Consider the following 72,089-nt stretch of genomic DNA (forward strand, 5'->3'; position numbering starts at 1 on the left):
TGTATAGTTTGGTGCCAATTCGGCGTGCTTATACTCTTACAAATATAATCACCGTGACCGAACCCGATGCCAACGATCTGTGAACTTCGCAAGACTAGCAGCCTTATCTTCAGGCTCTAGAACCTGAAGGCCGAGACGTGTTCTTTCCTTGGCCACAGTCGCAAGATCAAGAAGTCAGCAGCGCACTCAACGTAACATCAACACATTTTACTCCTCGGCCGAGCTTAGCCAACGAGTTGGCACACCCCACACACAACCGAATGACGTAGTTAGCTTAATGATTACTCAGCTTGCGTGTCACATAGGCTTGGTAGTTTTTAGGGTCAACAATGGGTAATGTGGCCTACATGAGTGGCGAACTTTATCACCTTTACAGATATTGATAGATACATTGCACAAGTTACACAACTTGATGGTAGGGCATCAGTAGCCGATGTTGAGTACCAATCCATAAATAGTAAGTACATTATTGATATTTAGCCAACATGACCAAATATCAATAGGATTGATAAAATACATGGATAATATAATCTGTTGGATGTTTGGATGTGCTTTAGTAGGAAGAATTCTTTTTTTCTTTTTTTGAGCAAAGATAGTAGGAAGCATTTCTATTCATAAGCATTTTCTACTAGAAACAACATAATTGTTATTGTAGCAGTCAAATGACTCATATGTTAATTTGGCTAGCCACCACTTACAACAACACAATTTATTTTAGCTAAAGTTATAATTTATTTTTTCCAAAACTTAACAACCCAAGCCATTTTTCTTCTCTTAAAACCCACAAACTTCACAACCCAAACCGTTTTTTTTTTTTTTTGGGTACATCGATATTTTTACAATAAGGGGAGGGGGAATTCGGCTAAGCCATACAGTAGGCAGCCTAATTTGGTATCGAATTCGTTATCCACGAAATTTGAACCTAAGCTCTTTTTAGTGTAGATATTGTAGATAATATCGTTTGTTAAAAAAAAATTAAAAACCAAAAATTAACTTTTTCTTTCTTCTTAGCCAAATCTAACTAGTAACTGTAAGTGTACCTCCAATAGACTAGCTAAATGAGGCTTTTAGACTACTTCAACAAAAAATACAAAAAAATAAAACTCCAATAGACTAGCTAAATGAATAGCCATCTTAATTTTGTTAACATCATAAACCTTCTCTAATTAGTTGATAAAGCCCACATTAGCTCAATCCGTATTCCATGGAGTCCAATAGACTCCAAGTCACGTGGAGATCACTAAAGAGAATTCTAGTACTAAATGAGCTATGACATTCCATATCCGTTAAGGAACGTTTCAGATCATCACCAAATCCTATGTATCAACTAAGGATCAAATGAGATCATGTTTTGCTTAGAGTACGAGATGTCGGGTCATGCCGAGATGCTTTGAAAGAATTGCATGACCTCAATCTAGAAAGGTCACCTTGACGTTGAACAATTTTTAGACATCGAACACCCTTATTTATTTATCTCTTTTTTTTTTTTTTTAAATTCATTTAGTTTAAAATTTGTAAATAAAGACAGGTGTTCAAGAGAAGAAAAAAAACATTTTGCTATTTTTTGGTCATTTTCTGGAAGGATATATTGTCTTTGAATAATTTTTTAACTTGATGTACAAAAACTACTCTACGTGTAGATAGAATCACTCTTCACTGTATCATCTCTTGGGCTTGTCCCCTGGTAGGGTTTGGACTCTCTATGTCTTTTTCTGTCCTTGGGATTTGTATATGAAGATGTTGTTCAAACCCAAGAATTTCAACAAAAAAAAGAAGGGTTATTCTCAGTGCCTTGTCATGATTACAATCTTTATGCTCTTGTATTGTGATTTTATAACTTTATGTAGTAGCAGCTTCTTTGGTTAAAAAAGAATCGAATTCTGTTTAGATGGGGTTGGTAGCAACCAAAATCCCAAAACTAATATGTGGAAACAATTCACTTTGATATTAATTTCTTTCTTTAAACATCCAAAGCAAAACTACATATGCTAGCTACTTAAGCTTTTGGCTCAAGGGAGAATAATTAGTAGCTAGAGTTTAGAATTCCGGACACAACATATCATCGTTTGACATTGCTTGGTAATCACTGAGGCTTGAAAAAGCTCACTGTAATACCAGTGTCAATTATAACATAAACACCAGCAGCAATCAACAGGATACTTAGAAGAATTCCCACAGTCCCTAATACCCAATTTACCCACCAACTTAGACTGTACTTCTTGGGTTTCTTGATCTTTAGCCACATGAAACATGGATATGCTAATGTCACCGGCAATGATATCCCTCCTAGCAAACCAGCTATGCTTCCCAAGAAAGGTATGGCCACGGCTATGAAGTAGCATCCATAAGTATACATAGCCCTCATGATAGCCCTAAGCCACCATGGAGCTGCCTTCTTAAACCTCCTAGTGTATTGTGACTCCATCTCGTCAAACATTGGCATGCCATAGATCTGGAACGAGCACAAAGCATTGATTACAACAAACAAACTTGCTAGTCCGAGAACCAATCGGGATGTGTCACGCATATGGAAGCCGTACAAGGCCGCAAACATGCCTCCTTGACGTGGTATCTGCAAACCAAATGCATATTAGTATTGTCCGCAAACACTTAAATAATCTTCCCGTATGAGATATCTAACATATTGTCAAACTGTTAAATTCATTTATTTGAATGGAAAATCTAACATGGTAAATAGTCTGACAAGAGACAATTAAATTTCATATGTTTCATATCAGTTTTGTTTTTTCTGACAAATAAGGAAGTTGAACTTTGATAAGTCAGACATGTTACCATCTGACCATATGCCCAATAGCCTCCAATTGCAAGGGGGAAAAGGCACATTGCTATGAGAGTGTATGAAATTTGGACACCCCTCCACATTGGCACGCGTGATGGATGTTTTTCATTGGATGGCATTGTGGCCTGTAATGGAAGAGAAAACCCCGATTAGAAGGCAATTGGTGAAATATAGTCAGAAGTCCTTCTATTCGATCGAGTTGCAATATCAACATCATTGGCTCAAGATCAGTAAAACATATACGAACATCATTAAACACAACCGTTGTATATTATTTTATTTTTGTAAACTATTTGGCGTACTCTTTTCATTTGCTTAAAAAAAATATTCAACTTAAAAGTAGGATGATCACTTAATATAATTTGTTCACATGGATACACTAAAAAGATTTAGACCAAAATAAATTAAATTATCTCCACTTGTTTATCATTCGGCCAACATATACTGATTTTATAGTATACTAAACTAAAAGAATAAGATATACTAAGAACTTCAATTGTATGTGCCCACCCTCTCAACGATTCTTAAAAGGGTCCCCGATATACAAATGTATTCTTTTTTTTTTCTTTTTGCAACAATATCATGAATTCTATGATTTCTTTTTCTAACAAAAACTCTGTTTCGTTATATATGAACTCAAAACCTTCTTTAACAAACTACAGAAAAATAATTATCAATTTTTTTCTTAGTCGAAAAAAAATTGAGTTTTAAATCATTTTTTTCGTTGAGAAAAAAACGAACATAAAAAAGATAACGGTAATTATTGACAAGTGTACGTAATTAATTACACTACTATACACTTAAAACTGTAGATTAATAGACGTACCTGAATCTCAAGTATAAGGTTGTGGCCTCTGAAGGCAAAGGCAATCATTCCAAGTGCATTGAGAATATCAAAAAAGTGAATGAAGTTTTTGTTGGATTTCAAGGGATCATAAGACACATGAGGAAGTCTACCCTTATCCACAGACACAACCCATATGATTGTGCAGTAGCCAATAGCTGTGATGGCACCAACAAGAGACACTCCGGCAATGGAGTTCAAGTTTGGCAGCTGCGACAGAATCACTGCGGCGCATGTAAACACCAAGTACCACTCTGCTGGTGTCAATGGCTTTGCAGTGCATGTAGCTCCACACACAATTTGGAAGAACGACTTTGATGTTGCTCCTCCGAGGACAATCAGAGCCACGCACGTGCCGCCCGATAGGTACAAAATCGGGAATAAGGCCAAGAACTTCGATAACTTCTCACCTGAGAAAGAGAGAAAATTGGATGGTTTTGGAAAAGTTACTTTTGAATAGGGGTTGTAAAATTTCTTAGCGCTTGGCTTGTATTGGAGTAATTTCAGAAGTGCCAAAAGCGATATTATATGACAAAATTTTTTTTATTTTTTTTATACCGCGCTAGAGATTACAAAAGCACTTTTTTATGCTTCGTCACAAACAATTTCTAGTTGAATATAGAACAAAATTTTCTTAATTTTGTTTAAAAGCAATACTGAATTAAAGCGTTTCGTACACTTCTGAATAGTGTGCATTTAGCTTAAACATATTAAATGGTAGTTCTTACCAAAAGTTGCATTGCAAAGTTGAATGTATCTACAATAACGGATGCCAGTTTCAGGAGATTCATGAAGTTGGACCAACAAGTATAAAGTGTAAAGTTGCCATATGAATGCCAAAGTCATACATATAACACCCCATGTCCTGCAATAATTAACCAAATCGATTTTTTTTTAAAGTACCATAATACAGACACTGAAAAATAATATTAAGTTAACTAACAAACTTTTAATTGTTAAATTAAAGCAATACCCATAACATATTAATCATGTTGACTTACCACCCAAGATAAGGAAAGGCCACAGGAAGCACAAGAGATTGAATTCCAATACCAGAACAAAGAGTGTGGAAGGCAGCATAGTAAGCGTTACCGTTCCTAGATTCAGTGATTGGAAGCCAAGCATCTTGAGGGTCAAGCCTTGTGAGGTGGAAAGCCCTCCTAACGGGGCTCCCTATTGGTGTCATGAACCGTGGAGTACGAGATTTTGGGGTTAAAGTTTTCGGGGTTTTTAGTGTTATCTGGTCACCACCACCGGTGGTGGTGGTTGAAGCCGGGATCAGCAGTGGTTGTACCCGAGCCACAGATGCTGCTCGAGACATAGATGCTGGAGGATCTTCTGTAGTTGGCGTAGGCGGCCCCGGTGTTATTGGGGCTGGGGTTATCTCATCACCTCCTGTTTCAGACATTTTATTTCAAGTTCTCTCACTAGCTAGCTCTTCTAGCTCGTCCTCTCCCTTAGTTTCTCACAAGAAATAAAGCTGACCACTTAAATTAATAACTCGTACTTTAGTCTATATATAGAGACCTCTCTATACACTGGGAGATTAAATAGATCAATTCAGTATAAGTTTTTTGACCTAATATTAGTTTATATTTGGGAACTAATCATTGCTCTAATCCACTGGAAAAGATAGGACAAGATTGTTTACATATGGTAACAACTAACAACCTTATTACTCAAACTACACGTTGGCGTCCATAGTATATTAATTATTAGGTATATTTCACTGTATAGTCATAAGATGCTGTCTTAAAATTTGGATCAAGATATAAACAGAGGGCTAGGCAGCTGCTGGACTTGTTTGTCATGATTAATTTGCTCTTATCTTCTTCTCTTGACTTAGACTAAGTCATATTTCGTTAAGCCTCAGGTCCCTGACTAACGTAAGCTACAAGGAATTAAAAATTTGTAGACACAACCCACAGACATACCTTCATTTTAAAGATTTCTCACAATTTTAAGAAGGGACACTTTTGTAGGTTTTACCCTATATTGTATTTTAACATCCAACCTTACATACATTAATTTTATCTATTTTTTACAAGAATAATATGTAAATGATATGTTAAATTAATATAACCAATTTGGATCGTAAAGAAAGTTGCAAAAGAATCCTTAATGTTTTCTTTAAATAAAATTATTTGAGAATTCCTCAAGACTGCCATCATATCTACTTTGCCAACCAAAAATTAATATAACCAATTTGGATCGTAAAGAAAGTTACAAAAGAATCCTTAATATTTTCTTTAAATAAAATTGTTTGAGAATTCCTCAAGACTGCCATCATATCTACTTTGCCAACCCCTAGCGTACAAGACTAATTTAGGTGACATGGAGATGCTTGTATAAGACAAATGTAGTAGAAAAGAAAATGGGTTCTATAGATATAAGCCCATGCAACACTTATTTCGTTGACCAAAACCCATCTCATTTTAAACATCCAAATAAAACCCAAATTTGAAATAAACTTCCATGTAAACAAATAAATACCTATTATTTTCAAAATATTTACAATTGTGCCACAACACCCTAATTATGTTGATGAATTTAATTATTCACCTTAATTATAGCAAATAAGTGCTTTATTATTACAAAAGTATCTACTTTATACTTGTCTTACCATCATCTATTCCATTTCTTATATTTGTTTGACAATCATTGTAGGTAAATTATTTTGCATGTATACATTAGGCACATTTTGTTATTATTATATCTGTGTGAAATAAATTACCTTTATTTTAAAGTAGAATATAGGTAATAAATTAACTTTGAATCAATTGGCTAAAAACATCCTTTTATTTTGTAGGTAAATTATTTTGCAGATATTATTACATATAGTAGGCACATTTGTTATTATTATGTGTTGCTTGCAATCAATCAACATTCATTTATTCTATAGGTAAATTATTTTGCATGTATTATTACATATGTTAGGCATGTTTTGATATTATTATATATATGTGTATGCAAATAACTTAATTAACTTTTGAATCAAACAATATTTATTTATTTATTTTGTAGGTAAATTATTTTGCATGTATTATTTTACTTGGAACTTATATTGTTATTTTACTTGGAGCTTATATTGTTATTTTATATATGTAAAATATTGGTAATTTTGAATAAAATAACATTTGTACATTTGTGAAAAATACTAATTTACCTGTTACAATTATTTGAAAAGGAAAAATAATGCTCATTTTTACATAAATGTGAAAACAACTATATAAGGAATCAAAACTCTAATATCATATCATTTTTGTTATTAATATGCATTGAAATCATGACACTAAAATTTTTCTTTTCCAAATCTGCATAAACATTTCAAAATGTTTAATTGAATGAAATAATATAAAATAAATGTAGATAAGAAGTAATAGACCCAAAGTCAATGGTATTAGGGGTAATTTAGACATCCAAAAATACCAATTTTGCCAAGTCATACTTAATTATGGATATTGCTTAGTTGGAGCCTAGTCATTGGGTTTTTATTAGAAAATTTTACAATTATGGGTTTTAGTTAAAGAAAATTGAATTCCAAGGGGTATAAGGGTTCTATAGATATAAGCCCATGCAACACTTATTTCGTTGACCAAAACCCATCTCATTTTAAACATCCAAATAAAACCCAAATTTGAAATAAACTTCCATGTAAACAAATAAATACCTATTATTTTTAAAATATTTACAATTGTGCCACAACACCCTAATTATATGTTGTGCATGAAAATATGGAAAATATAAATGAAAATATATAAAACGGGCGCAAATGGACATATATAACTTGGAAATTGTAAGGAATCTAATATAAGAAACGTCATAATAGCCTGGCCCAGTGTCATCCTATTCTGTTGTCCCGAATCTTAATATAAGTACAGCCATGGTGCCGTTAAGTTTACAAATTAAAGAATAATATTGATTGTCTCAATGGTTAGAGTCTTCGTATTAATTTTACTAGATCTAGATTTGAACTTTGTGTCTCCACTTATTGTAGTTGAGATTAGAAATATATCACTTATAATCAACAATTTTCAAATTAGATTCCATAATTATACATAGATATACAGTTAGGATGTACAAATATATCTCTAATCAAATATAGACGCAAAGTAGTTGATTATTAATTAGAAGTAGTTCCGGAGTCACCAATTATTATTATCTCTATTTTTTTTTTCTTTTTTATAATTCTAAGCCTTTCACTAATATCTATTTGGAACTACACAGAAAACTGTTATACCATATTCCAAATTAGTTGGTAACCAAATGTTTGAGACTTGTGACCTTAATATATTAGTCTTAAATTTTGATAAAAACTTATTAACATGGGGTTTCTTGGCTCAGGCTTCTGTGTTTCTTAGTTTATTACATGTCGTCCGTTTCTGCATAGCTGCTTAAGTTACACCTAAGAAAAATGGTCGACTTCACATCACATTAACAAGGTTTGCTAACGTAACTCAGACTAGCTAACACGTATCTCCTTCCTAATTAAGTACTTACCAAAACATATACAGTTTGCTCAACGTCCTTAACCACTTTTCTAGTAATGTATAATTCCAATTGTATTACTTTTCTCTCCTTCTTTTGCAATTTTCGTTGCATGAATATCTCACTGATTAAGCATAATATTGTAAAGTATCTCAAATACCAATTCTCAAGTCTCCCATGTCTGTCGCAACCCTAATTGTGTGGAACATAGATTGACCAAGTTGGCCTTTAATTTATTTCAAAAATGTTTCCCTTTGGTTTGAGGATCCTCCAAATCTCATCCCGAATGCTCTCCTAAGAGATTGTAATTCTTCTCAATAAAATCGCCATCGCTTATCTTCCAAAGAAAAGTATGTACATCATAATATTGGATTTTGTGTGTGTGTGTAAACAAAAACGAGATTGGGATATGCATGTCATCTAAGATTTAGTTAGTTAGAATTAGATGGCTCTAAAGCCTTAGTCAATCATAAAGGAAATGAAAATCCGGATTCTGGCATAAAAACTGTCTAGCTAAATTTAATTGTACAAGAAATGTTCTCTCTAGCAAATCCAACTTCGATATATTGAGATGACAGTAAGTGCTGAATTCAATAGAGTAAAGGGACACTCTTTGTTTTCTTATTTGTTTTCATTTTGCAGCTTTCACAGGTAACCAATACATATAGCGATCAAAGAAAGAAAGTTCTATTTAGCCGGCTAATTATTTATTTTATGCAATACTGCAATTGGTGACTGGAGAATATAACACCCTAGCTAGTTGCAGGTTTGATAAGCAGCTAATATTTATATGCATATAGATGATTTAGACAGCGACGTGCAATATTCACAGGCTTTATATTTAGGTGGCCAACCTGGTCTCTATATATATTATGAGTCCGTGACTTGTTATGAAAGGAGGGTCCTCAGTTGACCCCAATTCATCGGCGTTAGAATACAGGAAGTAAACATATTTATAGTTGGAATGTCAAGAGTCTTGTATTATTTTGTTGGTGAAGGAATGGAACCAAATAATTAATCAATTCTATTTTAACAAACTAACAATATAATTAATTAGTTATTTTTATAACGTTTTTATACGACATTAACGTTCAAGATATGCACGATGAATATTATATACTATCTTCCCTTTTTATCTCAATAATGTTAATAGTGATTCTACATGTTTTGATTGCTAGATGAATACATATATTGTTAGATCAACCAGACTGAATTTGAATAAATTATTCATTGCCGTCTAATTTTTTGTATATATTGAAAGCCATTTATTACTATTTAGACTATTTCCAAAAGAGATGTCAAATTTTTAAATTTGAAGGCTTATATGTGGCATATTAATCTTTTTGTAAATTTTGTTCTCCTACTGATATGTCAAATTTAAACTATTATTAATTGTATTATTTACTTTTTATAATTGTAATTAGTGTTTTTTTTTTTTTTGAAGAGAGTAATTAGTATTTTTAAAACAAAAGAGAATAACAAAAATTATAAAAAAAATAAAAAAAACATTTATTATCCACTGAAGATATATTTGAAGCCGCTACCAAATTTGTCAGCAACTTCCTCTGCTGCCATTCCATGGTATGCCGCATAAAAATTAGCATTTCGGTTGAAAAACTCTAATGTTATTTTTTTTTTTTTTACCGTAATAATTACTGATGTGAAATTCTTTTTAAATATTTTTAGACGTAGCTTTAAATGCTAAAAAATTAGACATCGTGGAAAGATACACATCCAACGGTTGTGAAAATTAATGAAGGTTGAAAAGCTATAAACCGGTTAAGCCTGCTAACAAGTAACAAGTAAACGCGAGGGTCCACTTGATTCAACTCATCCCAGAAAAATGGGAAAGGTTTGCCCCCATCCCTCTCCGTCCCTCCCTCCCTCAGCTTCTCTTTCTTCATCATTTTCAGAGTCCACTCCAGTGTCCACCCAACGCCACCATTTTCAGTCCCACGCTCCTGCCTCATTTAACAGCTTCCCACCCCTTCCTCTATTTTCGCCGCCAGTGAATGCCGCCTATGTTGTACGATACAGCGAAACGGTACATGCGGACACAATGATGCGAAAATTTTCAAAATTTAGGACACAACTATTAAAATATAGTAACTACTACACATATTAAAAACAATACTTCAGATTCATAATATGACAAAATACTTGTGTTCATCAAATTTGTACATATATTAAAAACAATACTTCAAATTCATAATATGACAAAATACTCGTGTTTATCAAATTTGTTCACCTGACATGGTAATTAAAACATAAACATAAAAATTAAAACAATACAAACACAATAATTAAAACAACACAAGATTCAAGCCTCAATGATCTTCAAATCTCTCTTTCTATTTCCTCTTGAACTTCATTGTCCTCATTAGTATGTCACAACCTCTAATTGGAGAGAAAGATGATTGAAGAGAAGGTCGCCGAACTTTTAGGTTTTAGAAGTTTAAATATTTACAAAACTGCTCCAAAATGTCTTTAACATTTATAAAAAAATCATGTGTCGTGTCTTGACAGTGCCCAAATAGTGTTCGAGGCGTGCCGGCATGTCAGAATGTCCGACACTTCGGGGTTTTAGAGTGTTTGTGCAACATAGGCTGCCGCGCCACCACCATTGAACTTGTCTGGGTGCCACAGATAAGTTGAAACTATCCAACGGTTAATATTAATTTGTTTAGTAAATAAATTAATAAGAAACATTGCTGGTTAAGTTCGGTTTTATCGAACAAACCATTCATGGAAACTGAATACCATTCCAAAACTTTTGGTAAGTTTCGGTTACCGAACGGTTCAGGATGATCGGGATCAGTTTGTTTTGGGTCTGGTTCGGGTAGGATTTGATTTTTTCGAGTATTTTTTTCCAGCCTTAGTTGAAACATCAATTCGAAAACTTTGTCCTCTGCGTTTTTTTTCTTCTCCTACTCTCTGTCCCGGGTTTCATGTAGGTTTTTGACATATTATAGCCCTTCCTCATCGACGACGTTTTCTCTGAAAGCTCCCAAATTCCGCTCCAATTTTCCTCATTTCTCTCTCTAAATATCCCTACCTAATTCCAAATTCCAAATCAAACGGTGAGTTTTGAGGACAAAGATGATGACGAAGAAGATGGTTATGATGGAGACGATAGTGAGGAGAGAGTAAAACAAGTTTATTTAAAAATTGTAATAAGATACAAACCACAGCAAGTGGTCCGGCGGAAATGTGGTGGGTTTGCTCCTTGACATGAGGTATGAGGCACGAGGTTAGCAAAAACATAGGTGATTCCTTGGTTGAAAGCTTAGGGAAGACTTTTGCCATTTAACTGTGGGATGGGCTGAAATGCCTTTAGTCTCTCCAGGCTTCACTGCGAATTAGTCATATCCTTTCGAGGTATGGGATACCTCAAGTTTCGGAAAAATAAATAACGTATTCGGACACCTTTTTGAATTTTAAGGTAATGTTTTAATTTATTTAATTAAAATTGTAGTATCAAATGCTACATAGTAGCAAAGTTGGACCCTTAATTATGAGTCCATTAATTTGTGTACGTCGATCAATTTTGAATTGGCTCGAACGGTTCAAATTTCGCTCGTTTAAGCTTGGTTAGCAAGTCAAATAAGCCGAGTTTGAACAAAATATTAGGCTTTCTAAAAAACTGAGCTAAGTGTGAACATCCGAGTCAAAGCTCTACTCACCTTCCGGAAGAAACGCGATAAATCGCTTTGAAAAAAAGTGGGAGCCATATCTGACTGTGGAGTCGAAGAAGGATGAAGCCGATCTGGAACGGGGAACGTGGGGGGAAAGAGGGGGGAAAAAGGGGAAAAGGTGGAAAGAAGGAGAATAGGTGGAGAAGGTGGAAGGTGGAAAAGGGACTGAAGTCAAAGAAAGCAGATGCACAGGGGGTTAAGTGGCAATCAGGCCGCAGGGGAAAATGGAAGATGAAGGATGTGGAAAATATGGAAGAGAATGCTTTTTCTCATTATGTTTCTCTACAAAATTACAAGGATATATATACATGATACAAGTGTGTAGGTAGGATAAGGTAGGACGACTGTAGGACGGCTAGTGTGTAGGTAGGACAAGGTAGGACGGCTGTAGGACGGCTAGTGTGTAGGTAGGACAAGGTAGAACGGCTTGACGGCTGTAAGATGGCTTGACGGCTTTAGGACGGCTTGACGGCTGTAAGACGGCTTATTCTTCCAATACTCCCCCTCAAGCTGGATCAAGGAGGTTAATTGATCCAAGCTTGGAGAGCAGACTTTGAAACTGAGGAGAGGCAAGAGACTTCGTGAAAATATCAGCAAGTTGATTTTGGCTTCGAGTGAATGTGGTTTGAATTACCTTGGACTGGACTTATTCCCGAACGTAGTGACAGTCAACTTCAATGTGTTTGGTGCGTTCATGGAACACCGGATTGGAGGCAATATGCATAGCTGCTTGATTGTCACAGAAAAGAGACATAGGTGTGTTAATTGAGAACCCTAAGTCCGAGAGAAGGCCCTTGAGCCAAATGAGTTCACATGCAGTGGAAACCATGGCTCTATACTCAGCTTCGGCACTTGAGCGAGCAATTACATTTTGTTTTTTTGCTCTTCCATGTCACGAGGTTTCCTCCAACCAACGTGCAGTAGCCAGTAGTGGATTTTCTATCAATAGCATTCCCTGCCCAGTCATCATCGGTGTAGGCAATGATTTGAGTATGACCATTGTTTTTCATGACGATTCCCCGACCAATGGAGCCTTTGAGGTATCTGAGAATTCTTTTAACAACATTTAAATGAGCTTCAGTGGGTGCATGCATGAATTGGCTTACAAGACTGACGGCGTAAGTTATATCCGGTCTGGTGATGGTGAGATATATAAGCTTACCCACCAATCGTTGGTAGTAACTGATATCACTGAGAGGTTCTCCTGTCAAGTCCAACTTCAATTTGCTATCAAGAGGAGTACGAGTTGGTTTGCAATCCATCATCTTCACTTCTTGAAGTAAGTCAATCACATATTTCCTTTGACTCAAAAAAAATCCCTTGGGGGAAGTGGCCAGTTCAATCCCAAGGAAGTATTTTAAAACTCCTAAGTCTTTAATGGCAAATTGTTGATGAAGAGAATGTCTAAGAGTGTGAATCTCATCAATGTTATCACCTGTGATGATGATATCATCAACATAGATTAGTACAACTAATTTGCCAACTAATCCTATTCGAACAAACAGGGAGGAATCAGCATGACTTCTCTTGAACCCAAAATTTTCAAGTACCGAGCTCAGTTTGGCATACCAGGCACGAGGAGATTGTTTCAAGCCATAGATTGACTTATGAAGCTTGCAAGCCATACCTGAATTCTGTGCTTGTGGATGACCCGGGGGTAGTTGCATGTAGACTTCCTCTTCGAGGTCTCCATGTGAAAAAGCATTTTTTACATCCATTTGGTACAATGGCCATTCATGGTTCACTGCAACAGATAACAAAACCCTTATTGTGCTCATCTTAGCCACGGGAGCAAATGTCTCCTTATAGTCCACTCCAAAAGTTTGAGTAAAACCGCGAGCCACCAATCTTGCCTTGTGTCGTTCAATTGAGCCATCAGAATTAAACTTGATTTTATAGACCCACCGACTGCCTACCACCTTCTTGCCTTTGGGAAGTTGAACTACACTCCAGGTTTTATTTTCATTCAAGGCTTTGAGTTCTTCTTCCATGGCTAGCCTTCACACAACTTGACGATTGGCTTCTTGAAAGTTCCTTGGTTCACTTTCATAGGACAGTTTACTGAGGAAGACTGCATGAGAGTGAGAGACTTTGGAGTAATTTACAAACTTGTGAATAGAGTACCTTGCATGGTAAGTTTCATAGTCTTGCAGCCTTGATGGTGGATGTCGATCTCGAGTCGGATTCTTGCGGGGTTGAGCTGGGATCACAATAGGTTCAGCTTCACTCTCTTGTATAGATGTTGTGTTATGGTCATGGGGAACTACTTGTGCTTCTGAGGCTTCAGTGTCGTCTCCAATAAGCAGGTTGTCATTAAGAGTTGCATGAGAGTCCCGGTTGTGAGGTAGTGAATGGACACAGTCACTTGGTTCGACTGGATTTGGCAATGGGAAGAGATCTAGGAAATGCTCCCCCTGACGATTTTGATCTGATGATTTGTTGAAATATGGTTGGTTTTCATCAAACCGTACATCTCTTGAGACAAACATCTTCCTGGAGCACAGATTGTAGCATTTGTACCCTTTTTGGGTGGAGGAGTATCCCATGAAAACACACTTGACAGCTTTGGGATCAAGCTTGTCTCGGTGATGGGATTGAATATGAACATAACAGGTACATCCAAAGATTCTCAGATGGGAAAGATTAATTTTTTTGTTTTGCATAACCTCAGATGGTGATTTTGTATCCAGAACACGACTAGGCAGTCTGTTAATAAGGTAGGTGGCTGCAAGAACTCCTTAAGACCAAAACCTCTTAGGCATATTCATTTGCAACATTAGCGCCCTGGTTTTTTCAAGTAGGTCCCGATTCTTCCTTTCGGCAATTCCATTTTGCTGAGGAGTACCTACACAACTTGTTTGATGTATAATTCCATGGGTGCTCAAATAGTTAGTCATATTTTTTTATGTATATTCAGTGCCATTATCAGACCTTAGTATGTGGATTTGGGACGAAAAATGGTTCATGACAAGATTATGAAAGTCCTTGAAAGCATCCATAACTTCACTTTTGAATTTTAGGAGGTACAACCAAGTGGCTCTTGAGAAATCATCAACAAAGATAACGTAGTACCTATAACCATCAAAAGACTCTAGAGGTGCAGGTCCCCAAACATCGGAGTGCACCATTTCAAACAACTTGCTAGTCCTAGACATGGAAGAATTGAATGGGAGTCTAGTAGATTTTGACAAATGACAAATTTCACATACAAGGGAGGATTTGCATAAACTAGGGAACAACGTAGACAACACAGATTCTGAGGGATGGGCTAGGCGTTGATGCCACAACCGATGTTCTAGGTTTGAGCTGACTTGGAACCCCTTTGGAACATTGAGGTCCTCTGAAAAATAGTACAGCCTATTTAGGTAGTGACCTTCACCAATCAGCTTCTTGGTGGCTAGATCCTAAAAAACAACATTGTGGGGGGAAAAAATTGCACGACAGTTTAGCGAGTTTGTAATCCTTCCTACAGACAATAATTGAAAAGGAAAAGATGGAACATATAACGCTGTGGACTCAACAGTTTCTGAGATCAGTTTAACTTTCCCTCTACCTAGAACTGGCACACCTCTACCATTTGCTACAGAAACTAGTGATGGTTTAGTGTGGCTTTCAAAATCGTATAGCTTAGAATATTGATTTGTCATGTGATCTGTGGCACCTGAGTCTATAATCCAAAAATCATGAAAGTGACTAACATTTAGAGCAGTTGAAAGAGCACAAATGATACCTGGAATGTCTCCTTGAGGTACATGACCAGATTCAGCTAAGAACCCTGCAAACTGTCCAAGAAGAGCAGTTTGACTTTCCCTAGTCGACGTTTCACCTGTGCTTCCTTTTCTGGTTTGAAGGTAGGTTGAGAACTCATTCAACAAGTCAGCCGAATTGGCTGTAAAGTTCATCGACCCACCGATGGATGTAGCAGCAGCAGCATGGTACTTGTTTGTATGTGGTCTAGCGTGTGAGCCCTTATGATCTCTTAAAGGCTTGTTCTCAAACCTTGGCTTCAACTCAGGGTGCAATATCCAGCATCGATCTATTAGATGTCCAACATTATTACAATGTAGACACTTCAGATCTGGCCTTTTTCCCTTGTATACTTTATCTCCAAATGACTTGTGATTTGTCACAAAAGCTCTAGCCTCAGACATACTAGGTTTTACGTCAACATTCATGACTTTTCTGCGTACTTCTTCTCACTGGATAGTAGTGCAAATACTTGCAAATGATGGAAGTTCGGGATTCATTAGAATATGGCTTCTAAGATCTTCATATTCGGAACGCAAACTTGCAAGCAAATGAAAGATTTTGTCTTCCTCGGACCTTTTTAACAGTACGGCAGCATCGATAGTGTGTGGTCGATACATTTCTAGTTCGTTCCACATGTTTTTCATGCAACCGAGATGATGAACAAAGGATTTATTACCTTGTTGAAGACTTGCAAGATTCCTCTTAAGCTGGAACACTCGAGCAGCATTGTTTTGATTTCCATACATGTCATTGACTGCCTTCCAAAGAGCACTAGAGGATTCTGAAAAACTGAAAATTTCAGACAGCTTAGGATCCATGGAGTTGAGGAGCCACGACATGACCAGCTGGTCTTTGCACAGCCATGCTTCATACTCCGGTGATGCGACGTTGGTTTGGGTTGGCTTCAGCTTCTGGAAAACTAGGGCGAGGAGCTGTGAAGCTTTCAGCTTCTGAGCCAAAAAGATTATTTTCTGCCATTATCGAAACGAATGTGCAGAAGAAGAGAAGGGACAACAATGGAGTCAGGCCGGTTAAGGTTCCGGCTCTGATACCATGTGGAAAATATGGAAGAGAATGCTTTTTCTCATTATGTTTCTCTACAAGATTACAAGGATATATATACATGATACAAGTGTGTAGGTAGGACAAGGTAGGACGGTTGTAGGACGGCTAGTGTGTAGGTAGGACAAGGTAGGACGGCTGTAGGACGGCTAGTGTGTAGGTAGGACAAGGTAGGACGGCTTGACGGCTGTAGGACGGCTTATTCTTCCAATAAAGGAGGAGGAGAAGGAAAGAAAAGGACAAAGGAGACAGGAGAAGAGAAGGACTGTCACTGACTCTGGCCATAGCTAGGGTCACGGTTGCGGGAAGAACGAAGGAGAGGACACTCACACACCAGTGAGAAAAGCTCTTAGAATGAGAGAAAGTTTAATGCCTGATCTTTGTTTCTATGATCAGTGAGCTTATCAATTGCTTAAACATTGTGTATATGAGGCTTTAAGCCGATCACTCATCATTGTATAAGATTTGAAAATCAATAGACTAAAATTCAATCTAATTATATGTTGAGAGAGGGACTGTAGGTCCTGATCTCTTAAAAACTCATCATCTCATATTATTCATAAATTGAGGACCAACTATTGTTGGCTCTTTGATCAATTTGATATTCTTTGTGATAACAGAATGGTCTAACAACATAAACTAAGCAGTAAATAAGAAAAAATGCCAATTTTATTTTTTCCATCAGGAAATCATATGTATTCACAATCATAACAATAGATTGATCAACATATGTTGTAATCCATGGAGATCCATATTTCGTATGCAGTAAAAAACCAAAGAGTTTCGTGCATAAAAGTAGCAACGACAATATTAAAGTAACAACTCTATAGCCACATCACACACTGGTATTTATAGATAAAAAATTACATCGTCGGAGTTGTGCATATCATTTGGGGTGTTAACTCTCTATTAATAAAGAAAAAAATAATCAAGCGATAGTTGTATTGATAACATGTTAGAAACAAAATATACAAAAAAAAAATTAAGAGATAAGAGAGGGATTAGGGGGGAGAAAATCAGAATCTCATTTGCTTCTCATTAGACTGTCTACTTATAAGCATAGAATTTACATAAAAAAGTGTTCACCTATTGATATATTATATATTGAATCAGAAAGTGAACAGCCACATATTATTATAACAACTTAAACTTTATTACCAAACCATCAATCCTCCTCTCAAGTAAAGATCCAAAATAATCATAATTTAATTACCACCGTAACTTGGAAACTACGACAATGTTTGAATGTGGGTATCATATATTACTACGTTTTTATTTTCTTTTAATTTTTATTAAGTTGAGCCAAACATAAGTCCAAGCACATTTAAAGAATAAGTTGAGTCAAAATTTAAAGGCTCAAGTTCGTTTTTAAACGTGTCAAGCTTAAAAACAAACTCGAGCTTGAGCTAGCGTCGATTACAAACTTTTGTTTGAGATAGAGCATGAAATTTTTTTTCTAAAGTGTTTTTTATGGTACTTGCATGTATCAAAAGAGTTCGATATTATGATCACATACAAAAAATTAATTTGAGTTCTGACTTTCAGTGTTGAACAAAAGGAATATTTGGTCCCACCTTCTTTCCATAAGCCCAATATCCAGCTATGATTATTTCATATTCCATACACTTCAAATTTGAAACAAGGTTGAGCACCAAATTAAGATGTAAAGAAAATAAAACATTTTTTTGAGATGAAAGGGCAACATTTTATTGAAACTCTAAACAGTACACTTGAGCCAAACATAATTTCAAGATCATTTAGATAATGAGTTGAGTCGTTGTTCTGGTCCATTTACCAAAATCCACAAAAATCAAAGGAAAATTAATAAAAAGAGTTTGAAAACTTTGAGTTTTAACAATAAGGATAAAATAAAGAGTAAAATGAATAGTACCAGATTTGACTTTGTAGTCTAAAAATATGATTTTTCATTAAAATGAACAGTACCGCAAGTTTTTCGTTAAAACTCTTAAAAATCAATTGCAATCCTCAAAATATGAATAACCGCTTAATTACGTGGACCTCTGCAAAAGCCTTATCCTCTCCTCTCTCTCCAACGTATATAAACGCCCATTTGAAATTTCTCAGCACAACGATACTTAAGAGGGACAATCGCAGTACACCCATGGAAAGCTTGAAGCTTTCACAGCCTTTGTGCAGTAGCCATGGCTGGAAATCTCTCATTCCACTTCCCACTTCAAGAGTTTTGCCCAAATCAACTTTCCACATCTACCCAAATCGTAAATTGGGCCTTTCCACCGGTACTTTCTTCTCCAACTCTGCTTACTCTTTTGCTTTCAACTCACAGATTTCTTTATGCAATTACTGAGATTTCTGCTGTTATTTAGTTCTTACCAGAAAACCCAATTGGTTGAAATTTTCAATTCTTTATTTTTGTAGCTCGATTTGTGGTGCTACAAGCTCTCTTACTATGAATGTTTTCTTTTCTTTTTTTGTTAGTATTTTCTGGGTGCAAGACTGTCTTTTGACGTAAGATTTCTTTTTTGCACCCACTTAGTTTTTATTTGAAGTTCCTTTTGATTGAAATTTCCGATCAGATTTTACTTTTTCGTTTCGTTCAAAATCCCCTGATTGTTCATGGGTTTTGGTTGCCGCAAATTAGTTCTTGTTATACACCTTTAGATCCGCTACATTGGTTCGGGATGCTGTTTAACTTATGTCAACCATTGTATTTTCTTGACTTTCTTTTACATAAATATTTTGGATTTCGTATATGGAGAATTTTTGTTTTGTTAATTCGTTCCCATGAGATAACCCGGAAGCAAATTGGAATGACAATGAGTTGTTAGAATTGTTATAGTTATACAATTTTGGTATTAGGAGTGAATGTTACTCATATGGACCTGAACGTTGTAAACTGAAAACAATCCTTGTTCATCCATGATGAGAGGTCTCACTTTTATCTGGTTCTCTAGCAAGCCTTCTTGCAGCTTCACATCATAATTGTGCCAGATTTCGCTAATTTTATTTTGTTTTTATTCCATGATGTTAACTTGGCTGGTTCAGTGCTCTACATTGACTTCATGTTCATGCACTAGTTTCTGAACAGCCATGATTTTGGGAACTTTTTTTTACAGGCTTCATTATCACAGCAAACGTAGCCCTCTTCTCTTCCAATGTATTTCCCAGCAGGCATTGTGTTGTAACACAAGTTCGGAACATGAAGTTTAGTACTAAAAGTACATCAGGTTGCTGTAGCTAATTGGATACGTTTTGGTTGAAGAGCTTATTGATTATTGTTGAGATTTTATCTTCATAGGATATTGTTTTTACTTGCATTACTTTTCAGCATCTGTACAGTCTGCAACTGATGAACTGGTGGAGGGTAAGTCCAAGGATCTCTCTGTGAGTGGGGATTCCATACGCCGTCGGTTTCTTGATTTTTATGCTGCCCGTGGTCATAAGGTTCTTCCAAGTGCTTCTCTTGTGCCAGATGATCCCACAGTTCTACTAACGATTGCGGGAATGCTCCAATTTAAGCCCATATTCCTTGGTCAGGTATGACACAGACTTTCTAGAAACCCGTCATGAGATAGTTATTTTATCATTTGAAATCATTACAGCGTCAATTGTGAAAGTAAAATTATCCATGAAGTAATTAAGGTGTTTATGAATATATTGTCTACACTCAAAATACATTTTAATGGCATCAAGGTCATTTAGAACCCCAAAGTTAGGGTAATTTTGACCTGCTATATTGTGATAGACATCATACACTACATCGGTTCATTTAGGTTTATTTTTCTGTTATATAGATTTTTTTTTTTTTTTTTTCATTCTGATCAAGCTGCTTTCCTTACATTTTTAAAGCGAAACCCTAGCTTTTCTAATGGTGGTCGCAGATCCTGTTCAGGTTCCTAGACAAGTTCCTCGTGCTACAACTGCACAGAGGTGCATACGTACAAATGATGTGGAGAATGTAGGCCGAACAACTCGACATCATACGTTCTTTGAGATGCTTGGAAATTTCAGTTTTGGGGATTACTTCAAGAAGGAGGCAATCCAATGGGCATGGGAGCTTTCAACTGTAGAGTATGCAAGAACTTAATGTTGTTTATTGCTCATTAATGTGAATTTATAAGTTCTGGTTATTGTTTTAAGGATGATTGCTGTTCTCATTCTTTGAATAGTAGTTAGCCATGATATTCTCACCTAATTCACTTTATACGTAATATATATATAGCAAAGACAACCTCACTGTTTTGCATATGGAAGCTCCAAAGAATCTTATCTAAACTCCTTGTCGTAAAAATTATCTTTCTTATTTGAGAAGGATATCCCTTTCGTGCTCCATAAAATAAGCCCAGTCCCATAAGAAACTGTACTTTTCCCTTTTTTTTTTTAGTAGTAGTCCTATGGTTTCTTTTGTATTTCATTGATGCTTTACTTTTCATGGTAATGAATATTTTTATCAATCTATACTCTTGCTATTTTTGAAAATATAACTTCTGCAAAACCTGTTTATTTCTCTCAGATTTGGGTTACCAGCTGACAGATTGTGGATTAGTGTCTTTGAAGATGATAATGAAGCTTTTGAAATCTGGCATGACGAGGTTAGCCATTAATGAGGTCCCCCAATAATTTCTTTTACTTTTACGAATAACATTGTTTGGTTTTTTCTGCTCATCCATTCTCTCTTTTTTCACTATACTTCCATGTGCATATTGCATTTATCTTAAACTGAGCCAGTGACAAATCTCCTACTGACTTTCAACATTTCACTGTTTGTGGCTGGCCTTTGTAATGTACACATGCATTTTTCACCTTTATGCCTACATCCAGTATCTTCCGATGAAATGGACATATTTCTGTCTCTGCAATATGCTTTTGGTATCAGAATCACAAATACCATATGAGACTTAGTGTTTTTTTGGTTCTCTACTAACTGTTGAAGTGTATCTCTAGTTGTATAATTGATGTTACATCAAACAAATGTAAGAACATACAGTAATATATCATGGCTTTTGGTTCAGGTGGGCGTTCCTGTAGAGCGTATAAAGAGAATGGGTGAAGAGGACAACTTTTGGACTAGTGGAGTTACTGGTCCATGTGGCCCATGTTCTGAGATTTATTATGATTTCCATCCTGAGAGGGGCTATGCTGCCATTGTATGTATTTGGTTTTCAAAAATTTTCTTTGCAGGGGGGAAGTTTTAAATACTGAACTACTTTACAGCGGTGATTTTTCCTTCATTTACATTGCCATGACTTTATTTTTCAGGATCTGAATGATGATACGAGGTTTATAGAATTTTACAATTTAGTTTTTATGGAATTCAACAAGAAGGATGACGGCTCGCTTGAACCCTTGAAACAGAAGAATATAGATACTGGGCTTGGCTTGGAGCGTATGGCTCGCATTCTTCAGAAGGTATCAGTTGATTTGCCGGTTTTGCATGATAATGTATATAAATTTCTTTGCAAAAATTGGTACTTCTACTGTTGTACAAGAAAACTAAAGGAGCATGTCGTTAACCGCAGCATGCATTGATTGCAACACCAGTATCAAATGAATTGGTTCAATATTTATCAATTAAGTCATGTTTTTCTTGCAGGTTTCAAACAACTATGAAACCGACTTGATCTATCCAATTATAGAGAAAACCTCAGAATTGGCAAAAGTACCGTATGGTCTAGCTGATGATCAATCAAAACTGAACCTCAAAGTATGCCCTAGTTTAGGAAACCATGTTCTGTTAAGTTTTTATTTCAGCAAACACATTGGTAGGAATTCTCATGTAAGTTTTCTTATTTCAGATTATAGGAGATCACATGCGTGCAGTTGTATATCTCATATCAGATGGGGTTGTTCCATCAAATATTGGAAGAGGTTATGTCGTTCGACGGCTTATTAGAAGAGCCGTTCGTACTGGTAGGATGCTGGGTATAAAGGGAGATGGTCAGGGAAACCTTGAAGGAGCATTTTTACCAACCATTGCAGGAAAAGTAATCGAGTTGAGCACCTACATATATCCAGATTTGAAAAATAGAATACCCCGCATTCTTGAGGAGTTGAAAAGGGAAGAACTTAAATTTGTGCAGACATTGGAGAGAGGGGAAAAATATCTTGACCAAATGCTAGTTGACTCACTGTTAAGTGCAAGAGAAAGTGGGACTGCACCTTGCTTGTCAGGAAAAGATGCATTTCTTTTGTACGATACGTATGGATTTCCTGTTGAAATAACAGCAGAAGTGGCTGAAGAACGTGGTGTAAGTATAGATATGAATGGTTTTGATATTGAAATGGAAAACCAAAGGCGTCAATCCCAGGCTGCACATAGTGCTGTTAAACTTTCCATGGGAAATAGTGCAGATGTTACAAAAGATGTTGGGGACACCAAATTTCTTGGATATGAAACCCTTTCTGCAACAGCCGTAGTGGAAAGTCTTATAGTGAATGGGAGCCCTGTCCTACAGGTTTCCGAAGGAAGTGAAGTAGAAGTGTTGCTGAACCGAACACCATTTTATGCAGAATCAGGAGGTCAAATTGGAGATCATGGATTTTTATATATTCCACAAGGTGAAAACCAGTACAAGGCTGTTATGGAGATAATAGATGTCCAAAAATCTATGGGTAACATATTTGTTCATAAGGGTACGATCAAAGAGGGAGCTTTAGAAGTTGGCAGAGAAGTGGAAGCAGCAGTGGATGCAAGACTAAGACAGCGGGCTAAGGTACAAACCTACATGCAGGATTGGTTTTCCCCTTAATTATGAACTTTAAGCAAGCTTCAAAACTATAAGAGCTATCTATATATTCTGAGTTGAATTAATTGTAACTATGAAAGTCAAAATATATGGTATCTATTATTGGCATGCTCTAATCAATTAGAATAAATTCTATCAAAGCATTTTAGCTTGCAAACTGAGCTATGCTTAGCTCCCTGCAGGTTCATCATACTGCTACTCATTTGCTGCAATCTGCACTCAAGAAAGTTATAGGTCAGGAGACATCACAAGCTGGTTCGTTGGTGGCTTTTGAGCGTCTAAGGTTTGATTTCAACTTCCACCGACCACTTACTGACAGCGAGCTTGCGGAAATTGAAAGTCTGGTTAATAAATGGGTTGGGGATGCAACACCGCTTCAAACTAAAGTGATGCCTCTTGCTGATGCCAAAGGAGCTGGGGCTATAGCAATGTTTGGTGAAAAATATGGTGAAGAGGTACGAAATCTGCTTCACACCTTCTCTTGATCCCTTAAACAGTGTGTTTATTCCAATACGTTGCAAAGTGAAATTTATTGGTGAGTTTGACCTGCTGCAGGTTCGTGTTGTAGAGGTTCCTGGAGTATCCATGGAACTTTGTGGTGGGACTCATGTGAGCAATACTTCTGAAATACGTGGATTCAAAATAATTTCAGAACAGGGTATTGCATCTGGAATCAGGCGTATAGAAGCTGTGGCAGGTGATGCCTTTATTGAATATGTCAATGCCAGAGATTATTACATGAAACAACTATGTTCCACCCTCAAAGTATGTTTCGTTTTACTTTTTTTAAATCTCGTTTTTGTCTCTTTTTTCTTTCCCTCACTTCTCTTTTACAATTTTCTAATGCTTTTTGGTCCTTAATAGCCCTTATGAATGGAGCAAGAATTTTTATTATGTAATGTTGCTTTTCTGAAGGTGAAAGCTGAAGAAGTAACGAACAGAGTAGATAATCTATTAGAGGAGTTACGGATGACAAGAAATGAAGCTTCTACCTTGCGGGAAAAAGCAGCAGTTTACAAAGCATCGATCATGGCAAGCAAAGCGATTTCTGTGGGAACTTCACAAAAAGTCAGGTACATATATGGGACGAATTTACTTGGGCATTGCAACTATATCTCCATTTATCTAATAAGCTCTATCTTTCTCAGGGACTTTAACTACTATTTTTATAGCTTTTTAACCTATTGGAATCGCCAAACTTTAAACGTTAAGAAACTCGTGAATTAAACACTGCAATTTGCATTATAGCCTAAGCAATTTCATAATCCTGGGATTCTTAACATGTAAAAGTTCCTAAATAATTGAGTCCCCTCATTGGATTATTTACATATATTTCTTCCTCTTCATACTGGATATCCATGTGTTTTTTCAGATTATTTATTTATTTTGATCCTTGTTCTTTTGTGGAAATTTCATATCACAGTGTACTGGTTGAATCCATGGAAGACACTGATGCTGATTCACTAAAAAAAGCAGCCGAATATCTGATAGAGACGCTAGAAGATCCGGCAGCTGTCATTCTGGGCTCTTGTCCAGGTGATGAGAAGGTAAGCCTGGTTGCCGCATTCACCCCAGGAGTTGTCAATTTGGGAATACAGGCGGGGAAGTTCATAGGGCCCATAGCTAAGTTGTGTGGTGGTGGAGGGGGCGGAAGACCCAACTTTGCTCAGGCAGGAGGGCGGAAGCCTGAGAATTTGTCCAGTGCACTTGAAAAAGCTCGGTCCGAGATCATCTCAGTTCTATCTGAAAAGGCAAGTTAAAAAATCATTCATCAGAGTTCTAGTTGAAGGCTCCAAAGGAATATTGTTTGTCATACTGGTGGGGATATAAATACAGATATACTGTTTTTTCCTTTCATGGAAAGGGGAAATTGTTAATATTGTAGAGCGTGGATAGCAAATAGGTCCATAAATCTCAGCCATCCAATTCCAGTTGTAAGTTGCACATTTGAGTAGGAAATAAAAACCTATCTGAGATCGGCTTGATTTGTAACTTTTTGAGCATTAACGGGAGAGAACACTTTCGTACAGCTTGAATTGATGTTCCAAATTTGAGAAGTTCAAAACCGTTGGGTTTTCTTTTGGATCATGCTTACTTACGAGCAATGTTAATAGCATGATACAAAAGTAACCATCCGGTTCTCTCCCGTTATTTAACGTATAGTAACTTACTTTCTTATTTATTTTGTTTCTTCTAGTTGATTCAAATATTTTGTTTCTTGGTTTGCACGTCAGAAGTGCGAACGTTAATAACAGACGCATATAACACAAACATAGCAAAAATTAATGTTTTGACATATGAAAAAACCAACTAATCAATTATCATCTTTCAGATTCTTCAATCTCCCAAGTTACAAATTTCATTATGGTCTAGTTAGTTGTATTCCTCTTCGCTCATAAGTTAAAAATTTTAGATTCAAATTTCGTAAATGGCGAGTTTGATAATAAAAACCTTTTTGTAAATATATCTTTTGCCCCAAAAATATATAATTTTATTCAAGAAAAAACAAACTTTTAGCGATTTAACTAATAATTTTGTTTCCTGGTCCGCATATCAAAAGTGTTGACTTTTCAAACAAACAAACGAACAATAAAACAAACATAACAGTCTCACACACATACATACCAAGTCTCCCAATTACCAATCAAAACCAGAGTCACTCAGAAACCCTAAAAACAAAACTAACAGATGTGAAAAAACCAACTAATCAATTATCTTCTTTTAGATTTTTCAATCTCTCAAGTTACGAATTTCATTACGGACTAGTAAATGGTATTCCTCATCACTTATAAGTTAAAGGTTTTAGATTCGAATCTCGTAAGGTAGGTTCGATACCAATTTATTTTATGGTTTAACTAATAGGATGACTTTGGATAAGGTCCTTGTTTATCAACGTTCTTTGACTGAAACCTTGTTGATTTTCAATTTTTGAAGTCTCTGAAATTAATGCAATAATGCATTTTTACGTAGGTTATTATAATTTTTAAATTAAAATTTGATATTTGTAGTTACTAGTATTAATGAGATTTTAAATAAAATCCATGATGGTGGGATTGAAAATATTAAAAAATGAATTATACTTATATATAAAAAAAAGTATAATTTATCTTAATGACATGATTTGTCCTTAAGATCAATTATATTTAAATAAAACCCATGATTTGTCATTACTTATTTTAATGACATTTTACATACAAAAAATTGGCAATTTGTATACGGTACATTTTACATTAAAAAAAATTGGTAAATTTTATACAAAAAAAGGTGGTACATTTTATATTAAAAAAAATTCAATGGGTACATTTTATATAAAATAACAATACGTACATTTCAGATTAAAAATAAATAAATAAATAAAAATTCTTACATTAAAAAATGGGTACATTTTACATGTAACAAAGTGGTACATTTTTAAGGACAATTAGGTACATTATTAATAAATAATGGGTACAAATAAAAGGTTAAAAAAATATGAGTATAAATAAAAGTTTGGAAATATGGACAGAAAAGAAATTAATATATGGGTACAAATTAAAACTGAAAAGAAAATTGGTACAATTTAAAAAAAGGGTTGCAAATAAAAATTGACACACCCCGACTAGAGTCAAGGCATGCTAGCCAACACCCGAAGATGATGTAACCAAAAAGAAAGTGATATATAAAAATATGGATAAATTTAAACCAAAGCTAACATTTATTTAAACTAATAAAGAGAGTGCATGTCACATCCCGGCCCGAGTGGTGTTGGAAATGTGCCCTAAAACCAATCATATGATGATACTTTACGGACATTTCAAACTAATGTAGTTCATTTCAAACTAATGTAGTTTAAATGTAAAGGGTAAAGATTATTGTTTGAGCCGTCTAATATAAATGTTATATGCTTAAACGATAAGTCCAAGGAATATGTGATTGGAAGAATGCGATCTAAAGATGTTAGATTCATGAGACCATTCTTTCGTTGACACATCCTAAACGTTCCTGATCATAGGATTGTCAATTGGGCATTGACAGTCCGTTAAGATCAGTACGTGCTATGTCTTCTCTCAGGGAGAGTGACTAGTCTCGAGTCATTGGTGTGTGTGACATCAAGATAAGTACGTAGGTGCTCAATAGAGAATGAGTTCACTGAACACGATCAACGAAGAGTTCTCATATTCATGTCACATGAGAACTCATGGTTGGGATAATGCAAATTAGTCTTTTGACCTGAGGCATCACAGTTGTCTTGTGGTTAGGTCCTTAATCTTTGATTATGTCAACGTCACTCTATCAGGGTGTCCACGGCATCGTTGGGGTTAAGCCACTTAGCCATGGAGGCAAGTGAATGCGCAACAAGGGATCTCTAACCTTCAAACTGTTTGAGGGAGAATACTCTATGATATGATTTGGAATCTCTGGCCAGAGTATGAATGAGATGTTGGAATGCGTTCCAGATCACATTCAAGGTAATCATATAAGTACAAAGATTCACATTGGATAGTAGACATGAATAAACTATCAAACCAAACAATGTGGTCAAGAGTATTGTATTAGAGAAAGACCGTATTGCATTTGTAATCCTAAACTGAATAGGTTCTCCACCTCTTCTGATTAGCTTGGGTAACCATGATATGCTGCTAGGTGTCACTCATGGTTTGTGGAAGCCCTAAAAGTGTATTATCACTAACGGGAGAATTGAAAGTAAGTTTCAATTCACAATCGATTTGAAAGAGTTTGAATCGCCCACTGCCTCGCTAAAAGGAACCTAATGGATCGTACACCGTGTAAGGTAGAGATTGAAGATTCAACGGAGATGAGTAAGAATAATTAAATGGTTTAATTATTTATCTAAGGCTAGGATTAATTAATATGTTAATTAATCAAACGAATAAGTTCGTTAAAGACCTCGGGTTAGTTTTGGGCCGCAAGGCCCAATGGGATTTGAATGTCAAGCCCATTAACTCAAGTTGTATGACAACTTGAATAAAACAAAGGGCTTGAAAGCCCAATAAACCTATAGGCTAGCCATGTGTAAAAGAATAGGGCTTTTGGTCCATTAGGTCACTTATTTGAAGGGACTATATAAAGGACTTTATAGCCTAAAATTTACTAGGGGTTATTTTGGGGGAAAGGATGAGAACACAAGCTCTCCTTTCTCTCTAAAATTTTGGCCAATCTAGAGGGGAAAATCTAGCAATCTTACTTCCTCTAGGTCACTCATTTCTTCTACAATATACCTTGGTGTGGAGACTTAGAGGTTCTCAATTTTGGGAACTTGGAGAAACCTTTTCATCCATCCAAATCCATGGATCCAAGATGCAAGGAATGAAGGCCCTCTCTTTGGGTGATTAGCCTTTGCTTATGCAAAGAGGAATCTACAAAGGTATTGATTTCTCAACTCACTTTATTTTTGAGTTGAGTCTTGGTTCACCTATCTACTAGGCTTTGAATTTCATGGGTAAATGTTTTGTTTTAAGTGCATACAAGCATGATTCCGCCTTTAATTGTTAATTGCATGCTATTGATGTTGCTTAAATGAACATGTTTTTCACAAATCTTCCTTCAAGTGGTATCAAGAGCCTAGGTCTAGTAGTTGGTGAATCCTTTTGGGTTTTGTAGTTCATAGTTTATGATTTGAATGTTGTAATTGTTACAAGCTTTATTCTTGCTTCTTTGAATGTAAATTTTGTTAGAAAATTTGCCATCTCAAATGTTGTAGATGTAGTTCATATGAGCATGAATTTTGGAGCTAAAATTTGGTGCCATGTTTTTTGGGAAATTCGGCCAAATCCAAAGGGTGGAATTTTGGGTTCTTGTTTGACTTGTTAAAATTGTTTTAAAGTGACTTTTGGAACCCCTATGTACCCTAGTATGGTTGTATGTTATTTCCCTTAAGTTTGAGTGTTTTTGGTATGTTTTTGGGTGAAGAATGTTCATGGAGCTCTTATGGGTTTTCATGAATGTTCTTCATTGTTCTTGATATGTTCTTGCCAAGAACAAAAGGTTTGGTGTTTTGATTCAAAGTTTTGATTTATTTCATAAAGTTTTTGTTTTGAAATATTTCTTATGTTTAAATATGTTAGATATTTATTTTGAAAAATTAAAGAAATTATAGTGGGTTTGGTGTATAATGATTTATTCCATTACACACACCCCACTTACAAAAACTTTGAAATTTTTTTTTATTACTTTGCTTCAAAATCAGCCACCCTAATCAATTAGGGTCCTTGTGGGGCTTTCATGCAATTATATAAAATTTTGATACTTTTGTGTATTTGCATTTTGACCCAAAAGTTTACATTTTTACGTAAAGGTCCAAAATCACTAAAAGGACAAATTGTTTTGCTCCTTTAATGAAGTTTTATTTTTTGTGGAAATTTTTGGGTTCTAGTTGTAATTACATGAAGTAGTGGACTTTTGTGTTTTTACAAAGTGACCCCAAAAGTTTAAGTTTTTGCAAAATAGCCCAAACGTTGAGGTTAATTGCACTATGGCCCAAACAAGTTGAGGTCATAGCATTTTGGCCCAAATTAGGTAGAGAACAAAATTGTTTTGTTTCTTTAAATGAGAATTGGATTTTCATTTCATTTAGCTCCATTTAAATCAATTCTATGGATACAAAAACCAAATGAAAATGTTGCATTCAAGTTTAATTAGTTAAAGCGTTAATTAATTAAAGAAAGGGTGATTATGAACCTTAGCCTACGATAATTGAGCTATGTGAAAGGCCGTTTCAAATTTGTTTGAACCATGGGAATGTGTAGATTAAATTTTGGTTGTAATTTGATATGATCAATTGTTGTAAAAGAGCATAAGCTCTTCTTTACTTTAAAGTAATTTGATTTGATCAATTGTTGTAAAAGAGCATAAGCTCTTATTTACTTTGAAGTACTCATTTCTTGTTTTATTCGATATGCATGAAATTGGAGTAGTTGGGTCCAACGCCCAATAAGACAACACGCCTTAATGTGATTAAACGCGTAACTAAAATCAATCACCATCCCTAGACCGAGATTCAACACTAGGCTCGTGTTGAATCGAATCAAAGGTTCATAGTCATCCTAAGGCCCTAAGGCAACTATATAGTCCATCAATGAATGCAAACCTTATGTTAGTAGTATCATATACTCTTGCTTTAAAAACCGTTTTAAAAGCTTAGTGGGAGTATTATATACAACTAAATCAATCAAATGGACCAATAGTTGTAATAGGACCAAAATGTTTTAATTGGATTAAAATGTATGTTTATATGTGATGAGACCTAAAACCCTCAACAAACCAATATTAAGTTGATAAGCGAGAGATGCTTTGAATATCTCTTCGTGGCCTTCCACCGTGGTAGGCTCCAATCGTTTATGACTTGTACACCGGCTTCACCCTATCATGGGGGAGTACAAAGTGCATGCTTACACTCAGGAGGAGTCTATACGCATATGATGAGGTGAGTGTAGGCAACGAGGATGGCCAATATCATATCATTGTGAGGCTATTCTTGAACCCCTTCATGAACTAAGCATGGTGGGAATAACTTAACTAAGTGCAATGGCGCCGATATCATATCATTGTGAGGCAACATTCTCTAGAGGCCAAATAAGATGGGTACTTGCATGAGATGCAAATGAGTAAGCGTACTCTCTCATTATTATTAATGCTAGCCGATATCGTATCATCGTGAGGTGGGCTTGGTAATAGTGAGCCTCCCATACCCTACTAAGAGTTTCCTCCAAAACTCTCGAATTCCGATGAGGGATATGGAATTTGCCAAAAATAGTGGGTGGTGCTAATTGATTTAAAGACCCGGATCAAATAGCTTAAAATCAATCAATTTATATTCGTTATGTATTTGTTTACCAATATATTTGCAAACGCTATCCAAAACTTGACAAAGAAAAACCAAACGCTTTAATTTCCGGACTTAGTTCTACAATCCTATAGATTGTCTTTAATGGCTTGTAGATGTAACTAAGTAGTCTCATCCTCACAATCTTCCTATTGATAATGTATCATTGGAAGAATATGTTAGATAAGTCTAACATGAGAAGGACAACACTTTTAATGTCATAATTCTTCAAATACAAATTGTTGTATGAAGAAATAAGAGTTGCTTTGAACAACCCTTAATCAACACAAACTTTAGTGCTTGTCTCTTTGTTACACGAATAAGGAACTTGAGAAGTAAGCACAAGGGCATGGACACTTTATGTGCCATGATTCTTCACTTACAAATTGTTGTATGAAGAAATGAGAGTTGCCTTGAACAACTCTTGAGAGTTTGTTTTTATGTTTAGAACATAATGGTTGGTTGACAAAAATAGTCCATTTATATGGACTTATGATGATTTTGAATCATTGAGTGTTGAAGTGTTAAACCACTTAACGAGACGGAAACTAGGCAAGGACTTTACCTTTGTGTCCCTATCCTAATGGTTCACTAAGTTTATTGTAAACTATATAGTGAACAATAACCGCACGCTCTCCAAATCGTTTGATGTGTATAACACATTTGAAATAAGTTTCAAGAGAGATAGTGGGAGTTTAGGGACCATGACTATTGTAGTCAAAAGGGAAGTCAAATGAAGAAGGCAAAATAACTCCAAGGGAACAAACTTTCTTTATGAAAGGATGGACATTGGAAGGGGTATTTGCAAGAAATGTCTTGCAAGTGTCAAGAACACACCTTTCGAAGGTGTTGTAATATGTTCTTGAAATAGTTCAAAACAGTTGGTTCTTCTACTTGAATGCTTGATTCCGTATTAGTAACTATGTTTTACAATTGTTGTAAAAGTGTGCTAATAAAAAGTAGAAGATTAATGAGAGAAGAGAAAATACTTCACATTCCAAACGTGAATCGAATATAGATCTCTGCGAAAGCGGATTGTACTTACTTCCTCATATGAACTACCAAAGAAATTGGAAAATACTAAAGATTGTCTTTACATTCCAATTTTAAGGAACTTAAATCCGTCACTATAGTAGAGATGGATAAATGTTTTGTTTGACAAAAACATTGTTCTTTATTAATCAATAAATTAGATTATTGTAATTTAATTGGTTGTCTCTATAGTAGAGATGATGTGGTAGTTTAACTGTTTAGAATACGATGATGCTTAAAACCCAAAAGGTTGCAAGGTAGTGACTAATCCCAATTGAGTTGTGATACCTCTAAAACATAAGTTACGAGTTGGTCATAGATGGATGCTTTGGATCGTTAGATCCGGATCCAATACCTTCTTGTTATAATTGCATAAAGGCGAAATGTTCGAATCTTTATTCTTTTTGGAAAGAAGAAAGAATCACAAAGTTGTTGAGGTTAATTCACTTAGATGTTAGTGGCACTTGTCCACAACATAATACTACTCATGTTGTATGACATTCACCGAAGATAACTCTCGGTTGGACTATAGTTTATTTTGAATAAACATAAGTCCGAATACTTTGCAAAAGGTTTCAAAGAATTCAAGAAATGTAAGTAGATGAGTAAGACGTCTAAAGTATTTACCTCCTTAGATTTGATCCAAGGAAAAAGTAACACTTTAGATTAATTTCCTTGAAAAATATCAAGGAAAGTAGCATCATAAGATAATGAATTTCTCCATTAGGAGAAGAATGAACATAAATAAGATTTAGTTCGTTGGACATTATCAATTACCCATATATATATGATATATACTTCTAAGACATGTTAGTTGTAGAGATCCATCCATCATGGATCTTAGCAAGCTAGTGGGAGCCATAAGCGTCTTATGAGAAAAGATCAATTGTTTGATTTCTCATAAAGATGTAAATGAATCTTTTGTTTACTAGGTTTACAAAAGATTAGTGGGAGTTGATCATATTCCTAAATAAGAATATATATACATGATATATATTTTGAAAATGAAAGGAATACTTCATCGTTAAAGTAATGACTTTAAACATTCTATAATGATAGAATGTATATGGGAGACATAGTCTATATACATGGGATGGAAATCTATAATGATAGATTTCAAGATATAATTGGATTATATCAATCCCTAAAATAGACAAGAGATGCTAGGAAGTTTCTCATATGATGATAAACTTCAATTAGAATGACAATTCTAGTGAGACTAGAAAGTTGTTCTTATCAAAGGGAATGTACCCTTTGACTCCCAAAGAAATAATGCGTAAATAGAATCCTTTATGCATACGCAGAAAGGTGATTTATGTATTTCATATTGTATGAAAACATTGATATAAGTTGTACCTAGAACGGTACAAGATGATATCAGTGCAAGCCCAGGATCAGAACCATGGCAACTGTCAAGTGAATCCTTAGGTATTTAAGAAATACTAAGGATGGATTCCTTAAGAATGAGGAAGAATTAGAGTAACGTAATGGAAGCGTAAATGTATTAGATTATGAATCTAATCCATCATAGAATATCTCTTCATTATGAATGAAGTGATAATGAGATATCTCTTTATTATGACTAAAGAGATATTTGGGTGGAAACGTTAAAAGTAAATGACTTTAATGTGTTCCATCATGTATGCAAAATATATTGCCATATAGAAGCTTACAACATTGTTGTTTGGATGGGAAAGTTCATTCATGAACTCTCCATTCGATTCCAACCAGAAAGTGTATGACACTAATGGGGCGATAGCTCAAGCCAGGGAATCAAGGTCTCATCAAGGTCCGAACTCAAATGAGAGACTGAACCACATGATTGAGAATCATGTATAATGGTGACGTCGTTATTCTCAAAGTTGCTTCTATGGATAACATATAGATATCCATTGTTTAGGCCTACTACTCAGCCATTTATGAAATGAATTACAGAAGAGGTATCATCAATGATGACTAAGCTGATTGGCTCTAGTGCAAGTGGGAGATTGTTGGAAATGTGCCCTAAAACCAATCATATGATGATACTTTACGGACATTTCAAACTAATGTAGTTCATTTCAAACTAATGTAGTTTAAATGTAAAGGGTAAAGATTATTGTTTGAGCCGTCTAATATAAATGTTATATGCTTAAACGATAAGTCCAAGGAATATGTGATTGGAAGAATGCGATCTAAAGATGTTAGATTCATGAGACCATTCTTTCGTTGACACATCCTAAACGTTCCTGATCATAGGATTGTCAATTGGGCATTGACAGTCCGTTAAGATCAGTACGTGCTATGTCTTCTCTCAGGGAGAGTGACTAGTCTCGAGTCATTGGTGTGTGTGACATCAAGATAAGTACGTAGGTGCTCAATAGAGAATGAGTTCACTGAACACGATCAACGAAGAGTTCTCATATTCATGTCACATGAGAACTCATGGTTGGGATAATGCAAATTAGTCTTTTGACCTGAGGCATCACAGTTGTCTTGTGGTTAGGTCCTTAATCTTTGATTATGTCAACGTCACTCTATCAGGGTGTCCACGGCATCGTTGGGGTTAAGCCACTTAGCCATGGAGGCAAGTGAATGCGCAACAAGGGATCTCTAACCTTCAAATTGTTTGAGGGAGAATACTCTATGATATGATTTGGAATCTCTGGCCAGAGTATGAATGAGATGTTGGAATGCGTTCCAGATCACATTCAAGGTAATCATATAAGTACAAAGATTCACATTGGATAGTAGACATGAATAAACTATCAAACCAAACAATGTGGTCAAGAGTATTGTATTAGAGAAAGACCGTATTGCATTTGTAATCCTAAACTGAATAGGTTCTCCACCTCTTCTGATTAGCTTGGGTAACCATGATATGCTGCTAGGTGTCACTCATGGTTTGTGGAAGCCCTAAAAGTGTATTATCACTAACGGGAGAATTGAAAGTAAGTTTCAATTCACAATCGATTTGAAAGAGTTTGAATCGCCCACTGCCTCGCTAAAAGAACCTAATGGATCGTACACCGTGTAAGGTAGAGATTGAAGATTCAACGGAGATGAGTAAGAATAATTAAATGGTTTAATTATTTATCTAAGGCTAGGATTAATTAATATGTTAATTAATCAAACGAATAAGTTCGTTAAAGACCTCGGGTTAGTTTTGGGCCGCAAGGCCCAATGGGATTTGAATGTCAAGCCCATTAACTCAAGTTGTATGACAACTTGAATAAAACAAAGGGCTTGAAAGCCCAATAAACCTATAGGCTAGCCATGTGTAAAAGAATAGGGCTTTTGGTCCATTAGGTCACTTATTTGAAGGGACTATATAAAGGACTTTATAGCCTAAAATTTACTAGGGGTTATTTTGGGGGAAAGGATGAGAACACAAGCTCTCCTTTCTCTCTAAAATTTTGGCCAATCTAGAGGGGAAAATCTAGCAATCTTACTTCCTCTAGGTCACTCATTTCTTCTACAATATACCTTGGTGTGGAGACTTAGAGGTTCTCAATTTTGGGAACTTGGAGAAACCTTTTCATCCATCCAAATCCATGGATCCAAGATGCAAGGAATGAAGGCCCTCTCTTTGGGTGATTAGCCTTTGCTTATGCAAAGAGGAATCTACAAAGGTATTGATTTCTCAACTCACTTTATTTTTGAGTTGAGTCTTGGTTCACCTATCTACTAGGCTTTGAATTTCATGGGTAAATGTTTTGTTTTAAGTGCATACAAGCATGATTCCGCCTTTAATTGTTAATTGCATGCTATTGATGTTGCTTAAATGAACATGTTTTTCACAAATTTTCCTTCAAGTGGATCACTTCCCAGGCCCGCTCCACCACCGTAGCACGATATTGTCCACTTTGGGCTTACCATTCCCTCACGGTTTTGTTTTTGGGAACTCACGAGCAACTTCCCAATGGGTCACCCATCATGGGATTGCTCTCGCGCACTACTCGCTTAACTTCGGAGTTCCTATGGAACCCGAAGCCAGTGAGCTCCCAAAAGACCTCGTGCTAGATAAGGATGAGAATATACATATAAGGATCACTCCCCTGGGCGATGTGGGATGTCACAATCCACCTCCCTTAGGGGCCCGACGTCCTCGTCGGCACACCACGACCAGGGTTAGGCTCTGATACCAAATTGTCACATCCCGGCTCGGGTGGGACCACTTCCCGGGCCCATTCCACCACCGTAGCACGATATTGTCCGCTTTGGGCTTACCATTCCCTCACGGTTCTATTTTTGGGAACTCACGAGCAACTTCCCAATGGGTCACCCATCATGGGATTGCTCTAGTCTCCTTCTCGCTTAACTTCGGAGTTCCTACGGAACTCAAAGCCAGTGAGCTCCCAAAAGGCCTCGTGCTAGGTAAGGATAAGAATATACATATAAGGATCACTCCCCTGGGCGATGTGGGATGTCACAGTGCGCAGTAGTGGGAAGAACGTATAAAACATAAGTAGTCAGAGCATAGATGACAGTACAACATAAGTAAAGTAATCGAACTAGTTAAGGTACTTATTACACAACCAGAAATAAGCCCCTACATTTATTTAGGGATATGTCAGAACAGCCAGAAATTTCTTCGTACGCCACAAAGAATTCATCTAACTAAGTCCTAGAGGGGCGAAAAACAAAAGGGTGAGTGGGCAAAAACAAAAGTTTATAAAACACAGTTATTTTCTGAACATACTAACCCCTTACCGTAAAACAAGTATAGTTTATAGAAAATCATACTACGTGTAAGTATGAAATCAAATGTAAACCAACAATAAATCTAGAAATACGCCAATCATAATATCTCAACCATAGCATAATAAAATCAGGTGCTCATCAATCTATGCTAACACATGAGCTCATGCAGATAAGTTCAGCCATGAACAAGACTGGGTTTAATTATAATATACACTCTAGTACTATAATCACGTGAAGACTGGCACTAGGAGCATCGTCCTAGTTGCCTATACACGTGAAGCCTGGCCCTGACTCGGGGCGAGTACTACATTGGTGCAAGCATGCCTGATGGGCAATTATATGGCATATGAACATGCCATGACAATATATAAATCTAAACAATATATTGGCATTTTTAAAATTAAATAAAACATGGCATGATATGCGTAAAATCAATCCAAAAGCATTTGTGGAAATTATAAAACTTTATATGTAATATATAAAAAAAAAATGCCCACTCACTGATACCTAGTCGAATCGTAGCCTCCTAGCCTTAGTTGTCCTTGTACCTCCTCGGGGTAATTCTCTCCTATATGAGAAACAACCATACTAATTAATTAATTAGGACATACACTAAAAGGCTAGGAAAATCCCCCATAGTTTGCTCAAACGAAGGGTTTAAACATACGAAAACATTCTACATGACGTCAAGAACCCATGCACGACAACCACTTGCCGCCACGAGGTCGGACGCGCCCTCACATGCCGCCAGGTCGCAGCCACACTCCAACATCCCAAAACCGTGCTTCTACACGTTAGCTTGACTTCCAACTTAGGTTAGTGGCCACGGGGAGTTGAGTAGGTGCTTCCAAATCTCCCAAAACCTTGTAATACGAACTGGAAATCATTAGAGATTCCACCCCCGAGTCAGAGGTCCAAGTTACTCCGAGTTGGAAACTCAAAACTCAACCATTTTAGGATCGGTTTGTACGGATAGACTTGTGGGATGAGAGAAGTACAATGGTGGTGGTTTGAGGTCTGACCTATTAGATTTGATGATGGTGTTTGTGTTGCAGAGAGAAGAGAGAGACTCGGCATGAAGGAGAGAAGAAGAAGATAGAAAGAGGGAAAACTTATGATTGGACAGAAATAGGTCTCTGATTAGGTGTGAAGAAATGGGGAAAAATCTAAGTGGTGGTGAAGGTCACAAGACAAATTTTAAAGAGATGAGATGATAAGATTTGGTACAATTTAAAATTACACAATCCGGCTCACCTTATCAAAAACAATAGTTCTAACACTAAATAATTAATACACACATGCACAATTCTACCTATCGTTACAAATCTGATTTGGGTCTAACTCGCGCTCACGCATTCGTAACAACGAGTACTATTTAATTATGATAATAAGAAAAATAAATTAAAGGCTGAATAACTACGTCCACGTTAGGTTCCACTTTGCCAATAAGGGCATAATCGTCATTTTACACACTCGGGAAAGAAATTACATGGAAAATTAGAGACAGGTTGTCATACCGACCCGAAATGTCTACTTGGACTCTGAATGAAGCCGTACTGGCCGACACCCAAAGGGTGATGAAGCCATAAAGTGTAGTGATGTGGAAAATGTGAGTAAATTTAAACCTAAAAGTGCCTAAATGTAAGAATGAGCCAGTGAGCGGGAATGAACGCTCCACACGCAATGTCAGAGCATAAGTAAAGTAAGTATAATGGATTGAGAATTATATCATCGAAGGTAGCCTCCAATACCAAGATTGCCAAGAATCCTTATCGATACGAAAGCTCAGCTACTAAAACTTGGAAGGGCAAAAACAAGGGTGAGTAGGCCTAAAAATAAATTTTTGTAAAAGCCCTTTTGAAAACATAATAACCCCTCATTGTAAAAAAAAAGTATAGTTTTCAAAATATACATGCTACATATAGTATGAAATTACTTAGCGTAGCCTACAATATCTCAAGAATTCGGTACGTCACAATGTTTTTTGTAAATAAACATCTAACGTTCGGTAATCACATAATCTTTCATAAACAAATAGATCATATTGAGTGCTCATCAACATATGCTAACACATGAGTTCATGCAAAGATATTCTGACATGAACAGGACTGGGTGTAATAATGATTTACGTTATTGTACTACAATCAAGTGAAGACTAGCGTTATGCACATCACATACGAGTCCTAATTGCCTATAACAATCTAGGGCAGGGCTGGCACCTACAATGGATCCAAAGTGAGTATGCAGTGTGATGTTAACATACACGTGAAGCCTGGCCTTGGTCCAAGCGAATACTAACACCAATGTAGCACATGATGAGCAGATAATATAAATATGATCGTGCAACGGTAAATCGATAATTCTAGTTGACATAATACTATTCATTAATTTGTTAATCATGGCCCTAACTGAGATCCCAAAATAGTTCGCATACATGTGCATCCCATAAGATTTAACATAATTTCGTAAACTCTGTCATTTCGCTAATTCTTATAAATGATAGTATAATTTAGGTATACCTAGAAAATTCTTTATTAAGTATATATGTGGAAACTAAATAAATATATAATATTCAAAAGCAAAGATCTACTCACAGGTATTCGCGAGATCACATCCGTTCGAGCTAGGAAAACCGGAGCCTTCGATAGAAGTCGCATCTAAGCATAATATTGGGACCTATTAGTAAGAACTCCACTAAAGAAATTAAATTTTAGAAAAAAAGAGTGCAAATTTGGAATCAAGGCATCAAAATATGCTAAGGAGGGTCCCGGGCAAATTTTGTAAAAAGTCAACGATCAACCCTGAAAAGTCAACCAAGATGCCTCAGTGGTCAACTACTTTAAAACTTTGAAATTTCACTAAATGGATGTAAAAAACGGACTTGGGGTATCGAAATTAGCTTACAAGGGTTTCCGAGAAATTTTCGAAGAAGTCAACAAAAGTCAATTAACATTCAACAATTAACTTTAACGATATATTCCCTCCTCAAAAGGAATATTCTATTAAAGTTAACTGAATATTCCTGATCGTTGATTTCTAGAAAAATATGGCCGAAAAGCTTCCACAACTTTGATTAGCCCGATTTCACAACTATTTTCAACACAAAATATATGGATTTGAAGCTCAGAGAGAGAAGAATAATTATATACCAAAATCACATCGAGCCATGGTCGGGGTCGACCTGAAATAGGCCTGCAACTTATGGCATCCCTTGCCGAAAGACTGGGTTTATCTAAATTTATTAGTCACTCACAAAATCCATAACCAAAATTTGGTTACCAAAACATAAGATTTAAATTTTCAATTAAACACCAATTTCTTTTCATCAATTCAATTTCCCAACAAAAGATTAATCTCAATTATGTAAGGCTGCATCTAACCCGTGTTAGACTGCCTACATACCCTTGATGAGAGATCAAGCCTTTCATAGTTCACCTTTCATTTATAATCCATTTCCAAAGACATTCAAGTAATGGAAATAACCAACATTGGCTTTAACAATCGAAACACATCAATTGGATACCAAATTCATATTTGGAATATCAAAATTTGCACAAAATGACAGCATCGGCCCACTGGCCATCGTTGTCGTCGGTGGCAATTTCTGGAGAACGGAAACCCTCAAATTCCGACCAACTCTAAAAATCACCAAATTTTACAGGAAAGTAGGGTTCAATGAGAGGAACAACTTTAATACTTGGGCTGAGGTCCTATTCAGCCGGGAAAGACCTCAAATCGCCCTCGAACCACCGGAAACCCTTAAATTAGGTGTTCTTGATTCGACTCCAAAACAACTCTGACGTCCAAACCAATACATGGGCTTTGTTCTTGGGGTTGAGGGGAGTCTATTGGTGGTGGTTTTCGACAGACTTTGCTTCAAAAACGGCGAATCATCGCCAAGGAACCTTGGCGACTTTGAGGGTTTCATAGTGAAGAGGGACCAAAACTCGTTTATGTTTGGGTGTGATTGATGGATGGATCGATTGGGTTCAAAGAAAGGAGTAATTTGACACCGGCCTTGTCGTCAATGGTGGCCGAAATCGGAAAATCTGGCCGGGTTAGGTCGGCGGGTCATAGGGGATCCGGTTCTCTCTCTTCCCTTTCCCCCTCGTTTCCCCTCATTTCCCCTTCCTAATTCGTCCGTGTCCCTCCCTTTTCTCTCCTTTCTCTTATATCATAGCCGTCCATCTCTTCCCTTTCTCTTCTTTTCTTCTCATCTCAGCTACACACGTGGCATAATCTCAGTGTCCCAAAAATCTGGAGCCTTCTAAATGAGGGCTAAATTACAAAAATATCTTTCTTTATGAAATTACAAAAATATCTTTTTTTATGAAATTACAAAAATATCCCTAACTTTATGCGTTAATAACTCTTTCTTTAAAACTTTGTTTCATGAACGGTTTTAGCCCACGCGCTCGTAAGATCATCCTCTATCCAAAAATGTCAAGAAATTCGATAAAATATATGAGAATAAAATACATCCTCGTATAATTACGTTAAGCCAATTAGGACCATTTTCGTCCTTTCCACTTATCGATATATCCTTCAAATTTGATATCATAATAAAGTTATCTTATGAGCTCTTCTAGTTGTCGGGAATGTCATCCTATATTTTCCGGCGTAGTTTGTTCCTCCTTGTATCTTTGGGTTGTTCAAATTCATTTCGTGTTTTCAGATTTGGTCAACTAAAAGATACCATATCTTTTCTTTATTTATATTTCAATCTGTCTAAGCTGGTCAAGTCACGGACACCTCATAGATTAATAAAAAAATTGACAAAAATATTGCTAAATGAATTCATACTGACTAGTTCTTAATCAAGTGATATTTTTCTTATTAATGTCTAAGTTGAAATACTCTAAAATTTGAATATCTTCTGAAACTTTGTTTCAAAGGTTCCTAGACAAGTACCTCGTGCAGTAACTGCGCAAAGGTGCATACGCACAAACGATGTGGAGAACGTTGGTAGAACAGCTCGGCATCATACACTCTTTGAGATGCTTTGGGAATTTCAGTTTTGGAGATTACTTCAAGGAGGAAGCAATACCTTAGGCATGGGAGCTTTCAACTAAAGAGTATGCAACAAATTTTAATGTCTCCTTACACTGCATATTTTCATTTATTTATTTATTTGTCTAACTATAATTACTTATTTTTTATCCTATTGTGGCATGAAAAATTAAATTATGTGCATGCTGTGTGTGTTTAATTTCTTTCAGATTTGGACTGCCAGCTGAGAGATTATGGGTTAGTGTCTTTGAAGATGACGACGAAGCTTTTGAAATCTGGCATAAAAAGGTTAGCCCAAAGGAGCTATATATTTTACTTTCAGTACAATTTGTATCAACCTTGTTGGTTTGTTGTTTTTGACGCGCTTCTATGTTAAAGTGCTTATGAGCAGAAGTTTTCTAGAGAAACTTTGGAAACGAGCCCGATCTATATTTACTTTTATGTATGATTTGTATGTTAACCTTGTTGGTGAATTGTTTTCTTCTCATACACTCTTTCATTCTTCGTTTTACTTACATGTACATTCTGCTTTGATCTTAAGCTCTGCCTTTCTTTTTCAAGTTAATACGCCGGTTTAATGTGAATAAGATTCTTGATCTTCAGGTGGGTGTTCCGGTTGAGCGTATAAAAAGAATGGGCGAAGATGACAACTTTTGGACTAGTGGAGCCACTGGTCCTTGCGGCCCCTGCTCTGAGGTGTATTTTGATTTCCAACCAGAGAGGGGACATTCAGATGCTGTATGTAATTGGTTTTCAGTAAAATTTTGTTTTCGTTGGAAGGAAAGGTTTAAATTCTGAATTACTTTAAAGGCTTTTTTGTTTACTTACATTTTGGATGAATTTTTTTTTCAGGATCTCAATGATGACACCAGAGTTTTAGGGTTCTACAATCCAGTTTTCATGGAATTCAACAAGAAGGATGATGGTTCACTAGAGCCCTTAAACCAGAAGAATATACATACCGGGCTTGGCCTCGAGCGTATGGCTCGCATCCTTCAGGAGGTTCCAAACTACAATGAAACTGACTTGATCAGACCAATATAGAGAAGACCTCAGAAATTGTAAATGTGTCATATGACACAGCTGATGACTGCTCAAAATTGAATTTCAAAGTAAGCTCACGTGTAAGATGCTGCAATTTCTATTAAATTTGTGTCAATAAACACATCGCCTCTCAAAATAAAATGTGGTTGATCATATAAATTTTTGGTTCAGATTGTAGGAGATCATTTACGCGCAATTGTAAACCTGATATCAGATGGAGTTGTTCCATCAAATACTGGAAGAGGTTATGTCCCTCAATTCCTAATCAGAAGGTCTGTTCACCGTGCTCGGTGGCTTGTTAAAAAGGGGGGTTCTCAGGGCAGCCTCAAAGGAGCAATTTTACCCGCCATTGCAGCAAAAGCAATAGAGATGAGCACCAACATCAATCCGGATGTAAAAGATAGAGCACCCCATAATCTTGAGGAGTTGAAAAGGGAAGAATTTAAATTTGTGAAGACATTGGAGAGAGGAGAAAATTTTCTTGAGCAAATGCTAGTTGAGGCATTATTAAATGCAAGAGAAAGTGGGACTATACCTTGCTTGTCCGGCAAGGATGCTTTTCTTTTGTAAGATACATATGGGTTTCCTGTTGAAATAACAGCAGAAGTGGCTGAAGAACGTGGTGTAAGTATAGATATGAATGGTTTTCATACTGAAATGGAAAACCAACGTCGTCAATCTCAGGCTGCACATACTGATGTCAAACTTTCCATGGGAAATAGTGCTGATCTTACGAAAAATGTTCCTAACGCTGAATTTCTTGGCTACAATACGCTTTCTACAGCAGCAATAGTGGAAGGCCTTATAGTGAATGGGAACAAGGTCATGCAGGTTTCCGAAGGAAGTGATGCTGATATATGGTTGAACCAGACTACATTTTATGCAGAATCAGGTAATCAAATTGGAGATCACGGAACTTTATATATTCCAGAAGGTGAAAACCAACATAAGGTTGTTGTGGAGATAAAAGATGTCCAAAAATTCGGTAACATATTTATTCATAAGGGTACAATCAGAGAGGGAGTTTTACAGGTTGGTGAAGAAGTGGAAGCAACAGTTGATGCAAAACTAAGGCAACATACTAAGGTATACAAGATTTAACACTAGAAATTTCAGTGTATATGGATGTATTACGTGGTATTAAGCAATCAAGTATATAATATCATAACTGTTAAATTAGCTTGCAAACTGAACATTGTTTTGGTATTCTGCAGGTTCATCCTACCGCCACACATTTGCTGCAATCTGCTCTTAAGAAAGTTTTAGGTCATGAAACTTCACAAGTTGGCTCATTGGTGGCTTTTGACCGTTTAAGATTCGATTTCAACTTCTGCCGGCTGCTTACTGACAGTGAGCTTGCTGAAATTGAAAGACTAGTAAATAACTGGGTTGCAGAAGCAATACTGCTTCAAACGAAAGTGATGCCTCTTTCTGAAGCAAAGGGTGCAGGGGCCATTGCAATGTTTGGAGAAAAATATGGTGAAGAGGTACGAGTAGATAGATGTATTCAAAGCATTTGATGAGACATTCTATATATTGCATATTTGATATTTCAAACTAAATTGGTTGATGAGTTTTTCGCTTAAGTGCGGCATGTTGTATTGTAGGTACGTGTTGTAGAGGTTCCTGGTATATCCATGGAATTTTGCGGTGGGACTCATGTGAGCATCACTTCTGAAATATGCGGGTTTAAAATACTTTCTGAACAAGGTAAAGCATCCGGAATCAGGCGCATAGAAGCTGTGGCTGGTGAATCGTTTATGGAATATATCGATTCCAGAGATTATCATATGAAGCAGCTGTGTTCCACCCTTAATGTATGTTTTCTTTTACTGTTCTATGTTCTGTGAAGGGAAATGTTTTTTTTTTTTTCTTTGTTTAGTTTACCATTGTGCATGCAAACAAGGTTTTGACCTTGAGAAAGCAACAAAGTGTTTACTATTGTGTATGTTGCCTTTGTGAAGGTGAAAGCTGAAGAAGCAAAAAATAGGGTAGAAAACCTCTTGGAGGAGTTACAGATGAGCAAAATTGAAGTTTCTACTTTGCGAGAGAAGATATCAGTTCAGAAAGCATCAGTAATGGCAATCAAGGGAATTTCTGCGGGGAGTTCAAAAACAGTCGGGTAACTTATCTGCCTCCTCGTTTACCTTTTTTTTTTTTTTTTTTTTTAAATTAAATTGGAGGGAACCAATTCATGAACCTAGTCTAATTCTAACCCTATACCCCACCCTCCCTCACCGCATCAGTTAACCTTAAGACCATTTGCAACGGTTGGGTTAAAATCTAAATTTTAAATTTTAAATCCCCCAAGGCTTTTTAAATCATTGGGCTAGACTTTGGGTAAACCAAAAACTTGTGTTTTGGGCTAAATTCCGCCCAAAATACTAGCCGAAGTTATGCGGCTGGCTCACCAGTATGCATGAACGTGCCTGCCTGAAGACCATGCTCAGTGCACTAATGAACCCAACTCAAGTGCACGCGACAAAGCTGACAAAGCTATAGTGGGTGGGACCCACCACTGACAACTTTGTCAGCAACCCAAACCAAGCCAAATGGCTAGTTTTGGTTGATCCAACGATCCATATTCAAATTATTATTTTGAAACCTAAATTATAAGTACATCAAACCACTGTGAAATCAATATATGATAAAATCTAATAGTACAAAAAATCTAACAGACCAAAATTAAATCCAACCGCTAAAACAATTAAAAAATCTAACGGCCTGAATGCGCTTACTCTTTAATAAGAAGCGACAAGGGAAGATACAAGAGACCATTTAGTGCAAGAAAGGTTTGATTTTGATGTAATGAGAGAGGACCCAACAAATACACTCCAAATAGAAAGAAGTTCTTCTGTGAGAAGCAATCGAAAATTATAAGAAGGAATGCTACAAAGAATATCTTTAAGGATGATGACCCATCTAATGTCTATTACCCAGGTTTACCATGAAATCCACCACCAAGGCAAGGACCAAGTCAACCAAATGATGATGAATATTATTAGTATTAGTAATTGTTGTAATTTTTATGTGGTGGTTTAATTATCATTCATTAATCTTTATTTAGTGTTTTAATTATCGTTCGTATTAGCAATTGTTGTAGTATTTAGTGCCATGACTTTCATGTTTCCAGAGGTAGGTTTAGTATTTTTCATTATTTATCGGAAATATATTAGGTTGTTCATAAAAATAAATTAGGATCATAAATTTTATTTATTGAAAAGCTACCGAAAAAATTATACTAAAATCATTCTTCAATAATCTCGACCTAACTTTCTAGGCTAAAAATTTGGGAATTTTAACGAAAAGCTCACGGTACTATTCACTTTAACGAAAAACCACATTTTTACACTAAAAAGTCAATCCTGGCATTATTCACTTTATCCTTTATTTTGTTTTTGTCGTTGAAACTCAAAGTTTTCAAACCATTTTCATTAATTTTCCTTAAATATTTAGGTGTAAACCCACACCATTGTACATGGTCTAAGATGGATTTGGATCCTCTCCTGAGCTTATCTATATGGATCCAACGGACTACATAATTCTGACCGTTGATCCAAATCATCATGAATCCAAGTTTCTTTCCCAAATCAAAGTTATTTTCTTAGCTTCTTTTTTTGGTATTTCATTTCCTTCTCTTCACTTCTTTCTCTCTTTCCTGTTCGCCTTCTTTCTCCTAGATGGAATGCTCCTCCGTCTCGAACTTCAGCACCGTGTTCCAAACGCCTAAGTGGTCTATAAGCCCCAAAACCCCCTCAACTGATGTTGAACGCGACTACCTCATTGGCTCCGAGCCTCCGACGACTAGCTACGCCAAGTCACTGACCCACGCTTTCTAATTCGCCATCATGGTTGAAAAAAAAAAAAAAAAAAAACCTCCATTTCCTCTAGCTCGACCGGGGTTTTTAACTATTAAAACAAAAATTAAATACTTGGGTTGTTGCATTTGGATCAAAATTCAAATTTTTGGTCATCAATTATTTGTCTTAAACGCTTCCATGTTAAGAGCATTCTGATACATAGGAATTGTTGTTGTTGAACGCGGACAGCCACATTGGAATTGAAATCTTTTGTGAAGAGCAACCCGTCGAGCAATTCGGCACTTCCAAAGGAAAGAGAAAGAAAAAGGGCCACGATTTGCATATAAAGAACCTTTGGATTCATGACCACATGATTTGGATCAATGGCCACGATTATGTGGTCCGCTGGATCCGCATATATAAGCTCAGGAGAGGATCTTGATCCGTCTAAAACCATCTCAAAAAAAAAAAAGGTCAAATTTTAAACCTAAAATTTAAATTTGAAGGCTTATGTGACACTTTGACATTTTTTAAAGTTTTACTCTCTACCCTATATGTCAAATTTTAAAACATAAAATAAAAATTGATATTTATATTTCATTGCATTGGGAATGAAAGAAAATGAATTAAAAGGCATAAAAATATTTAAGTATTACATTGGTAATGAAAAAATAAAAGAGCAATGCTTTAAATCAATAAAATTTAATAAAAAAACATTTAATAATTTTTTTTTTAAGGCATTGTCAAATTTGGCAATAAGGAAGAGAGATGTCTTTTCATGTCATGCCACATCAGATTTGACTTCTTGGTTAGAAAACATTATTGCTGTCTTTTATTACGGTATTGTTGATTTAAATATTTTGACATCTCATTTGGATATACTTTAAGAGCTTAATTATATCAAGCATATGTATCTTGAGCTTAAAAGTGCATAGTTTTTTTTTCAGATTTTTTTTTTTGCTGATATTGATTGTTTTTGCTTTTTGGGAAAAAAAAATTGTATCATGTCACAGAGTACTAGTTGAGTCCATGGATGATACGGACGCTGATTCGCTGAAAAAAGCCGCGGAATATCTTGTTGATACATTGGGAGATCCAGCGGCTGTGATTCTAGGCTCTTGTCGAGGGAATGAGAAGGTGAGTTTGGTTGCTGCATTCACCCCAGGGGTTGTCCAGTTGGGAATGCATGCAGGGAAGTTCATAGGGCCTATTGCTGAGTTTGTTACATATGTATTTACACATAAAACATCAACTATTTCGTATATTCATATAAAATATGTAAATTAATTAATAAAATCTTGTAAAGGTGTGGTTGGCTTGGCACACTCGTTCATTGAAGTTTTATATATGTATATTTCTGTCCTTTATTGGCTATTAATTATTCTCTTAAAACAATGTATATAATTATGGGGTTCTCCATTTTCAAATCAAATCTCTTCCCAATCCTCCCATTTTATGGTGGATTGTCTCGTATCCAGAATTTTGGCAAATGCGCATAGTCCATACGGCATGACTTGACTTTGACTTAATTTCATATTAATTTTTAGGATAAATTAGATAAAACTACTTCAATTATCGGTGAAACCATAATTTCATACCTCTCAAGTTTTAAACATTGTAATGAATTCATTGTAATGTCAGACATTAGTTAAATTTTTCGTTAATTTAACTGTTGTTAAATGATGATGAAGGAGGAATGGAGCCCACTCATTTGCCATCCTGAATAAAAAAATTAATTAATTAATTAATAATAAATTACTAATTCTTAGAATCTTATTTAACAAAATAAATAAAATAATTAAAAAAAAAAAACTCTCTTCATTTCCCTAGAAATCGTCTCCTCCCCCACCTCGCTCCTCTGTCCCCCTTCTTCCTCATTCGTCCCCTTCACTTCCTCATCCGTCCCCCTCACTCCCTCGTCCTCCTTCGCCCCCCTTGTTCCTCGTCCACCCGCCGCCATCGAGTCCACCGATTCGGACCAACCAGTTCGTCATATCAGATCGGCACATATTCAATCTGTTCGACGGGAAAGATCCGGTGTTTTGACTCCCTCCCTGGTTCTTGTGGAGGTTGCAACACAATGATCTGGCTACGACGTCGGCGAGGACATACATGTCCTCTTCGGCATCAAAATCGGTCCGCTTTTCTTTGAAACGGCAGTGGATCGATTCGAATGATGGTTGGGAGAAATCGAATGGTGGTTGATGGAGAAGCGAACCGACGGAGACGGAAATGAGAAGGTGTAGAGGTTGACACGCATCGGGAAAGCGAATCTGTAGAAGTGGTGATCTTGGTATGAACCCAGAAAATGGGAAAAAGAAAGGAAAAAAGGGGAAAGAAAAAGAAAAAAATTGGACTGTAATGAACTTCCATTCTTCAATTATTATTATGGAGGATTTCGAAAATCCAGAGCTCTGGGCGAATTTTCAAATGGCCACTTCTTGAATTTTTGAAATTTTAATTTATGTAATTTATAAAAAAAAAAATTCTAATTTCTTGAATTTTCTGGGTTTGCATTTGTGTTTTTCGTTTTGGGTTTTGTTTTTGTTGGGTTCGTTTTGGCTTTCTGGAACTCTCCCTTTGCAATTTTGTTTGGTGGTTTTTCTTAGAAAAATGGTGAAGAACAAGAAATTGAAGAAATGGCTGTGGGGCGAAAGCCCCAGTCGGTGATGGGATTTGAAGAGAGGCAAAATGATAAGGGGATGGTTTCTAATGCTCAGTTTTGCGAAATCTTAGTGAACTTATGATGAAGAAATCAAATTAGTTTTATGTAAAGACTGTTGGAGCAAGATGAATTGGGTCTGGTTTTGGTTTGCCATCAGGGCCCACTTATATGGGGTCTGGTTTTGGTTTGCCATCGAAACCCACTTATCTGGGGTCTGGTTTTGGTTTGCCATCGAAACCCACCTGCGTTTTGCGATCGGCGGTGTATCAGTTGTTCCCGGAGGAGGTTGAAAATTAGCTGTGTTTAAGGAGGACGAGGAACAAGGGGAGCGGAGGAAGGAGTGATGGGAGGAGGAACGGGGACGATTTCCAGGGAACGAGGAGCGGTGCTCAATTTGTCCAGGTGCGGTGGAGAGAGGGCGTTGAGGGAGGTGGAGAATGGCAGCGGGGAAGAAGGGGTGGGTGGGATCTGGGTTTGGGGTGTTTCTGGTTTTGGGTTTGGGGAAGACGGGAGCGGGAAGAAAGGGCGAAGGGTATATGGGGTGGGTCCCCATGCAAAAAAAAAAAGATTATATTTTTTAATTTTTAATATTTAATTAATTTTTTAATAGAAAGGAGACTCCGTCTCAAATCACGTAACTGATTCAATAATTTTTTTTTAAAGATGAGATATAAAATTATGACTGATTCAATAATTAAGATAATTTTATATAATTTATCCTAATTTTTTATACGAATGAAAGTAATATATATATATAGGTCCAAAAAAATAATAATAATAATAATTTTATATGTGTTGCAGTCATATTTAGAATAGGAATGTGATTGTGTAAATCTTATGAGATATGGAAAAGTATCTTATATTTCTATTAGGACTAGATTACCTATTAAATGTTGTAATCCCAAAAGGAAAGGTTTTTACCTATCCTACTACTATAAATAAAGGCACAATAAGGTGAATCAGACACACCTTACAATTAAGACACACCTCACAATTAAATCAGTTTCTCTTCTTTCTTATTGTGGCCGGCTCCCTTCTCTCTATCTAAACCCTAGATCGTTCAATTAAATAGGCCGACAACAATATAGACCTAAATCGTATATTTTTATAGGTTTAATTTTCTTACAACAATTTGATAACATTTGATTCAACATTTTCCGTCGCATTGTAAATATAAAACCCGCCCATGTAATATGGAAATCTGCTTGGTTTTCTTCACATGATTTGTGATATTCCGAAGTTGTACCCAAAAATTAGAAGCACCATTTTCTTTCATTTCAAGGTAAATTAAACACTGTTTGGTAACTTACAAGTTATTACAAGATACGAATCATATTATTTTTATAAAATTCACGGTGTGAGACGTGCAAAAGCAACTTGTTTTACCAAAAAAAAAAAGAAGGGTTTTTAAACAGACTAACTACAATTAATCGGTAAGAAAAATTGAACCGCTACATATACAGAGTCATTCTAGTTAGAAGCACCATTCTCATGCAGCTGGGAGCAAATATAGCCTTGATGTGATGATTGACATTGTAGTAGCATACAGCCAGAGTACTGGTGGAGCCATGTTAAGGGGTATCTGGGCTATAATCGGTGAAAAAGAAAAATAAAATTTGACCTGTAATTTTTATTAATTTTTTAATGTAGCCTATTATATATTTTTCACTAGTCCGAATTCTCTTACACTATGTTTGGGTGAAGAAATTTAAGATTACTAAAGAATTTAAAAATAACGGAAATTGAAATGACGAGATTTTATTTTCTAGAATTTGTAAATTTTCTTGTTTGGTTAACCTAAAAGAACAATGGAATTGAATACGGAATTTGTTATTTTTAAACTCTCAATCATAGAAATTGAGAAATGACACCTATTTACATGGAATTTGAACTTGGGATTTGGAGGTCCCAAATTCCAAGTTTTTTTTCCATTCGGAAATTCTAAATTTCTATGTTTATGAATCCAAACAAGAGAATTAGTGCTTGTTAATTTATAAATTATGACTTTTACCAAAATTCCATGTTTATTTTCTTCATCCAAACATAGTGTTAGTTCAATTAGATTAAATTATATATTTTTCACTAATCCAAATTCTCTTGGCTCACCTTGTGAATTTTTTTTTAGGCTAACTGATACTGTGAAGAATATAGTATCAATTTTCTTTGTTTATAATGATTTAAATCTTTAAGCTAACCTATCCGATGAAAAATTACGAGCTCAGCCAGAGAGAGCCCATCGTTGTAGCCTGGTAGGTGACGATGAATGATGATGAAAAATGAAGCTGTTTCTTGAAAAGGATGGTCTCAAATGAATACTCGCAAGCTTTTGACTTTGAAGAATGAAAAAGAAAACAGTGAAAGGCCAGTAATGCAAAACAAAAGAAACGTTGTAGTTAGCAACTTAATTAGCATTTTCAATCCTTGAAATTTGAAATTGAACCGTCATTTAATATAATCTATTTAATGTTAAAATAAGTATATTTATAATATATATTTATCATTTACTTATATTAGTGCATACGAATTAAAAACTCTATGCACAAGACGGGGAACAACAGAAAAGTAATGAATAATTTATTCATAACTTTTGTAAATTTTATATAGATTTTAAAGGAGTTTTTGAAGCTTTGGTATTATAATTCCTTCGTATCCATACATTGCTTCGTCCCTAACTACGTGACCATGTCACAATGCGATGAAATAATTTCTTTAAAACTTGTTAAGACATATCACACTCATTAATGCATCATGTTATTCTCAGTTTTCATCATCATCAAATCAATTAATCTACAAGAAAGTGGTCCGTTAATTCCATTTGCTATATATTATTATATACATGAGTTAATATATGAGCTGTGATAGACTTGGCAACATTCATTTCTTGCTGGACAAGTGGGAGTTGCTTAGGCCTAAATTTGTTCTTATCTTTCTCCACTCACTCTAAAGGAATCAAAATCATCATATTCACCAAACCTTTATCTTCTCACACGTTTCTTTCCTTTATGTTCTTCCATTTCCTTTTTCTCCTTTTTTTTTTCTTTTGGATAAAATTTCCTTTTTATTTCTTTATTTGGGGGCCATGCATGCGCATAAGCATTTCTATGATCACAAAGACAATGCCAAGCTTCCTCTCTCAATTACATCAACTTCTTGTTTCATTTGAGTCATTTGAATTCCAAAAATAGACCCCAAGATGTTATAAAACCCAAAAAAAACAAATTTATAAAAATGACACAAAATGCCTCAAACATGAGAAAATATTGTGTGCCACAACATGCACACAATCGACGACTTTATCTCTCGTCGCGTGTATACTCTCTTCACATTTATTCCTAAACTCTATGCAAATCCAGGTGCAAGAAACTAATATATATATATATTATTTTAGAATTAATATTTATTAGTATTTTATACCATAATATCCTTTTCTTCCCATTTTCAAAAATATATGAGATCGAATATGGAGAATGGAAATAATTACGAGAATTGTCCTAAAAGTTCAAAAAGTTCGTCCCCCCCACAAAACTATAGGGTTCCACCATGTGGCCCACTGAGTTGACACATAAGTGCATAGGTAGATCAATTCTCATGTTTACATACAACAAACAAAGACCAAAAAGAGTCGGTGCAATTTCCCTGTGTCCTGCATTTCAGCAATTGCTCGTCTCTTTCCTTGTTATCCTAGCCCTTCCCACTGCATCTCAGAATCCCAAATCAAATCCCAAATAAGAAAATTATAAAATAAAAAAAAAAGTCCATGGTTTTGTTTAGCACATGCTGACCTGTCCTCCATAGTCCTGCACTCGCCCTTTCTCTCTAATCTCTGTCTCTCCCTATAAATTCCATGGCTTTCTCTTCCTTTTCTCATAACCTTCTGAATTCTGATCAGAAATTTCAAAAACCAAAATGTCTTTGTTTATTTGCTTCCTCCTCTTCTTCCTAGTCTCCTCTGCAACTGCTTGTGATCGCTGTGTGAAGCAATCCAAGGCATCCTTTTTCTCTACATCCGCTGCACTTTCATGTAAGATCATGATCAATCATTAACCTCTCTTCTAATCTCTCTACCCTTTGTTTAAATTCAAATTTTGATTAAAACCCGGTTAATGATTTTGTGAATTAAGAAATGGGTTAAGTTTGTTTTGTGGATTTGATGCAGCTGGGGCTTGTGGGTATGGCTCCTTGGCCATGGGATTTAGCGGTGGACACCTTGCAGCTGGTGTGCCTTCCCTTTTCAAAGGTGGAGCTGGTTGTGGTGCATGCTTTCAGGTACCAAATAAACTTTAGTCAACTTTCTTATTTTACATCAGGCGTAATAGTCTAAACTACTCTATCATGCGAAATGAAAATTTGAAACTAGAGTGCAAGAGGTGTCGAACGCGCATTGTTTTAGCCAACTCGCCTAACCAACGTCTGTTAATTTCTTGTTTAGGTGATTCAATTTCTATCTGCATTTTAATGATTTGGATTTTGTTGGCAGATGAGATGCAAGAACACAACTCTTTGCACAAAACAAGGGACTATAGTAACTTTGACTGATCTCAATCAAAGTAACCATACAGATTTTGTTCTGAGTAGCAGAGCTTTTGCGGCCATGGCTCAAAAGGGTTTGGACCAACACATTTTGAGACGTGGCATTCTGGATGTGGAGTATAAGAGGTAACCATATCCCAAAAGATTTAATCAGAAACTTCGTTAGTTGATCAAAATTGGAGGCCAAAATTAGAATAAAAAACTAGATCAAATTGGCTTTTCCAGAAATTCATAAAGGTTTTGATCAACCGACCCCATTAAAAAAAAAAAAAAATTGTGTTGTGTACCAACATTTAAATAATAGGCCCTCCCAGACAAAAAATCCAGGCACATTTATGCTAGTATTATGCTAGTAACGGTAAAAAAATGTACCCAAAATTAAAAGTATTTTATTATTTTACTGAAATTTTGTCCATCTCTTGTAACAGGGTGCCATGTGAATACAAGAACCAAAATTTATCTTTACGTGTGGAAGAATCAAGCCAGAAGCCACATTACTTAGCAGTAAAAATTTTGTACCAAGGTGGTCAGACAGAAATTGTAGCCATGGATGTTGCTCAGGTTAGCCAAAAATTTCACGTATTACAGCATTGCAATTCCACATTGTATTTATATTATCTAACCGTACTTGTTAACATTGTGTGTGTGTCTTTCTTTAGGTTGGATCTTCAAATTGGAGTTTCCTAAGTCGAAACAACGGGGCAATTTGGGACACGAGTAGGGTTCCGGCGGGGGCGCTACAGTTCCGGTTCGTGGTGACGTCTGGGTATGATGGGAAGACGGTTTGGGCACCGAATGTTCTTCCGGTTAATTGGAAGCCTGGGATGATATATGACACAAAGGTTCAGATCGCTGACATTGCGCAAGAGGGGTGCCCTCACTGTGATGATGGGAGCTGGATATGAGCTTAAAGGATGTTTGTCACTAGTTCACTAAATACACATACAGTTCAGTATACACCAAAAGTTAGCTTTATTTGTCTACTTTTTTTTTTTTACTAGAACTATTAACTTATGAGATGTAAATTTCATGTTGCCTTCAATAACATTTTATTTGGGCTGTTTTGCCAATTACCACCGAACTTTATGGCCATTTCAATTTTTTTTTTTTTATGGTTATTTAAAATTTAAAAAAAAAATAACGCAGGAAAGCCTAAAGAGAGAGGCAGCCCAAAACAACAAAATAAAAGTACAACCCATAAGAGAAAATACAATGGATATATCCAAAAAAAGAATACAGCCCACAACAGCTTCCAAACAAAAACTCCTAGACATGGAAAAGAAAAATTGTAGCTTCCACCAAATTAATCGCACCACCATCACAAAACCGCCTCCCAAGAAAAAAAAGCGCTAACAAACCAAATGCGAATGAAAAACGAAGGTGGACAAGCCACTCGCGCAAATAGCCTCCACCAAATTGTATACTAGTTGCAGTTCAAAAGCCACCAAACACCGGAGTGCATAGTCGAAAGAGATTTGTAGATGAGACATCCTATGAGTCGGGTAGCATAGGTTGATGGTTGCAGCTTAGCTTAGTGAAGGGGAACAACGTATGAAGAGGATAGATGCATAATATATTGAGGCAAAAGCTCAAAATAAAATCACTTAAGTTCATCTCCAACGGAAAAGGCTAAAAGTCTATATGCTAAAAAATGGTCTGTTTTGATAAAAAAAACCAACCCCTGATGGAGAGTTGGGCCAAAAGTTTGTGGAACCCACCAAGCCAAATGTTGGCTAAAAAGCTATCAGATTGGCTAATTCCAGCATAGTAGGATTCTCTCATCTCGTAATTTCTCTTCCCTTTCCTCATCTCCTATTTAAACTATTACGATTAAGTTACGTCAACATCTTGTTTTGAATTTTTTATATATATAGAGAAAAAGACAAAAAAAGGAAGTGTGAGAGGAAGGGAGGGAAGGAGATGAAAATATGATGAAAGAGAATTCTACTCCAATTCCAACCACCCGCTCAACTCGTTTCTTGGAGCCCATTTGCCAGCCTTTAATACAAATTCAAATCCAATGGTTGGATTTGAAAGGATCCAACAACAGGGAGAGAAACACCGGTGCGCTAACATCAACATGCAACATAGTTGGCATTGTCATCTAACCGTTGGATTTTTTTTTTTTTAGACAGAATTAAAAAAGAAATTTTAAAATTTCTATTTTTTCCCTATAATACCTATGGCATTTCTAAACCCTATCTAACCTCATTTCATTCCAATTTTTTACATTTTATTCATCTCAAACACTCTTTTCATACACACCCCTCTCTAACCTCTTCCAATCTTCAAGACTTATAGGGTAACCTTATTTTAATATGATAGTTTAATTCAATTAACCAATAAAGTTAAAAAAAAAAAAAAAAAAAACTTAAAATGAATGAATTATTAAGGGGTATGTTTAGCTCATTCGGATGGAAATTGTATACAAATATACTGACGTTGTTTATTTAAAAAATTTCTCATAATGCTATAATTTTGGATTGAACTATGTTTAGCCCCTTCAGTTAGATATGATCTAAAAATAATGGGGTCCCAACCAAGGAAAGGGTGGCCCGCTATGGCTTTTCCAAAGAAATATTGGAGCTAGTATGGGATGATAGTTGCTGTTATCTTGCAAAGTGTAAGACAACTTCGTTTTCTTAATATCACCTAGCCAAACTCCAATTACCAGAACCACCCCCACCCCCAAGAAACAAAAAAACCCCCAATTTGTGAATTTGAGTAGCACGAGACATGCCTAAAACAGTCAAAGTTGAAAACGAAACAGACATGGAAGCTCTGTAATGAGAGTTCTAAGTTATGGATGGATGGGTGGGAGCCGAAAGTTGAGGTTAGGTACGGAAATATCCTCTCTCAAGATCTTTTTGGTGAGGATCTTGGAGATCCGTAAATCATGTCCGTTCATCGTACATCGTACATCATACGATCAATTTTTGTCAAACATTGTTTGTATTTAATTTTAAATAAAAATATTTAAAATATTTTTTTACGATTAACAAATATGATTCACGAATCATCGAGATCCTCACAAAGAGGATCCGGTTTCCGGAAGGACAATTGTAACCTATAGTTATCTTATATTTAAAAGAAAACTTCATTTTAATCCTTGGCAAAGATGACTATTAGATTAAAACCATGAGTAAGATCAAAATCTAATTTTAGTCCCTAGATACATTAATAACCTCATTTATTAATTAAATTTTGATTTTTTTTGGTTATTTCTCTTTTTTCTTTCTACTTTTTAATGTATTAATTTTATTTCATTATAATTTTCATTTTCATTTCATTTATTGTAATATATTTTTTTGTAAACAATTAGATAAATTAATTTTTGTTATACAATATATTTCAATGGACTTTGTCTTCTTCATTTATAACACACCCCGACCGAAATCGAGACATGCCGGTCGACACCTGAAGGTGATGTAACCAAAAGGAAGGTGATGTAAAATATGGATAAATTTAAACCAAAGTTAGACTTTATTTATGCTAATAAAGTGAGTGCGCAGTAGTGGAAAGAACCCATAAAACATAAGTAGTCAAAGCATAGATGATAGTACAACGTAAGTAGAACAGTCAAATCTAGTTAAAGTACTTATTACACAACCGAAAATAAGCTCCTACATTTATTTGGGAGAACATCAGAATCGCCAAAGTTCCCTCGTATGCCACATAGGATTTAGCTAACTAAGTCTTGGAGGAGCAAAAAATAGAAGGTGAGAGTGGACAAAAACAAAGGTTTAAGAAACACATTTATTTTCTGAAACTAACCCCTCGCTGTAAAACATGTATAGTTTTTAGAAAATCATACTACATATAAGTATGAAATCATAGGTAATTCAACAATAATTCAAGAAACACACAAATCGTAATATATCAACCGTGGCATAAGGAAATCAAGTGCTCATCAATCTGTGCTAACACACGAGTTCATGCAGGGAAATTTTGACATGAACATGGCTGGTTGTAATCATAATATACGCTCTAGTACTACAATCACGTGAAGAATGGCGCTAGACGCATCACATACGAGTCCTAGTTGCCTATTATGACCTAGGACAGGACTGACACCTACAATGGATCCAAAGTGAGCATGTGGTGCGATGTGAACATACACGTGAAGCCTGGCCCTGGCCCAAGGCGAGTACTACACCAGTGTGAGCATGCATGATGAGCATATAAAATGTATATGAACATGTCATGACAATTTATAAATCTCAACAATATAATAGCACTTTTAAAATGAAATAAAACATGGCATGATAGGCATACTATTAATCCAAAAGCATTTGTGGCAACTATAAAACTTTATATATAATATATATAAAAACAAATACCCACTCACTGATATGTAGTCGGGTCATAGCCTCCTAACCTTGCTTGACCTCGTATCTCCTTGGGATAATTCTCTCCTATATGTGAAACAACTATAGTAATTAATTAATTAGGACATACACAAAAAGGCTAGGAAAATCCCCTATAATTTGCTGAAACGGAGGGTTTAAATATACGAAAACATTTTACGCGATGTCACGGACCCGTACACGTCGACCATGTGCCACCACAAAGCAGCACGCGCCCTCACTCGCCTCCACGGCTAGCCAGCTTGCAACCACGCACAGGTTACACGCCAGCACGGGCTAGCAGATTCCAGGAGAATATTTCGTTAACTCTAATGGACGTACCTAACGACGTCAGTAACGGCGTGAGAATATTCCGTCAACTTTAACGAAATATACTCCTTCTTCTCAAATTTATAGATCACTGTCGCTGCTGTCTGGTTCACCGGAATCTGGAAAAGTTGGCTGGATTTTTGTAAAAACTTTAAAACTTCATATCTTCCTTATTTCTCAACCATTTTCGACGTACTTTACATGAAAATGAAGCTTGGGAAGAGAAGAACAAGTTGGTACCTTTTGAAAGTCCAAAAAGTGGACGAAAATGGACTGAAAATGCCTCGAAGTTCTCGGCCCTAATTTTAACATCCCAAAGCTGCGTGTCTACATGTTGGCTTGACTTTAAAATTAGGCTAGGGACTCTAGAGAGTTGTGTAATTGCTTCTAAACCTTCCAAAACCTTGCAACTCGAATAGAAAGTCGCCGGATAACCTACACCCGAGTCAAAGGTCCATGTTGGAAGCTCAAAACTTGGTCATTTTTTAATCGACTCGTATGGATGGACTCGTGGGGTTGAGAGGAGTACAATGGTGGTGATTTGAAGTCCTATCTATGATGTTTGATGATGGTTCTTAATTGTTGCAGAGAGAAGAGAGACACGGCATGAGGGAGAGAATGAGAAGAAGAGAGAGACAGTTTCTGATTGGACAATAGAGAAAGGGTTTCTGATTGGGTGAGAAAGGTGAGGAAAGAAAACTGATTAGTTGGTGAGATAAGGTCACGAGACCGGTTTTTAAAAGGGAAATGATTCAGATTTTGTACAATTTAAAAGTACATAAAATCTGGCTCACCTTATCAAAAATAGTGTTTCAATACTAAATAATTAGCACACATGTACACAATTTTACCAGTAGTTAATGTACTTTAACTAAGCGTAACTTCTTTACAACTCTGATTCAAGTCTAACTCGCGCTCACGCATTCGTAACAACGAGTACTATTTAATTACAATAATAGGAAAAATAAATTAAAAGCCGAATAACAACATCCACGTCAGGTTCCACTTTGACAACAAGGGCATAATCGTCATTTTACACACTTGGGAAGGAAATTACATGAAAAATTAGATACGGGTCGTCATAATTTAGGTGCATTAAATTCATTATAATACATTTCGGTGCATACATTTAGGTTGTCACATCCCAGCCCGGGCTCGACTCCACTGTAGCACGATATTGTCCACTTTGGGCCTCGACCATGCCCTCACGGTTTTGTTTCTGGGAACTCACACGAGAACTTTCCAGTGGGTCACCCATCATGGGATTACTCTCGCACGCTACTCGCTTAATTTCGGATTTCCGATGAACTCCGAAGTCAGTGAGCTCCCAAAAGGCCTCGTGCTAGGTGGAGATGGGAATATACATATAAGGCTTACAGGATCCACTTTCCTGGGCGATGTTGGATGTTACATAGGTACACACATTTAGGTATATTAATTTAATATAATACTTTTCGGTGCATATATTTTGGTACACATATTTAGGTACATTAATTTAATATAATACATTTCGGTGCATACATTTTGGTACTAACATTTAAATACATTAGTTCAATATAATACATTTTGGTACACACATTTCGCTACTAACATTTAGGTACATTAATTGAGTCTTTCAAGTTTGAAGAATGTTAAATAAAATTAATAAATTAAAATTTGTATATTAATAAATTTAAATATTTAATGGGTGATATTAATGCACATTAACTATTTCGAATTAAGGACATATTAAGAAATTATAATCAATACATTATTTAACACCATATTTATTTTAAATTTCATTCTTATTAAAGTTAAAAACCCCTATATTTAATGAGCGGTAGGTAGCAAAAAAAAAAATGATACTTATATGGCATCTTTGAATCAGTCAAATTAGGAGTCAATATGATAATTAATTTCTCAAGTTCTACATCTTTTGGTCCTTTGTCAAACTTTCATAAACCTGAATCAGGAATGTATTTGGAATAAAAAATATCAGGAATACCACATTTTTGTATTATATTTGTGTACTACATAATATAGTGAGTGATGTGTACATACAATATTAATTAGTAAATTTATCTTATTAAGTGTTGATTATGTACATCGCTTACCACATCATGTATACAAATATACTATAAAAATGTAATTTCCTTAGCATTGAATGTAGTATAAAAATGTAATTTCATTAGCATTACTTATTCAAAATAGTCTTCTTGATCATTCATGCTATAAGTAATTGCTTTTAAATGTTTCGAGTACTATGTCAAAGTCTAATAATAATAAGCGTATAATTCATCTTAATTGATTTGTGAGATTAGAATCCTCTCTTGGATTTTGCTCTTTTTTTTTTTCGTTAATAAATTCATCACTTGGAAGTTTTGTGTATAGTTGAATCTTTGGATGCACTAAGACCATCTCTAATCTTGGGTTAAAACTTAAAATTTTTAATCCAGAAAATTTAGGTTTTAACCCAAAAATAGTTTTTCTCTCTTAACCCTTAAGAGTTAAATTTCTATTCTGAGATTATTAAAGAATGAATTTAGGATAAATTTTTTTTCTTAAAGTAACTTAAAAAAAATAAAGTAATGTAGACTATCCTAATTTGAACATTTTAACCTAAAAATATTTAAATTCCGATGAATATTGAAAAATTACTAAACTGACACTATGAAACTCGTGGAACACTATGAAAGAATATGAAACGCACACATATATATATATCTATATATATATATATATATATATATATTATCACTTTAGCCGTTAGATTTAAATTTGGACCGTTTATTTATTTATTTTACTGGTGGATTCGATTATATTAGATCTTAGATCCTGGATTAATTGAATTTATAAATATAAAACAAAAAAAATACACGGGCCAACCTCACTAACCCAAAAAGGAATCCTGACCTAAATTTGCCTCAAAAATGAGTTCTAAGTTAAAACTCATATTTGCCTGAAAATTGGAACAAGTTGAGATAAATTTAAAACCTAAAATTTGAGTTTTCCTCCTATGGTTAGAATATGTCTAATACGCCAGAGGAGTTTAATTTCCAACTCTAAGTAAGCACCAACTATAACTATACTAGCATATAGTTTGTCCATTCGCCTCCAATTTTCGATCACAAATTTGTAATGGTTCATGACGGTAAAAGGCTTGATACGTAGTTGTGCAAAAGCCATCTATCTTTTCCAATTGATGTTTCTACTGTGAAAAGTTGGAGACGTAAACTGTAAACGCCACAACGACTCCATCGTTCTAATTTTCCAGCCCATCCCTCTGTCTCATTCACTAAAGGTCCCATCTTCTAGAACGTACAGAGAAGAGTTGGTTCATGTCCAGAAAAGAGTGATAATTTGACTAGAGCAACAGGAAATGGTCGAAATTCAACTATTTTTATGGGACAGCCCTCGAAGAATAAGACTTGAATCATCGTAATAAAAGGGTCCTACTCAGTTGGAATATGAAATTCAGTTTCAACTTTGACGATGTACTTTATTTCTTTGTAGTATATATTTGGGAGCCTGGCTAGTGATAGGTATGTAGCGTAGGTTGGAAATCCTCTAATGTAATATTTTAGCTTGATATGTAGCTCAAATATGTGTAAAAAGTTCTCACCCTATATTAATTAGTTGATTGCCAATCAGCATGTACTAATTAAGTACTAACATAAACTCGCAATTATGGCTGAATTAGAAAATTATCACTATACAAACGTAAAACTAATATGTTGTACTACACAAAGCTATGTGTGCCTTAAAACTTTCTTGAACTCATTTCATCAAATACCATACACTTTCGGAAGACATTGAGATCAAATTTCAAATTACTCAAGATTGATAGAAGAAAAAATCTATTGTAACTCTGTCACTCTTGGAAAATCTAGCGGGAAATAGAGAACCGAACATGCATGTGATGATCTGTAATATGTGAGTGTCTTGATTTGAAGTTTCATGGATGCAAAAAGAAAAAAAAAATAAAAAAAACTTGAATTTGAACAAACGTAAAAGCAAATCAATCTATCTAATATGTGATGTTTTCTTGTCCAAAATGCATAACATGCACCAGCAAAGCTGCAAAACCGTGTACAAGTTACACGCACACCTGCAAAAAAGCATTACCTTGTGTATGATCATTCGAGAATTTAGTGTAACTGGCACATGAAAAATTAAAGTTGATATGAAATTACCATATGCATGGCTAATGCCATCAAACATTCCTTGCGAGGCAGTGATATGATGGGCTTTGGATTGGGCACATCGAACAATAACCTCAACTAGGCAGCTGCCTGCAAGTTAATCACACACAGTACGTAAAGGGATCGATTCATGCATGGAAAGACAGGTTGAAAGAGTTGGCGGTAAGGTTGATTGTCTGGACAGCTTTTGGAGAGCTCACTTCCCAGCGTTGATAAAGTGCTTTTTGAAAAGCACACCCATTATGGACGATTTAACGGCTGAAGAAAGATGGTGGCTGATTTTGCTCTCCAATCCAATCCCACAGCCAGAACTCACCCAGCCTATGCCTCCGTAACTCTAGCTATACTCAGATGGGTATTTACACGGATTTGGATCATCTTCTAAGCTCAAGATGAGAATCCTCCTGATGAAGGAGTGTTGGCCGTTAGATGAAAATTCAACAGTTATAATTATTATAACTTTAAAAAAAAATTTTGTTTATAACTGTTGGATTTTTATCCAACTACTTACACTTTTTGATCAGAAGGATTCTCACACCTCATGAGAGGATCCAAATCCTATTTACACTACTAGTGCTTTTTGGAGTTGGATCCCTCCCTTACTTTTATTCTTTTCTTTCTTTTTTTAACCTTTTATCACTTTACAGATAAGTTAAAGTAAAATAACATGTTAATGTGATTTAATCTTAAGCATTCAAATAAAAAGAGAGGAGAAAATCTAAATCCGTGTTTTTCATACCTATTTTCTCACATCATACACAACCTATAGTGAAGTTTAATGATATTAATGGCGTATGTTGATCTAGGATAATAAGCACAAGTACTCTAGTTTGATCTAGCTATGGTTCATTAATCGGTTGAACAAAAATTCAATCATCTACTTTTCTGCTGAGATAAAAGTTTGACATATATATGTTGTTCTACTACTGTAGATCGCTTAGCAGACAAGTTTATCTAGCCGCTTGAGAAACGTAACCTAAGAAGAATCAATTCTGATGCTTATAAAGTTGTTATGTCATTTTAGAATCAAGGTAAGGTTTGATAAAATCTATTTAATTAAACACATTTTTTAGAGTTCAGTTTGGACTTGTTAATTATTTTGTTATTATTTAAAACTTTAGGTGTTCTTAGAATTTTGTCGAAGTGTGATCTTCATAATCTATTTACCTACAACTTGAGATGTGTCACATACTCAATGTACAAAATAATCAATAAATTAATTTACGTTTAAATGCGTAATTCTGATTAGTTGAGGTTATTTCTAATTACTTAAATCTGTTAGGATATGAAGGCTTAACAAAAGCTTGTGAATAAATAAACAAGAAAATGCAACAACTCAGCTATAGCCCAAAAAATGCAAAACGCCGACAAGAAGAAGAACAAGTTCCAAGTTCCCTAGGTAGCAATTGAAAACTGCAAAGAGAATAAAGGAAGCATTAAATTCAACAGAGCTAAGGAAGGTGGTACATTTGAATGATACACATGCATAGGAGGTAGGATATGGGGGAGTGGGCGAAGCTGCAGAAAAACATCATTGCGCCGCACTGCTTTGGCAAATGGCACCATCCCTTCCTTCTCGCCATCTCTTGCCCGCTGCAAAACCCATAAAATCCCCAATTTAATTAAACGCGACGTTTGGATCGAGCATTGGTGTGCAAGCATTTACAACCCTTCCTGTCGACTCGCCGTTTGATTGTGCCATTGTTCTTACCCTCTTGAACACAGCGGATTCTAGTTAATACTGCCACTGCCACTAGAAACGTAGTGAGGTACTTAACTGCGTGTTCTATTTATTGTAATTCATGCTAGCTACCATATCAATTATTGTAATTATTGTACTATGTTAGCAGAAGGTTACTTTGGCAACGGCACCTCTGTATAGTTTGCATGCCCTTTACATGCACAGTGCCACATTTAGTTGGAACGTGTCAAGAGTACGCTATCATGAATAATGTTATGGCCAGTCGTTTATTTATGGGTGAAATGATGCATTTTTATTAACATTTAGTTGGAACTTGATAGAAGTATGCTATCATGAATAATATTACAGTCAGTTGTCTGTTTAAGGTGGAATGAGGAATTTCTATTAGAGTGGGTTATAAAATATGTATTTTTGGCTTTTAGCCATAAAGGTTTCTAAGATTGCTTTTAACTTCTCATTTTTATTTTTGACATTTGAAATCGATAAAACTGGTGCCCAAGTTTGTCAATCGTCAACCATTTTGATCATTTTGTAAAAAATATTTATTAAATGAGAAAATAACATAAATGCCTTCAATTTTTTTCAAATCATTTTGGCCAATTATTTATTAAATTGCGGTATTTTTGTCATTTTGGTTCTTATTTAATATATTTTTTTTTAAAGAATGACCAAAATAATTAACAGTTGATAAACTCAGGAACCAGTTCTATCGATTTCAAATCTCAGGAACAAAAGTAAGAGTTATGTCAATCTTAGAGACCATTTTGCCTCAAGTGCATATATTTTTTGGACTATTAAGTGTGAGTTGCTCAATGATTTTGTTTTGTAATTTTTTGGTTGGATTAAGCTTATTTTTCTTAAGTGGAGCGGACTTCCTAAAAATTAGCACGAAGATTTTGTTTATTAGAAAATAATATGCACTAGATTTTAGAGTCATCCTATTCAAAGGGGAATTCCCAACTTGAGAACGGTTAAGGAAACTTTCTTAAAAGTGAGACTTTTCATGAATAATATAACACGTCATATTTTTGGTATAGTGTTTTATAATATTGATACGAAAACTAACGTTAAAATGTAAGTTAACGAAAAATCCATAAAAACTCTCATTTTTGAGAGTGTCTCTGTAAAATTTCTCCTCCTAGATGGACCCCTTAATATATGCATGTACTCCTCTCATAGTATTGACCCAATAACCGACGTCAAATTGCCGTGTGAGACTTGACTTAGAGGCGTAAACACTTGCAATTTGGTGTTTAACTATATACAATTTCATTAAAAATCTAAAACCAAAATATTAAGCGTATATGCAACTTGTTTACTCACTTGCATTATTTAATATCTATAAAGGCATCCTTTTTTGGAGGAGGGAATTCCAGAGAAGATCCGGAGGTTCTTCAAACCAAAGATTAGAAAAATTAGAAAATAAGACCAACTTGATCATTCTATGTGCCGCATAATTAGCAGTTTGACGAACACGGTGAACTCTAACAAATTCAAAACTCCGTAAACTCGACTTAATATCCTCAGTTAGCAATCCATTAGCAGAGGTTTCACAGTTAAAGCTGCCAATAGCTTAAACAACCTGAAGTGCATCACACTCCAGGATAACTTGCTGCCAGTTTCTTTGAAATGCCAGCCAAAGACCCTCACGAGCAGCTAGCTAGAATCTCAACTATTTTGGGATTAATCGGGTGCGAGATTTTCCAAACGAAACCTTCAGCATAGTACTGGCATCGTCCCGAAAAGCAACATCGATTCCCCCAGATCATGTATTCGCACAAAAGGCTCCATCAACATTTATTTAAAGGTATCTTATCTTCAACGAAAGACGTCAAATGTCTTAAAATGTGGAATTTGCAATTTTTGCTAGCCGAAGAACTCTTAATAGAGAGATGTAAAATAAACACCTTGGCTGAAAACTATAAATAAAAATCTAAATATACATATTTTTTTTACATCTTTTGATGTCTCTCACTGCAATGGAACTCTGAGCCACACCCTCTGAAAGCACAAAATAAGCTGTAAAAATAATTTTTGCATCTCAAATTTCTATCTCTGACTATAAATTTAATATTAAGTGGAATATGATGTAAAACAATGTGAACTAAGTGCGTGCAATTCTTTTAATAGGTGGCTAGTTACCAATTATCTTATCCATAATGATTTAAATAGTGATGTTAACTGTCATGCAAAAAATTTAATTACGTATAACACTTGGACTTCCAAAAAAACGTGCAATAGCTTGCTTTCTAACCTCGTATGAAATTTCGACTTCTGGTTCGAAACACAGCTGGTGAAAAAGGTAGGCTGCTGTATGGTTCTTTTTACTTATGGGAGTGGAAATGGTTATTTAACTACGACTTTGTTAATTAACAATATGTTTACCCTAAAATTAACAAGTCTACATGACGTGCAAGTTGAATAACTAATGAGTTAATTATGTCTTTCTAGTGAATGCCGGTGTGCCAACTCACCACTGAACTCAATTGGTGAGTAGAATAGATGTGGTAGCATTTACAACTTTTGACAATGAAAGCCAAATAACTAAAACTAGACTTCACACATATTCTCTATATTTGACAAAGTTTCAACCAACCAATGATATTTACAAAAGAAACAATAGAACTATTAAAAGGGGTATCAAAAAATAGTCTCTATATATCCCTCTTTTGCATACTTGCATTTCGAAAAAAGATGATTTTGATCTTCCTCTTCCACTCCACAACAACGACATCTAATATCAACATTTTTGATAAATTTTCTTACTCGTTTCCTAGTTTGAAGTCTGTCTTTAATTAATAACCAACTAAACTTTTTAACTTTCAGGGGTAAAGTTAGGCCATCTCCAACCGAATGAGGGTCAGAAAGCTCCTTTTAGTCTAATAGCCCTTCAAGAAATTAATATGTTAATGAACAGTGTCAGGCCATATTTTTTACCATCTCTAACCGAGGAGCAAAAGGTCACAAGTCAAACATAGCCATGTGACAAAAAAAAACCATCTCTAACAGATGGGGCTAAAGGGTCATAAGCAAAACATAATTTATTATGTTAATTGAATTAATATGGTTACTTAAATTAAACTATCTCAATAAATTTTTGAGACGGAATCTCAGTAATTTTACGTCTCGGATTTTGAGTGCCACATGTTGATATGTGTCCAACTTTGTTGATTTCTTGTCAATATGGAATCTCAATAATTTTACGTCTCAGATTTCGAATGCTACATGTCTATATATGAGTAGCTTTCCAGATTTTTTGTCGATAAGGAATCTCAATAATTTTATGTCTCAAATTTCGAGAGCCATGTGTCGATATGTGAGTAACTCTCTAGATTTCTTGTCGATATGTAATCTCAATAATTTTTGGGATAGGATTTCGAGTGCCATGTGTCAAGATGTAATTGGTTGTGGGAATTTTAGATAGGATTTTTATCTGCGTGACACTTCTTATCTTCAGATTTCAATGTCCATGAATAGGGTGGATATTGGGCTATAATTCACACACTTTCAGCTTTGCCCTCTCTTTCAATTCAAGTTTGCAATGGATTACAACTTCAAATTCCAACTGGGGGTCCTTATCTAATTTCAAATTGGAAGAAAAATGGCGCAGATGAGACGAAAAGATGAGTCCGATGAAGAAGATGAATCATGGCGCAACACATCATATATGGCAGCTATGTCTGGAGTCATGGCGTGTGAGCCAACTGAGAAACAACCTCAATGGGGTAGCTTTATTGCTGGTCGCTTTTACAAACCACGAAACAGAGAGATGACGTATGACAATCTGATGAACAACTACTTCAACCCAAACTCGATGTACACAGAAGAGGATTTCAGACGTCGCTTCTGGATGAGGTGTCATGTCTTTGAGCGTTTACTTCATGATGTCCAACATGTCAATCTATACTTTCGACAGAAGCTGGACAGAGCAGGCCGTCCTGGTTTCTCACCTCATCAGAAAGTTACTATTGCACTACGAATGCTAGCCTATGCCTCCCCAACTGATGCGATGGATGATACATATGGTTGAGTCTACATGCCTTGATAATCTTGTTGAATTATGTCGCACAGTTGTTCATCTTTACAAAGAAGAGTACCTCCGTGAACCAAATCAAGAAGATCTGGATTGGCTCATTCGCAAAGCTGAAGACTGTGGATTTCCGGGCATGATAGGGTCTTAGATTGCATGTATTGGTAGTGGAATAACTGTCCCACTAGATGGTAAAAAGGCTTTAGCGGAAGATCGAGAAAGCCAACTATTGTGTTAGAGGCGGTTGCCTCGTTTGACACATGGATCTGACATGCTTTCTTTGGAGTCCCAGGATCCCAAAACGACATTACAGTTCTTGGGCGTTCACCCCTCTTTAATAACCTAACGGAGGGCAAATCACCTCAACTTGACTACTACATGAATGACCGTCAGTACAATATGGGGTATTACTTGGCATATGACATCTACCCAAAGTGAGCGACACTTGTCTAAGCAATTCTAAACCCTGTAGCTAAAGCCTAAAGGTGGTTTACCTTGCACCAAGAGGCATACCAAAAAGATATTGAGAGAGCTTTCAATATTCTATAAGCACGGTGGAAGATCATCAAGGAACCGGTAATAGGGTGGAGTTGAGATAAATTGAACTCCATTATGATGTTGTGCATCATATTACACAACATGATTGTGGAGGATGAGCGCGATGGCTATATTGATGGAGAATCTGATGATGACCAAGATGATTCAAATAGGTCAATGAGGGCTCATGCAAAAATATATGATGGGCCTAATTTACCTTTCGATCCAAGAACTGGTAAAATCTTGTTAAACGAGAAGGAGGCGCAATAAGATGATACGTTCACGTACCACAAACAAGTACCTACAACAGGATCTTGTTGCACATCTTTAGGCCAAAAGAATCATGGAGTAGGCATTTAAGTTTTATGTTGTGAAATGTTTTTTTTTTTTTTTTTTTAATGTTGTTTAAGTTTAATGTTATTTTAATGTTGTTTAATGTGACGTCAGCTAGCTGGCATCATGCTGACACCAGGTAGCCATTGGGCTTGAATTATGGATCGGCCCAGGGCTGGCTAGCTGGTTGGTTTGGGTCAACTGGTTGGCTTGATTGTGCAATTGTGGCCCGGTGGGGCCCACGAGCCCTTTGGCCTAGCCTTCAGTTGGAGACGATTTTCATGTCATTTTGGGCTATTTTCAGTAATTTTCACATTTTGTTCAAGAGCTTTTGTATGGTTGACCTGAATATCATTTTGAATCCAAGTAGCTGACTGAACTGTAAATATACCATTGGCATAGCCCCCCAAACAAAACAATCATGGGTTTTCTGTAAGGGGAAAGGGATACTTCAAGTTTTCAATGTTATATTAACCTCCACAGCCTGGTTAAGTTTGTTCTTATCCCAACAATTACAATAATAAACTCCAATTTTTACGCTCCAATCAAGTGAATCCCTCTGATTTTTAGGATTAAATGAAACAATGGGTAATGAAATATCCAATGATAGGTTCAGAACAAGATATCCTTGCCATAACCCACAATCCATCTCATCCCCTTAAGAATTATATTTTTAAATTAAGAATACATTTCCAGGCCAAAAAAATGATTTTGCTTAACTTTATTGTCTAAGAATTTTCCTGTCCTAGGTACTTCTTCTAGTTATCATCTTTTGTTAACACTTTCCTGCCTAACTTAGCTAAATATGAAGTATTAAAATGATCTAATCTCTTTATCACTAAACCTCTTAGACCATCTCCAATGGTTGGGCTAAAAACCAAATTTTTTAGCCCGGAAAATTTAGCTTTTAACCCAGAAACAGCTTTTTTGGTCCAACCATTTTAGTTTAAAATTTTAGCCCGGGATTATTAAAGAATGAACTTCGGCTAATTTTTTTTTGTTAAATTAAATTTAAAAAAAAAAAATATATGTAGACTATCGTAAATTAATTTTATGAACATTTTAATCTAAAAAAAATTTAAATTCCGATAAATATTGGGTGGAGTCCACTCCAATTTCTGGGCTAAATTTTGGGGGGAATTTGACATTGGTTTAACATTTAGCATTTAGCCCAAAATTTTTCCTTGGGTTGGAGTGGGTTTGGGGGAAAATTTTGGAGGGTAATTTAGCTTTTAGCCCACCATTGAAGTTGGTCTTAGAAGAATAAACTTTATTCCAGGGCACTAAATTCATTATTTTTTCTTTTTTCTTCGAAAGAAATATCTGCACTCTTTGTTTAGCTTAGTAGTTAATTTATGGACATTTAAAATAGGACATAACATACTTTGGCATACAAGTGAGGTTAGATTTCGTAAGTGTAAGCCTGTCTGCCTTAGAAAAAGTATTAGCCTTCCACCCAACTACCTTCTGTCTAACACTTCACTCCCATTGACAAGATCCTTCTCGAAAACAATATTATGAATCCTAACGTACTTTTCAATAGTAGTTTTATGCTGAATTTGAAGTATTCCAACACTTTCATTCCTTAACTAGGAACTAGTGTTATCTGTGAAAAATAAAGAGAGGATTTATGAAAACTAACCTGTTGGCCAAAAGCTTTAGCAGAAGAGTTAAGTATCCCCAAAATATTCATTTTCTTGATAGGATCCCCAAAATATTCCTAGCACTTTTGACAAAATTTTATTTTAAAAAGGCGACAATCGGTGGCAAACTACGATTATCCACTTCTTTCGAGCTCGAGGAGGCTATGGGAAATGGCTACAGTTAAGCAAACTCACCAAAATTTTTAGTAAACAATAAACAATCATCTATAAAAAAATACATTTAACTAACATTTAATGAGATAAACTCATTAACTAATACGACATTTATATATGATTTGCCATATCAACTAATACATACTGTAGTACAAAAAATGCAATATTTCTTATATTTTCAAAATTAAAATATCTTCATTTTGGATATCCTAATTCCTAACTGTCTTTATGGGTCGATGAGTATCCAACTATACATAAATTCCACTCGTTCTTAAAAATAAGATTTTAAAACCAATCACATCAATGAACGAAGCTCCAATTTTTGTTAATTAGCTAGACCAGCCTTTGTTTAATTTCAATTGCCTAACCCATCTTCCACAACTAAAGTTGAACCATGTCAAGAAGCCACCTATTGATCTTGATTTGATGCAGAGACTAGAGAGGGTCTGCACGATCATATACGCACACAGTTATGATTGCGTGCATTTAAAACGATTCAGACAGAAAGGGAAGAAGGAGAGGAGACTACGCCACTACAACAATGTATTATATTTTTGCCTGAATTATTAGTTCCACGATGATATGATCGATGGAAGAAAGTTATGTGGTGAGAAAATTAGAATTTAAATTATATGCTGAAATTTATTAGGATTTATGCTAAAAATTAAAAGTTTTGTTAAATTTATGTTAATTATTAGTACGTGAGCCATATATATTAGGCTAAAACAAAACTTCTATATACATGTTAGGCTAAAATGGAATTCTTCGTTACTTGTTAACAAGTGGGATTGGCTCGTGTACTAATAATTAACATAAAATTGACGACATTTTCAATTTTGAGCATAAATTCTATCATGGGTTAT

The 72,089-nt window shown here is 35.7% G+C and overlaps 4 protein-coding genes and 1 pseudogene across 6 annotated transcripts; 4 read left to right on the plus strand and 1 right to left on the minus strand.

Moving 5' to 3' along the window:
* Positions 1-1,945: 1,945 nt before the first annotated feature.
* LOC103933580 (lysine histidine transporter-like 8) lies at positions 1,946-5,120 on the minus strand. The gene is made up of 5 exons (XM_009343273.3): positions 4,646-5,120; positions 4,373-4,509; positions 3,627-4,054; positions 2,794-2,925; positions 1,946-2,572 (listed from the first exon to the last, which is right to left on the minus strand). Exons 1-5 carry the CDS (start codon positions 5,050-5,052, stop codon positions 2,084-2,086), a joined length of 1,593 nt encoding a protein of 530 aa, XP_009341548.2. The 5' UTR covers positions 5,053-5,120; the 3' UTR covers positions 1,946-2,083.
* A 13,595-nt stretch (positions 5,121-18,715) lies between these two features.
* On the plus strand, positions 18,716-25,356 carry LOC103933581 (alanine--tRNA ligase, chloroplastic/mitochondrial). 3 transcript variants are annotated; one of them, XM_048573987.1, is made up of 13 exons: positions 18,716-18,897; positions 19,735-19,845; positions 19,947-20,155; positions 20,511-20,689; positions 21,132-21,210; positions 21,631-21,765; positions 21,878-22,027; positions 22,212-22,322; positions 22,414-23,331; positions 23,547-23,819; positions 23,920-24,129; positions 24,280-24,437; positions 24,788-25,356. In XM_048573987.1, exons 1-13 carry the CDS (start codon positions 18,762-18,764, stop codon positions 25,122-25,124), a joined length of 3,006 nt encoding a protein of 1,001 aa, XP_048429944.1. In that variant the 5' UTR covers positions 18,716-18,761; the 3' UTR covers positions 25,125-25,356. The 3 variants fall into 3 exon arrangements, with proteins under 3 accessions (XP_048429944.1, XP_048429945.1, XP_048429946.1); XM_048573988.1 differs by having other exon boundaries at positions 19,735-19,836; XM_048573989.1 differs by lacking the exons at positions 18,716-18,897; positions 19,735-19,845 and having other exon boundaries at positions 20,013-20,155; positions 20,500-20,689.
* A 16,434-nt stretch (positions 25,357-41,790) lies between these two features.
* Positions 41,791-49,502, plus strand: LOC103933588 (annotated as a pseudogene).
* Positions 49,503-53,279: 3,777 nt separating this feature from the next.
* Positions 53,280-55,031, plus strand: LOC103933582 (expansin-like A2). The gene is made up of 5 exons (XM_009343275.3): positions 53,280-53,441; positions 53,577-53,686; positions 53,898-54,076; positions 54,379-54,511; positions 54,610-55,031. Exons 1-5 carry the CDS (start codon positions 53,327-53,329, stop codon positions 54,853-54,855), a joined length of 783 nt encoding a protein of 260 aa, XP_009341550.2. The 5' UTR covers positions 53,280-53,326; the 3' UTR covers positions 54,856-55,031.
* Positions 55,032-68,110: 13,079 nt separating this feature from the next.
* LOC103933589 lies at positions 68,111-68,690 on the plus strand. The gene is made up of 2 exons (XM_048573903.1): positions 68,111-68,534; positions 68,581-68,690. Exons 1-2 carry the CDS (start codon positions 68,111-68,113, stop codon positions 68,688-68,690), a joined length of 534 nt encoding a protein of 177 aa, XP_048429860.1.
* Positions 68,691-72,089: the final 3,399 nt, after the last annotated feature.

Source organism: the organism of the source record quoted next, unplaced genomic scaffold (assembly GCF_019419815.1).
Source record: "Pyrus x bretschneideri cultivar Hongxiangsu unplaced genomic scaffold, Pyrus_bretschneideri_v1 Contig7, whole genome shotgun sequence".
Taxonomy (NCBI): Eukaryota; Viridiplantae; Streptophyta; class Magnoliopsida; order Rosales; family Rosaceae; genus Pyrus; species Pyrus x bretschneideri.

Coding starts and splice junctions, on each gene's coding strand:
- LOC103933581 (XM_048573987.1), top strand. CDS start 18,762: ATGGAAAGCTTGAAGCTTTCACAGCCTTTGTGCAGTAGCCATGGCTGG. Junction 18,898..19,734: donor TAAATTGGGCCTTTCCACCG/GTACTTTCTTCT, acceptor TTTTTTTTACAG/GCTTCATTATCACAGCAAAC. Junction 24,130..24,279: donor AACTATGTTCCACCCTCAAA/GTATGTTTCGTT, acceptor GCTTTTCTGAAG/GTGAAAGCTGAAGAAGTAAC.
- LOC103933580 (XM_009343273.3), bottom strand. CDS start 5,052: ATGTCTGAAACAGGAGGTGATGAGATAACCCCAGCCCCAATAACACCG. Junction 4,055..4,372: donor ACTTTGCAATGCAACTTTTG/GTAAGAACTACC, acceptor TCTCTTTCTCAG/GTGAGAAGTTATCGAAGTTC. Junction 2,926..3,626: donor ACCTTATACTTGAGATTCAG/GTACGTCTATTA, acceptor CTTCCATTACAG/GCCACAATGCCATCCAATGA.
- LOC103933589 (XM_048573903.1), top strand. CDS start 68,111: ATGGCGCAGATGAGACGAAAAGATGAGTCCGATGAAGAAGATGAATCA. Junction 68,535..68,580: donor TGCGATGGATGATACATATG/GTTGAGTCTACA, acceptor TATGTCGCACAG/TTGTTCATCTTTACAAAGAA.
- LOC103933582 (XM_009343275.3), top strand. CDS start 53,327: ATGTCTTTGTTTATTTGCTTCCTCCTCTTCTTCCTAGTCTCCTCTGCA. Junction 53,687..53,897: donor GTTGTGGTGCATGCTTTCAG/GTACCAAATAAA, acceptor TTTTGTTGGCAG/ATGAGATGCAAGAACACAAC. Junction 54,077..54,378: donor CTGGATGTGGAGTATAAGAG/GTAACCATATCC, acceptor CTCTTGTAACAG/GGTGCCATGTGAATACAAGA.